The 69,866-nt window shown below is 49.4% G+C and overlaps 2 protein-coding genes and 4 long non-coding RNA genes across 8 annotated transcripts; 3 read left to right on the top strand and 3 right to left on the bottom strand.

The window, feature by feature from the left end:
• The first annotated feature begins 1,786 nt into the window (after window positions 1–1,786).
• Window positions 1,787–9,639, top strand: LOC110483998 (uncharacterized). The gene is made up of 2 exons (XR_013341014.1): window positions 1,787–2,567; window positions 7,483–9,639. It is a non-coding gene; the product is annotated as an uncharacterized LOC110483998 (long non-coding RNA).
• Window positions 9,640–17,784: 8,145 nt separating this feature from the next.
• Window positions 17,785–20,914, bottom strand: CENPA (centromere protein A). 2 transcript variants are annotated; one of them, XM_021554304.3, is made up of 4 exons: window positions 20,839–20,914; window positions 19,860–19,951; window positions 18,592–18,669; window positions 17,785–17,992 (listed from the first exon to the last, which is right to left on the bottom strand). In XM_021554304.3, the coding sequence occupies exons 1-4, from the start codon at window positions 20,912–20,914 to the stop codon at window positions 17,858–17,860; spliced, it is 381 nt and encodes a 126-aa protein (XP_021409979.1). In that variant the 3' UTR covers window positions 17,785–17,857. The 2 variants fall into 2 exon arrangements, 1 of the variants encoding a protein (XP_021409979.1); XR_002467670.2 differs by lacking the exons at window positions 19,860–19,951; window positions 20,839–20,914 and having other exon boundaries at window positions 17,899–17,999; window positions 18,592–18,623.
• Window positions 20,915–37,027: 16,113 nt separating this feature from the next.
• LOC110468103 (uncharacterized) lies at window positions 37,028–39,151 on the bottom strand. The gene is made up of 2 exons (XR_004149451.2): window positions 38,746–39,151; window positions 37,028–37,462 (listed from the first exon to the last, which is right to left on the bottom strand). It is a non-coding gene; the product is annotated as an uncharacterized LOC110468103 (long non-coding RNA).
• A 55-nt stretch (window positions 39,152–39,206) lies between these two features.
• LOC144247300 (uncharacterized) lies at window positions 39,207–41,600 on the bottom strand. Its single transcript, XR_013341016.1, has 3 exons — window positions 41,542–41,600; window positions 41,398–41,441; window positions 39,207–39,813 (listed from the first exon to the last, which is right to left on the bottom strand). It is a non-coding gene; the product is annotated as an uncharacterized LOC144247300 (long non-coding RNA).
• A 50-nt stretch (window positions 41,601–41,650) lies between these two features.
• On the top strand, window positions 41,651–52,345 carry LOC110482791 (uncharacterized). Of its 2 annotated transcripts, XM_077787776.1 has the most exons (7): window positions 41,651–42,303; window positions 43,033–43,062; window positions 47,298–47,645; window positions 49,085–49,312; window positions 50,039–50,614; window positions 50,995–51,137; window positions 52,257–52,345. In XM_077787776.1, exons 4-6 carry the CDS (start codon window positions 49,136–49,138, stop codon window positions 51,034–51,036), a joined length of 795 nt encoding a protein of 264 aa, XP_077643902.1. In that variant the 5' UTR covers window positions 41,651–42,303; window positions 43,033–43,062; window positions 47,298–47,645; window positions 49,085–49,135; the 3' UTR covers window positions 51,037–51,137; window positions 52,257–52,345. The 2 variants fall into 2 exon arrangements, with proteins under 2 accessions (XP_077643902.1, XP_077643903.1); XM_077787777.1 differs by lacking the exon at window positions 41,651–42,303 and having other exon boundaries at window positions 42,550–43,062.
• A 4,604-nt stretch (window positions 52,346–56,949) lies between these two features.
• Window positions 56,950–59,779, top strand: LOC110482792 (uncharacterized). The gene is made up of 4 exons (XR_002467455.3): window positions 56,950–56,982; window positions 57,930–58,034; window positions 58,524–58,791; window positions 59,638–59,779. It is a non-coding gene; the product is annotated as an uncharacterized LOC110482792 (long non-coding RNA).
• Window positions 59,780–69,866: the final 10,087 nt, after the last annotated feature.

The raw sequence follows: 69,866 nt of genomic DNA, 5'->3' as shown, positions 1-69,866 counted from the left end.
CCAGAAGAAGCTACACCACCCCCCTGCCGAGCTGACTTTTTAATAAAGAGCTGAACACTAATAAAGGCATAGACCCTGTTCATTTCAATTCTGGCATTCAACTGCCTGTAATAAACCATAAGCCACAACTGTCTGTTCTTTCATGAGCCAGACCCTAAGACTGGCTCAGTTGGTCAGAACATAGTGCTCATAACACCACAGTTGTTGGTTCAATCTGTGTATGGTCCATTCACTTAACAGCTGGACTTGATGATCTTTGTAGGTTCCTTTCAACTCAGAATATTCTGTGATCTGTGACATAATGGCAATGCCAACAGCAAACATTGTCTAACGCTGCCACGTTTGATGAGACTGAAGTGTGTTAAAATGATCACTGGCCACTATCTCAGACAGGAGAGATAGGAGTGTGGCTGAGTTCCTTTCTTTTCTTAATCTGTCACCACCCCATCAATGCCCAAGCACACAGGTGCTTATATTGTGGCTGTTAGGTTTGCGGTATTGGGTACTTGTGGGTCTCAGATTCAATCAGAGAGAAATGGAGAGTTTCTATCCAGGCACAAGCCTGGGAAAGAGTTGGAAAAGAATGTAAATAATTCTTTATCTCTCTTGTTATTCACATTGTTTGTAGTTAAGTTCTATCACTGTGTGTCAAGAGCTTTGCACCAATGGTGTGGATTGTTTTCACTTCAGGACCAATGGAATTGGTCCTCATGAAGCTCTGTATAAAAGAGCAGTGTATTTTGAATAAATCTGAGATTTACTCTCACAACCTTCTGAGTCAGTCTTCTCATGACCGTCCTGCCTCGACAGCGACATCTGGGGACCGCAGACATGGTATTGCACCTTACCCTGGGGAACGGGGTCTGGTGGCCCCGGCGTGGCTCTGCACCCTGCCCTGGAGGGACAGGGTCTGGTGACCTGAAGTGGAATTGCAGCCTTGGTTGAAGACCCGAACCTGGTGTCTTGCGGGGGGTCTCCTCTGGCGCGGTTCCACGCCAACAGCCTGGAGGCTGTGCTCGGACACCTTTGCCTTCTTAGAGAAAGGTAACACTGAGGCCGCCTGCCTTCTGGAGAAGGCTTGGTCCCGTTTGGACTGTGGGCCGGATCTTAGAGGCCAGAACTGTGCAGGACAGGTTTTCCCTGAAATAGCGGACTGTCGGACTCTTGAAGTTGACATCTGCTAGGGAAAGGTTTCCTAACAATGGGAAACCAGCCATCTGCAGTCGAGCGAGCAGTCTTGACTGCCTGGCGAGTCTGCATCCCTCTTGTGGGAGCTTGGCTCTCTGAGGAAGACCTGGTCAGACTCTTGAGTTGGGCTAGGGACCGGGGATTTTCTGCAAATCCTAGGTCCCCCTTTGATCGTAAGGTCTGGCTCTACTTGGGACACTGTCTCATGGCGTAAATGCACAAAGGGGACGCTACAGCGTCCAAATTGGCTCCAATCTGGGCGGGCATCGACATAGCCTTGGACACAGGCAGCGATTCTGACCGGAACATTTGGGGATCCCGGACGCAGACCGCGCCACAGCCCGCGCGACGGCTGGCTGCGCGGGCGCACCCTGCTCAGAGAGCAGTGTCGGTGACATCACCCGCCCTTCAAGAGGCAGCCGGGGGGCCTTTGCCACAGCTATGAGCTTCAGCACACCCGGCATTGCATGGATTGCATGGGGCGGCCCCGAACTGGCAGGAGTCACCACCACCCGCGGCCCCGCAGCCCCCCGCTTTCCAATCTGCATTTGTGGGAGGGCCGGCGCTGCCCGCGGCACGTCACAGAGTGGGGGTTGCCTTCTGACTCCTTCGCTGATGGAGCCTGCACAGACGCCACTGTAGCCTTTGGTCCCTCCCCTGGTGTAAGAGAAGGGTGACCTTTTTGTTCGATGCAGCTGCAGATAGTAATTTGTTTCAAAGAAGTTTGTTTTTACAGCGGTAATAGGCAACAGGCTGTGAATTGCTGATAATACGCATTCCTAACCTTTTACAGCGGTAGTAGGCAATAGGCTTTGCAGTGCTTAGCTGATAACATGCATTTCTAAGATAACACGTATACTTGAGACTGTGAGAATCCCCAGATCAAAGGACACCTGTGAGGAAGACAACCAGCCTTCATCCCACGACCACCAGGAGGCAGAAAACGACCACTTAGCAACAGAATGCGATTGCGCAGAAGAAACGCGTGAACTAAGGAAGGGGATAAAAACAGTGAGCTAGGGGGATCACGGCGCGGCAGTTTGGCGGAGCGGTTGCTCCTCTCTGTCGCCGCAGCGCTGCTTTTTGCTTTGCTCTCATATACTCTCTTAAATGAATTAAATAAATTCTGTTAATCGGATCAGATGGCCTCTTGTGCTCGATTATAACAATTTGGTGCCATGACTCGGATCGCGGATTTGGAGGACCCCTCTCTGGGAGAGGCGCCACAACTCCACTCTTTTGAGCGGACTCAGACTGGGGTCTTGTCCTCATCCCGACCGATGAACCCAAAAGCTTTGAGAGGAAAGCAAAGAAAGGGAAGCGGGCCCAAGATACCCCTTAAATTTTGTGCACAAAGTCCGAACGACGACGCAGGAAGCGTAAGTATAAGAGTTCCGTTCGGGCGGGGTCGGGATCCCGGATTGTGGCGAGTGTGTGAGTTGCATGAGAGGGGAGCCGGCAGCCGGACGCCCCAAGTGAACGCAGACCCTCAGTAGTGCGGTTCCCAAAGCCCGCAAGGGCCTGGGCCACGAACCAGGGGAAGTGACTGTGATTATTTGATTATTTGTGTGTGTTAGAAGGCACTCCGGAGGAATGGGGCAGGGGAAGAGTAAATCCCCCTCCCCAGTGGGGGTAAAACTCCCTTCGATTCCTAAGGACAGTCCCCTGGGATTCATGTTGACCAATTGGGAACACTTCCCAGGAACGAGGGGAAAGGATAAAGCAAAAATGATACATTACTGTATAGAAGTGTGGGGAGGGAAGGAAGTTTCCAAAAATGCATTCTGGCCCATATTCGGGTCCTCAGAGGAATGGGTTAGACAAGCTCTAAACATCTGGGTGAGCAATAAACAACCTCCTAACCCAGAGGAGAGTGACTATGCTAAGATCTGGGTGAGTCGACCAGAGGTGCTTGTATTCAAACTTTCCGAAAAACCTAAGGGGAAAAGAAAGGGACGACCAGAGGAACTGATAGTAGCCCCACCTCCTTATGTTCCTCCTGTACCACGAGCACCCCCCCTCCCCTCATCAGATGATGAGTCTGACTCAGATTCTGAACAGACTGGCCCAGTCACCCGGAGCAGGGCAAAAGGCAAACTGTTTCCCTTGAGGGAAATGCCCATGGGAGGGCCACAACCAGGAATAGGATTCATTTCTGTTCCCTTGAGCTCGGGAGATGTGAGAGATTTCAAGAAGGAGATGGGAAGCCTATTAGATGATCCTTTAGGTGTGGCAGAAAGAGTGGATCAATTTTTGGGCCCCAATATATACACTTGGGAAGAACTGCAGTCCATACTGAATATCCTATTTATGGTTGAAGAAAAGAACATGATTAGGGCAGCTGGGATGCGGGTCTGGGATGCCCAGCCGGCACATGCTCAACACCCAGCTGACATTAAATGGCCTCTTCAAAATCCTAATTGGAATAACCAAGACCAGGATCATAGAGCCAATATGCGGGACTTCCGAACCATATTAATTGATGGTATTCGGGAATCGGTCCCCAGGGGTCAAAATATCAATAAGGCATTCAATGACAGACAGAGAAAAGATGAAACACCCACTGAGTGGCTGGAGAGGCTGCGAAAGAACTTCCAATTATATTCAGGATTAAGACCGAATGATCCAATGGGGCAGGCAATATTAAAAGTGCATTTTGTATCCAAGTCTTGGGACGATATTAGAAAGAAGATACAAAAGATGGAGGATTAGCAGGATAGGGATTTGGCAGAGCTGCTGCGGGAGGCACAGAAAGTGTACATCCGGAGAGAGGAAGAGAGTCAGAAGAGGCAAGTTAAAATGATGGTTGCTGCGGTAAGGGAAAGTAGGAGCATAGAGACAGGACAGAAGAAGTTTACTCGAGACAAAGCGGGTAATAAAGAAAGGGGGAGGGGAACGGAAGAAAAGACTTGTTATTATTGTGGCAAAAAGGGACATTTCAAGAGAGAGTGCAGAGTGCGGCTTAGAGATGAGAAAGAATTCAAGGCCGACTAGGGGGGTCAGGGGCTCTACTTTATGGGGACCCAGAGACATCAAAAAGAGCCCTTGATAAAATTAAAGGTGGGTCCCCAAAGCCAGGAAATAGAATTCTTGGTCGATACAGGGGCGGAAAGATCTACCATTCAATTCCTGCCCCAAGGCTGTACCCTGTCAAAACAGACAGCTATGGTAGTAGGGGCAAAAGGGGAACCATTTGAAGTACAAATTATTAAAGAGGTAATGGTAGAATCAGAAACTAAAATGGGGGTGGGTGACTTCTTATTAGTCCCTGAAACAGATTACAACCTATTGGGGAGAGATTTAATTGTTGAACTGGGAATTCAAATCAAAGTGGTAGAAAAGGAATTGAAAATCAGGCTTTGCCCTCTTCGATTGGAAGATGAAGAGAAAATAAATCCTGAAGTATGGTACAATCCGGGAACCGTGGGCAAATTGAATATGACTCCATTCACGGTAAAGATCAGAAACCCTGAGGTCCCGGTGAGAATAAAACAGTACCCTATTTCACTAGAGGGAAGGAAAGGATTGAAACCCGAAATTGAAAGATTACTAAATAAAGGATTATTGGAACCATGTATGTCGCCTTTTAACACCCCCATACTCCCAGTTAAAAAGGCAGACGGATCCTATCAGCTGGTGCATGACCTTAGGGAAATTAATAAGCGAACCGTGGCTCGGTTCCCAGTAGTGGCAAACCCCTATACCCTTTTGAGTAAATTAGGACCTGAAAACGAATGGTATAGTGTCATAGACCTGAAAGATGCCTTTTGGGCCTGCCCTCTGGACGAATCCAGTCGAGATTATTTTGCCTTTGAATGGGAAGACCCTGACACGGGGAGGCGACAGCAACTCAGGTGGGCGGTATTACCTCAAGGTTTTACGGAATCTCCCAATTTATTCGGGCAAGCCCTAGAACAAATTTTGCAAGATTATAAAACAGACCCAGAGGTAAAGCTAGTTCAGTATGTGGATGATTTGTTAATAGCAGGTAAAGAAGAAGACAAAGTCCGGAAAGAAAGTATCAAACTATTAAATTTCCTGGGACTGAAAGGATTAAAAGTTTCTAAAGCAAAACTACAATTTGTAGAAGAGGAAGTTAGATACCTGGGACATTATTTGAAAAAGGGAGAAAAGAAAATTGATCCAGATAGAGTAGAAGCAATCCTATCCCTGCCTTTACCGCAAAATAAACGACAAATTCGTCAGATATTAGGACTTACAGGGTATTGTAGGCAGTGGATCGAAAACTATAGCGGGAAGGCAAGATTTCTGTATCAAAAACTTACCCAAGATGGGCACCTTAAGTGGACAGAAGAGGAAAAATCTAAATTCCAAGAATTAAAAGAAACTCTGGTCCATGCTCCAGTCCTAAGCCTCCCAGATTTAAAGAGGCCCTTCTTTTTATTTGTCAATATTACAGATGGGGTAACTTATGGAGTACTTACCCAGGACTGGGCGGGGAAAAAGAAACCTATTGCATATCTATCTAAAATTCTAGATCCTGTAAGTAGGGCATGGCCGGGCTGTTTACAAATAATTGCAGGCTGTGCAGAGTTAGTAGAAGAAACAAGGAAAATCACCTTTAATGCCACTCTGAAGGTGTTAACTCCACATAACATACGGAGTGTGATGCAGCAAAAAGCAGACAAATGGATATCTGATGCCAGGCTCCTAAAGTATGAGGGGATTCTATTAGAAACCCCTAATTTCACTTTAGAAACCACCTCATTGCAAAATCCAGCCTCCTTCCTCTTCGGAGAGCCAGAGACTGACCCACTGACTCACGACTGTGTGATCACTATAGAGGAGCAAACTAAAATTAGACCTGACTTGGAAGAAGAGGAGTTAGAGACTGGAGAATAGCTGTTTGTAGATGGATCATCCAGAATAGTAGAGGGCCAAAGAAAATCAGGGTATGCCATAGTAGGGGGACCTGACCTAGAAGTAATTGAGTCCGGAGCCCTAGACAAAACATGGTCAGCCCAAGCCTGTGAAATATACGCCATCCTAAGAGCCTTGGAATTATTAAAGGGAAAAGAGGGAACCATTTATACAGACTCTAAATATGGGTATGGGGTAGTACATACATTTGGAAAATTATGGGAGGAAAGGGGCCTTGTGAATTCACAAGGAAAGAACCTGGTGCATCAGAGATTAATAGTAGCCCTCCTGAAGGCCTTGAGAGGCCCTGCAAAGATAGCTGTAGTTCATTTAAAAGGGCATCAGCGGGGAATGGATTACCGGAGTAGGGGTAACAACGCGGCAGACCATGAAGCGAAGTAGGCTGCAATTATCGAGGCACTGACCTTGAGCGAGAGAGCCAGGAGGGATCCTACAGATACCTCAGAGAATCCTGAGTTAACCACCCAGGATAAATTTGTATTTACTGTAGAAGAGCGGGAGAAAGTTGCAAAATTGGGGATAAAAGAAGAATCGGGGAAGTGGCTGTTAACAGATGGGAGGGAGGTTCTGCCTAGGGCCGTAGCCCAGCAAATGCTTAATAAATTACACGAGAAAACACACTGGGGCGCTCAAGGGCTGGTAGACCACTTTGCCACCCATTATATGACTGTGGGTCTCCATGATCTAACAAAAAGTATTACTAAGGGTTGCCCAACCTGTTTACGTGTAAATAGGAAAAATTTAAGGAAGCCACCCTTGGGAGGGAGACCCGTGGCAAAGAGGCCTTTTACAAATTTACAGGTAGACTTTACAGAGCTTCCCAAAGTGGGGAGGATAAAATATCTTTTAGTTATAATAGATCATCTAACACATTATGTGGAAGCAATCCCCACCGCTAGGGAGACAGCCCGAACGGTGACAAAGGCCCTGCTAGAAGAAATAATACCCAGGTATGGAGTCCCAGAAACAATAGACTCTGATAAAGGCCCCCACTTCACTTCAAAAATAACACAGCTGCTGGCAGAAGCCCTGGGCATAAAATGGGAACAACATACTCCCTGGCACACCCAGAGTTCCGGGAGGGTGGAAAGAATGAATGGAGAAATTAAGAAACAACTCACTAAATTGGTACTAGAAACTAAGTTATCTTGGATAAAATGTCTGCCACTAGCATTATTAAATATTCGGACTCAACCACGATCAGACATAGGGCTTTCCCCATTTGAAATGTTATATGGGATGCCCTATTCCCTAGAGAAAGTTCAATCTAATCCTAATATCACTGACCAAAGTATTAACAAATATTTAACTGTTTTAATTAAATACAAGAAACAGTTATGGGAAAAGGGGATGTGGGCCCAAAGACCACCACTAGATCTTGTATTACACCAGGTACAACCCGGCGACTGGGTTCTCATCCGAAGCTGGAAAGAAGATTCAATCACCCCAAGGTGGGACGGACCGTATTTGGTTTTAATCACCACTGATTCCGCAGTTCATACGGCAGAAAAGGGATGGACCCATGCTAGCAGAATAAAGGGGCCAGTGGACCCGACTCGATTTCATGCAACTTCCAGAGAGACGAGCTGGAAGATTGATGGGAAGCCGGGAGATTTGAAGCTAACAGTAAAGAGAACCCTCAAGTAATCTTAATGGACACTGACAGTTCCGGGGACATTTGGGTCGGGAATGACTGGGGATTGCAAACACAACTGATAGGAGAAACAAAACCCCCAGGATACTGTAAGCATTTAGAAGACTTAGCTCAGCAGCCCTATTATCGGCCCATCCGATTCGAAAGGGAGCAGAGACCTTGGGAAGGGGAGGGTCATGCTGAGCATGAAGATATTAGAGTAAAATGTAGCTGGTTAGATTGTGATTGTTTCCCTTTTGCTTGCTTTTCTTGTAAAATTTGTAAAGGGCTGTGGTGGGCTCACTGTAGAAAGGGGAGGGCTCCAAAAAGTGTGTGTCAGCGATGCTGGCTAGAACAACGCAAGTTGACCTCTGAAATATTGAATTATAAGGTCGCCACTCGGGAATTGACTAAAGAATCTCCCGAGTGGTGGGAAATTTTTGTGAAGGGAATAAATCCTGAATTCCATTGCTACCACTCCAACGAGCTTTCAAGTCCATTTCTTACGGACATAGTCCAGGTCAAGTGTCGCAGGCTGGTCAAGGGACTGAGGTGCGACACCCCACAATTAAATGAGAAAAATTGGAACTCCCGAAGGTCGAAGTGGGAGAGAGGAAATAATCCCGCCCCTGAAGAATATCTCTGCTGTCAAGAAGATGGCCTACCCTGTAGCTTGTAGCAACCAAGTTGACAGGAGAGACAGAGAGATAGCTAGTGGGGATGAGGGATCCTCCCAAATCGTAAGAAAAAACACTGACCACCATAGGCACGGGAATGGTGACAATGGAATGAGAAAAAGTAGGAATGTGAAATTGGGCATGATAAGCAGCATCCCCTGCAGTGCGTACTACTCAGCCCTAAAGATTCTTACATTTGTGATGATATGCTTTCCTCTCCAAAGTGTTGCTACTGAAACCCATGAACCCTTTAAATGGACATTAAGTAGGTGGGAAAATCATGATACTCATTATAACCTGCAGACTGTGATAACCCCCGGGGCACCAAGCTTTAAAGCTGGAGTATGTAACATGACCAAAAATCCAAGCTGTGGGTGGCTGTTAAATTTGACAAGTTTCTATATGTGCCCTGCTTCAAATTTAGGGAGGTCATATTGTAACCTCCCCAGGCATTACTACTGTGGTTATTGGGGTTGTGAGACAATAGCATCAGCATGGGCCCCGGGAGGAGGGTCGGATAAATACCTAAGGGTGGGATATGGACCAGCTGGATGTGTAAAGCCACAAGAATGGCCATGGACAGGGAAAGATTTACTGGGGAACTGTACTTTCATATACCTCAATGTTATTCATCCAAATGACCCGGGATGGCTGTTGGGAAAGACATGGGGAATTAGACATTGGATAGAGGGACACGATTTGGGAAACCTAATAATTATTAAGAAAGAACCTATTCCCTATGACCCTGCACCAATTGGACCCAACAAAGTAATAAGTGACATTAAAACTAAGACAATTAACTACACAGAGACAGAGGTTATTACCAGCCGTATTAACATAGATGGGCCAGGTGTTCCTAAATCCGAGCATGCCACCTTGTGGAAAATAATGCAAGCCACATTTGGCGTTTTAAACTATACATACCCGAATCTGACAGAAGGTTGCTGGCTCTGTTACATGATGAATCCACCCTTTTATGAGGCGATAGGATCCTCTGCCAAAACCAGAAGAATTAATGGGACAAACCCAAGAGAATGTCTGTGGAAACAGGGAAAAGATAGCACCCCAGGAATAACCCTAGCACAAGTAAGAGGGAAAGGGAAATGTGTGGGAAACGTACCCGCAATAATGCAACACTTATGTGAGACGACAATTAGCATCAAGAGAAAAGATAAACTAGCAGAATGGCTCCTGCCAGCGCCCAACACCAAATGGGTATGTAATAAACTCGGAACCACCCCTTGCTTATCCATAAGGCTTTTCAATGAAAGTTCAGATTATTGTGTACAGGTGTTAATTGTCCCTCGCATATCATATCACCCAAAGGAGTATGTACTAGAGCATCAAACAACTCCCGAACACCATCTAGTCAAAAGAGAACCACTCACAGCATTAACAGTAGCAATCTTGCTTAGTGTAAGTGGAGTTGGAGTGGGAACGGGGGTAGCCTCCCTAGTAAATCAACAACAAGGTATCCGTAGATGAAGACTTAAGCAGAATCGAAAAGGCCATAGATGGGTTAGTAAAATCAGTCAGATCCCTCTCTGAGGTTGTGTTACAAAATAGACGGGGACTTGATTTATTATTTTTACAACAAGGGGGGCTCTGTGTTGCCTTACGAGAAGAATGTTGCACTTATGCAGATCACACAGGAATTGTGGTTGATACTATGGCAGAATTACGCAAACAAATAGAGCAAAGAAAAAAAGAGCAAGAAGCTCAGCAAAACTGGTATGAATCATGGTTTACTCATTCCCCTTGGTTAACAACTCTTTTGTCTACCATTGCAGGACCAGCAATTCTGCTCATCTTAGTGCTAACTTTCGGACCCTGCATCTTTAATAAGCTTATTGCTATAGTAAAGAGTAGGTTAGAGGCCGCTCATTTAATGATAGTAAGATCAAAATATGAATCACTCACTGAGGTAGAGGCCGAAAACTATCTAGAGCTTAGTAGAAAAGAATTAATACGGTTCAACGAACAAAAAGAAGGATAAAAAAAAAAAAAGGAGAAATTGTAAGAGAAGGGTGACCTTTTTGTTCGATGCAGCTGCAGATAGTAATTTGTTTCAAAGAAGTTTGTTTTTACAGCGGTAATAGGCAACAGGCTGTGAATTGCTGATAATACGCATTCCTAACCTTTTACAGCGGTAGTAGGCAATAGGCTTTGCAGTGCTTAGCTGATAACATGCATTTCTAAGATAACACGTATACTTGAGACTGTGAGAATCCCCAGATCAAAGGACACCTGTGAGGAAGACAACCAGCCTTCATCCCACGACCACCAGGAGGCAGAAAACGACCACTTAGCAACAGAATGCGATTGCGCAGAAGAAACGCGTGAACTAAGGAAGGGGATAAAAACAGTGAGCTAGGGGGATCACGGCGCGGCAGTTTGGCGGAGCGGTTGCTCCTCTCTGTCGCTGCAGCGCTGCTTTTTGCTTTGCTCTCATATACTCTCTTAAATGAATTAAATAAATTCTGTTAATCGGATCAGATGGCCTCTTGTGCTCGATTATAACACTGGCATGCCCACCGCCACCCGCGGGGGTTTCGACTGTGCTGGTGGGACAGACTTTGACTCCCGGTCCGCCCCTCTGCGCGCCATGCGGACCGGCTGCTTTGACTTCATTTACTGTGCTGGTATCAGTTGTCCAACAGGACGTCTTGGGCGGGACACCCATGTTGTTCTCTTCGCTGCCCACTGTGGGACGGACTCCCACATCAGGGGTGGTGTCTGCCTTGCACGCCATGCCTGCCATGGCACCACCCCTGCCGACAGCAGGCTTCACCGTCCCGCCCACCGCTGCTCCAGCAGCCGCCTCACCTACGCCCACTCCGGGACCGGCAGTGTCACGCCCAGGAGAAGCCGCCGCAGCTGTGGCGCTGCCCGCTGCGGCTCCGGTGCCCGTGCTGCCTGCTGCGTTCCAGCTGCAAGAGCCAAGAGCGCCGCTGCCGCCGCCGACCTCAGAATCGGCCGAAGTGCTGTGGCCTCTGCCGCCACGTCCCCTGAAGCTGGCTCATCAGCAGCGACTCCTGCGGCCGAGAGCCCCGTGTTGGACATTGAGTCCAGCCTGTTTGTTTCACAGACTGAATCCAGCCCTTCGCTGCTTCCAGACTGTACCGGGCTCTGCCTCTCCGAGGGAGAGCCGGCGGGGGGGACACCGACTTGGCCAGCGGCAGCGCCACTGCTGCTGGTCCCGGAGCTGGGAATGAGTGGGGCGGGGCCGCGGATCAGGGAGCTGTGCTGCGATGGGTTGTATTCCGCGGCAGCGCAGACACACTGCGGGAGAGGAGCAGCCTCTTGTACTGGGTGGGCTTGGGTGGAATTTTATATTCCCAGGCAAACACCCCCTTCTCGCACCCTGCGCATCCTGCTCTTGTGGTTCGCAGAGCGGGATGCCGAGAAGCTGTTGAAAAACCCATGGCTAAGCGGGGTGGGGGGAGGGCGGAAACTCGGGGGAATTGCCGGTTTTCTCGCAGCCTGTTGTGATCGCGCACTGAACTATAAGGTTGGGGGAGGTCGCTCATTTATCGGTGGTCATGGGGTGTCCCAGGGACCCCAGATTCAGGGACTCCAGGAAATACCAAATAGAAGCTGAGGGCTGAACCAGGTGAATCTTGGTTCAGCATTGAGCCTGGGCTCCCCGCCCCTCCCGGCCGGGTTTTCGACACTTGGCCCTGCCCACGGGGCCGGGTCTCCCGCCTTGCCAAGCATCGCTGGGTCCCAGAGCCCGCCGCTGGCTATTAAAAAAAAAAAAAAAAAAAAAAAAAAAAGGCAGAAAGAGCTGTGTTTTCACTAACAGCTCAAAGTACTGGAAAGCCACGAATCAACCTCAATCCAATTGATTGGATTAAGGGCTGTGGCCATGGCATTTCAGAGATTTCTTGGCATTTCAGAGGTTTCTCAAGTGTTGTGAATTTGGTCCTTTCTGAATTGGGTCAATTTCACTCAATTGTTCTGAAAGCCTTGAGGATGTAATTTGGATCTCAATTCAATTTCATCACTCAAGCTGTCCATTGAGGACATGATTACATAGGCAAAGCCTTGCATGATTTTTCTATCAAGTGCACACACCTTGCAAAAGCAATTCTGATGAATGCCAACCAAGGCTTGACCTGCTGCACCTTACTGGCTGGGACAAATCCCAGAGGCCTAAAGGCTTTTCAGCTGTGGCAAACAGATATTATTCATCTTGCCAAATTCAAATTTGGCTGATTTGGGTATGTGCACCTGTTGTAAATACCTTATTTTCTGTCATGTCATGCTCACATTGGGAAATGGGTTTTGATAAGTTGGACTGCCAGTCCTTTGGCAGTCTGACGAGTTTCTACTATCTTAGAGTTGGTAACTGATTCCTTGAAAATTATAAGTTTGGAATCTCTTTGACCATTCTGAGCCAACATCCAATGAGGTTTGGAATTATCAACTAGTGAACCTCGGGGTCATGTTTGTCCTCTCTTCTGCAAGACGCCTCACAGAAAGGAGACAAACACCACCTCCTTCTTTAAACAAAAAGGGGGAAATGTGGGTCTCAGATTCAGTCAAAGAAAGAAATGGAGAGTTTCTATCCAGGCACAAGCCTGGGAAAGAGTTGGAAAAGAATGTAAATAATTCTTTATCTCTCTTGTTATTCACATTGTTTATAGTTATGTTCTACCACTGTGCGTCAAGCACTTTGCACCAATGGTTGAGTTGTTTTCACTTCAGGACCAATGGAATTGGTCCTCACGAAGCTCTGTATAAAAGAGCAGTGTATTTAAATAAACTGGAGTTTTACTCTCAGAGGCCTTCTGAGCCAGTCTTCTCATTCCCGTCCTGCCTCGACAGTGACAGGTACTTCAAATGTTAGTGGGGCCTAATTGGCCAGAACTTCAGAAATTCCACTTCTCCCTGCAGCAAAAATCCAGCACGGGTGTGGGAGATGCCCATGGGGAAGACAGGGCTGGGATGTCATGGGAAAGCACCATCATTTAACATAGAGACTGGTGCAACTTCCTATGATACCTTGCTTTTTCAGGCAAATGTATAGTTGTCAGTCACCAGACATTCACTCCCTGGTTCTAGAAAATACTGTATCTCCTGTTCCCCCATTAATCCTCACTGGAAAACCACTCCGTCCTTCCTTCCCTATGGGTACAGGTCAAGTCACCCCACTCCAACTCCTCTCCTGACTCCTCTCTCCATTGAATGATTTGTATCCTGACCCTTTCCACTTCCCCTCAGTGATATACCCTAACCCCTCCCCTGGTCCTGGCTCTTTGCCACAGATTCCCTTCAGCAGAAGTTGTGTTCCTGATTCTACCCTGCCTCCTTGGATTCTGCCCACTCCTACCCTGCCTGGACCCTCAGATTTCTCCCTAATAAACCCTGCTGAATTGTACCAAGAGCCCTCTCATCATTCTGGTGAGGCTTTTATTACACCATCTGGACTTGGGAGTCTGGTGGGCTGGGGGAGTTGCCGACACAGGCCAAAGCGGAGATGCCCTAGGTGCCACGGGCACCCTGGGGAAGCTGTCTAAGGCCATCCGCACATGGGGACACACTAGCAGTCCTTGGATCAGTGAGTACAGGCGCCACATGGAGTCAGCACAGTCTCTGGACTCCTTTTAGAGTTTGGGCTAATGTTCAAACATTGACTCATTGCCACCAGGCAAACAAGAGATTTGGTTTTGCAGAACATCAAAACCCTAAATACTGTTGTCTTGGTTTGGAAAGACAGGTATCTGCTAAGGAAGGCAGAAGCCTCTCTTGAAATGGAAAAAAAAAAAAAAAAAACATGTAGACCCCCTTCCTCCGAATTGTTATAAATTTGAAATTAAGGGGCATTCTTAGGCAAAAATATGGGAGCAGGAATAACAGTTCTCTATTAAGAAAATAAAAGAAGAAACAATGCAGTAAACTAAAACAGCACTGACAGAGTCAGAATAAAACGTGACATCCTGTTAGTCAGGTTGTTGGCAGCAGTCCAATGCGAATTATGGCTGCAGTCTTCCTGGAGTGTCAGGTGTGGTTTTGTTGGAGCAGTGATCCTGTCGAAAAGGTTCTTCCTCTGAACATGCAGTGGAAGAGGCAGCTGTTCCTCTGGGAAATCCAGTGCAGAAAAAGCCATGCTGGTGTTCCAGAAACTCTAGATTATATCCAGGTAGGAATGCTTGGCTCCTCCCTCTGGGCAGAGCATCTCACAATGGGATGCTGCAACTTTATCAGTCATGCAGTGACATTCAGTAGCCCATTATCAGCTGATGTCTCCCCAGCAGAGAGGATTGGTATGTGGATGAGATAAAGAAAAATGGTCCAATTAAAAGAAGATAACTGCCACACCTCTAACACATGACAATTGACTACATCTTGCCTTGCAGTCTAGGACCATTGTCATTGTGATCCTTGATTGCAAAGCAAGTTGCCAATATCCACTTCTCATCCAGGACCCATAAATTAATCTTAGGAATTTGGTAGATAACATTTGCGCCATTTACTAAAGTGATTTTAACTCTTGGCATCTGGGTCATACATCCAGCTTCTTGGCATCCTGCTTTGTTAGTGCTGAATGTTGTCCTCCTGTATCTATTAGAAATGTAATTAATCATTGACAAGAATCAGCCTGAATCGGGATGTATGAGTCATTACAAATGTATTCAAGGGTTCCACTTGTTGCATTTCAGCCTCACTTGGCTTGTGCCTGGAATGCTTTGCAAATGAATGGAATGCACAACACAGGGTGAATTGGTAGCTTGTTTAAGCATCACCTTTGCCTTTTTTTTCAGTTTTCATCTTTTCTCCTTTTCTTCCTGGAACTGTTTATGCAACTGTTCAATTCTCAGCCAACAGTGATAAATCAGGTTTCCTCTCTCAGGTCTTGTTTCTCTCTTCTATACTTTTCCCTATTCAAATTCTCAAATAATTGTCTTTCCTTACACTCTGCTGCAGCAAGTAGGGTCCTAAGATGATCTTTCTTAGTCATAAGTTTATCCACTTGAATTCTCAGTTTTTCTCCTGTCCCCATCTCAGAAGCCAATAGTGACTTTGATACCTCATATTCTGTCTAAGTCTTATTTTTGGTAAGCCTCCTTAAATGTTTGCAGCTGCCAGCCCACAACTCACTGAGGATATTAAAAGTTGTTTCTAAGACTCCAATTAACAACATTAGCCTGTGGGGCCATAGTAATTATAGGTCTCTCAGGAGTTCCAACTCCTACACCAACATCTTTATCCTTCTTGTGGCAAGGGAGTGCAACTTTCCTTTTCCCCAGGCACTACATTCCAGGCACTACATTCTCTAGAATAACAGTGGATAATTTATCACTTCCCGAGAAATTCCTTTATGCAAACCTTTTGCTCACACTGCATTCTATCATGAACTGGGACCCTGCTGCTCCCTTTTGGGCAGTCCACTTCCTTGCTGCAATTCCAATTTCTGATTGTTGTTCTGTTTACTTATTGTTCAGTGAAACCCATCCTTCTGTCATAGCTAATTAGCCCTGAAGATCCCTATCCCCATGTTAAGGTTCTTTTCCCTTGTCTTCCTTTCTGTGGTGTAAACACTTGCGTCAGGTGATCCTGAAATTCTGCCGCAGTGTTTTGTTCAGCAAAACTCCAACCATGGGAGCCACATACTTAGATAACCAGTGAGGTAGGTGAGGGCTGTCCTGGAACATCTGTCATTCCTCAGTTGTAAAAATGCTACCTTTGGTACATTCTCTGTCCATGATCTATGGTTGGGATCTCAATCCTAAGCAAATCACTCCTCTTTAATGGATCCAACCTCCTGCTCAATAGGCGGCACTCTGAGTTAAAGACCACAGTTTCCTCTGGTCACCACCATTAAAAATACTTCTGGCCTCCAGAAGCCCTGGGCCTCTGCTTCAAATGATTCAATCAACCCCTGCCAGAGGCCCTCTCCAAACATATCCAGTTTCCAATTACCATGTAAGTCTTCTATACTTTTCCTGGAACCTTGCTATCTTGGCTGCTATGTACCACACTGTTTTAGTAAAAGTGTGCTGACCCTGACTTATCATAGAAGGTTTCATCTTTAATTTGGGGTTGTAATGTAATTTCCTCATCATCAGATGTACTGCTGCATATAGGGTCATTAGAGAGTGGACTTTAGTAAAAGCAATTTTCTGTTCTGTCCACAATTTGAATTGTTAACTTTCCTTGAAAGTTCATTAAAAAAAATATTCCCCACCAAGCTCAGCACCAGCCTGTCTGGGGAAAAAAGAGGGTTGAGGGGACCTCAAAACCGGAGGTATTCCAAACCGGGTGGGAGGGGTCTGGGCTGGGTTTTAGGGAGGATTTTTGGTGTCCCTGAGGTTTGGGGGGCTCAGAGAGTACCCCAAGGATGGCAGGGATGGGCAGGTTTGAGGGGATTTGGGGTTCCAGGGTAGGTTTTGGGTTCTGAGGTTGGGGGGGGGGGGGGGGGGTCTCCAAGGCATGAGGATGGGAGGAGTTGGGGTCCCAGGGCAGGATTGGGGTTGAGTGGGTCCATTCTGGGGTCCCTCCTGCACCCCCAGGTGCAGGCACAACCTGCCGGGGCAGTGCCTCCCCGCTCAGCAGCGCCCCAAGTGGCAGTAGTGGTAACTGCAGCCTGGGAGGGCCCAGAACCCCCGCAGTGCCGCCCCCCGGGTGTGGCCCCCAAGCCCTGCCCCATAGAGGGGATCCCATTGAAGCCTGACCCCCAGAGCTCCGCCCATGGATGGGGGAACCTCCAGAGTCCCACCCCCACAGAGGAACTAAGTCCCACCTCCACAGGCAGCCCTACCCACTTTCAAACTACCTCTAAGCACCACCCCTAAAGCCCTGACGCCCCGCTCAAAAAGCAAATCCCCTAAGTGCCGCCCCCTAGGCGACCCCCCGCACCACTATACATGGAACCCCTTAGGCCCCAAGACCTTCCTGGCCCCCATCCCAGGTGCCCATACACAAAATACTCTCAGAATCCCCCTCCCTGTGGCTTCTCCTCCCCTCCAGAGCTCCCCCCTGAGATGCCTCATCCTCAAATCCCCTTCATCCTCCCCAGCAACAGCACCTAGGAGTCACAAACATTTATTAACTTATTGGAGTGCACCTGGTGAGCAGGGTTCCAGGGGAATCATGGGTAGCACTCCTCAATAATGTCATGGGTGCTGGACTAAGGAAAGGGACCTCCACTCTGGGATGGATCCCTGAAGGGATTGTTGGGGATCCTGAGGTGGGGATCCAATAGGGGGGAGTCTATGGGGTGGGTCCATATGGGGAGTCTTGGGGAAGTGGATCCTAAATCAGATTGGGCATGTCAGGATAGGGCCCCAGCTTTGGGGGACTCCATGGTGGGGGGTGTCTCAGCATGATGATACCATAGGAGGTCCCAATAAAATTAGGGGTGTGAGATTGTCAGGAGTGAGCCTCAGGGTGGGGGTCCTGGTACAGGGGTCTGGGGGGTTGAGTCTGTGCAGGGGCTCAGGGGGGTCGCCATTCAGATGCCCCCCGCCTCGGCTCCTCGCAGGCGCCGGACCAGCTGCAGATCCTTGGGGAACAGGGTGACTCGGCGGGCGTGCAGCGAGCATAGGTACGCGTCTTCCAGCATCCGCACGATGAAGGCCTCTGCCGCCTGTGTCCTAAAAGGTGAGGGGGTGTCCCCAAAGCCCCCCAGCAAGCTCCAACCCCCACAGCTCTTCCCCCAGGCAGAGAATGCCCCCCCCAAAACACACACCCAGGGGGCAGGGTTCCTCCAAACCCACCCACAGGTAACTGGGGGGACTGAAACACCCAGTGCCTGTAAATGTGTGCGGGGACACCATCACCCAGTGACCCATCCCCAGTCCCCAACAGACCTCAGGAATAAGAGAACACCCCCACCCTCTCAACATCCATGGAACCCTGTCCAAGAACCCATAGACCCCCCCCCAGCCAATGGAGATTCTCCTAGACTCCCCCTCAGCTCCCACCACACATACCCAACAAACCTCTCAGCCTCATCCAAGCACCAAAAGAGACCTTCCTGGACCTCCCAGCCCCCCAGAGACACCCCCAGCACCCACACACCCCCCTGCAGCAGCCACAGAACCCCCCATCCCCCATGTCCCTTCTCAGCACCCATGAGATCCCCCTCAGCCCCCTCCCCAACCCCTAGTTCCCTGGATACCCCAGGAGGACCCATAGGACACCTCCAGCCCCTCTGTGAACCCCCTCCACCACTCCAACCCCTACCTCCTGCAGCGCCAGCAGGGCCATGCGCTGCCAGCGGTAATCCACCCCGCGGGTGAAGAGTAGGCAGATCTCCCGCACCTGCGGCAGAGAGGGCACGGGGAGGGGGCCACATGGTGGCATCAGGGTCACAGGGAGAGAGGGGACATTGGGACAACATGGATGGAATATGGGGGCATTGGGGACATCCCAGGCTGGGGCCACCACCATGGCGACACCCTGGAGACATGGAGACGCTGCCCTGGAGACATCCCAGGGACCTGGGGACACCCTTGTTATCACCCTGGAGACACTTTGGGGACACTCCAGGTACAGGAACACAGGGGACAGGAACCCCTGAGGATACACTGGGGAGTGGGGATGTGGGAACACCATGATAGGGACACCCTGCAGAGATCCCAGGTGGGAGGCAGGGGGGAAGCACCACTCTAGGAACATCTTGGGAACACCCTCAGCCATGGGAACATGTGGACACTCCCCTGGAGACACCCTGATCGGACAGAAGGGACAGTGCCAGCACGGTGGGAGGGGCACAGGGAGCACTCAATCCATGAAGGTGGCAGGTCACAAAAATGTCAGGAACCACAGAAGGATATTGGGGGATATGCAAGGATGTTGGGGGAGGACAGGCCCACTATGTCATGAGGACGGGGAGGACAAGGACATGGGGAGGGCTGGAACAGGGTTGAGTGGGGGCCCTGGGGAAAGAGGGTGGTCCTAAGGAGTCCTGGGGGTGATCTGGGGTTCTGGGGGGGGTAACTTGGTTGGTCTGTACGGGGTTGCAGGGTCCCAATGGGTTTTAGGGAGGGGGTCAAGGGCAGGTTGGAGGGTTCCAGGCTGGATTTCAGGGGGCCTAGGGTGGATTTGGGGTTGGATTTTAAGGGGTCCAGTGGATTGTTTGAAGAGTCCCAGTGGGTATTTGGGAGAATCCTGTGGAGAGCTGAAGGGTCCCAGAGTGGATTTAAAGGCTCTGGGGGAGGTTGCAGGGTCTGAAAGTGTTGATCTGGGATGGATTTCGGCATCCCAGAAGAGGGGATCCAGAGTGGTTTGGAAGATACCAGACAATGTTGGCGGTTCTAGGTGAAATTGGGGGTGGCCTGGAGGGGTTTGGGGGTCCTAAAGTAGATTCTATGGGTATCTGGGATGATCTGTGCAGTCCCAGGGGAGTTTGGGAGTCCATGGGGGGCACTGGGAAGGTTCCGTGGGGGAAATTGCATTGTCTGGGGATTTTACGGCAGGAGTGTTCATTTTGGGATGTGGGGGGTCCTTACCAGGCGGGCGAAGGGGCCGGGGCGCAGCAGCAGGCGGGTGCTGCTCTGGTACCTGCGGATCTCCTGCAATGCCCGCTGACCTGGGCGGAGTCCTGCAGGGGCATTGGATAGGGGTCTGTGAGGGCTTTAGCAGATCTGTTTGGCCTGGGGAGCACAGATGGAGGGCTCTGAAGGAACATGGGGGGGTATAAGAGATCCATAGGGCCTGGCAGAACACAGGGGTCTCTATGCGGGGGCCTATAGGGGCCTAGGGAACAGGGGAAAGCTGTGGAGGTTATAAGGGATCTGTAAGGTCTGGGGGGACATTGCAGGTATGAGGGATCTGTAGAGAGCTACAGTGATGGCCAATATAGGGGAATTATAGGGGACAGGGAGTATGAGGGGTTTTGAGGAACAGGGTGTAGGGGGTTGTAGCAATGTATCTGAACAACTTGGGCCTCAGTGTGCACCAGCCATACCACTTGTAACTGTTCTTACCAGAATTTTCTCAGGAATTCATAAGGTTACTAAGGCATAAACTGTGCTAAAATAAGAATGAAGAAGCTGAGAAACCACAGGATCACAAGAACTAGATAACAGAGAACTGTAGAACACCTGCATGGTAACAAATAACGGAAGCTGAGAAGTGGAGGCAGAGAATGAGGGAACAAGACAAAGGCACCAATCAATAAGTGTGATCTTAGTTGTTTGTAGAATCTATAAAAGTGTGTGCAATGTAAAGAATATATGGCTTTTGCTTGGTCATACTGGTCAGTTGTTTAGGAGTCTTGGTTGACAGGCAATAGAGAGCTATAGGGGAGAGGGAGTGTGGAGTGACTATAGTGATGGAAGCATATAGGGGTATCTACTGCACAGGCTAGGGACGGAGGACAACAATGGGGGAGTCCGTAGGAGTGCTCTGGAGGGGGGTCTAAAAGGGGCTCGATGTGGGAGGTCCACAGGGGGTGTCAGTAAGGGGCGTCCCCTGCCCCTCACTCACTGCGTGCCCGCGGCCGGGGCGATGGGGGGGCTCGGGGAGCGCCACGCCGCCGGGGGGTGGGTTTGGGGCGGGGCATGGCGTGGCCGAGTCAGCCGCAGGGTCAGGGCGAGTCCAGGCGTCCGGCGGGGCTGGCGGAAACCTGACGGCCGGGGAAGGGGGAGTCAGGGCGGACTGAGGTGTCTGGGGCCACTCCCGGGTCCCCCCAAGGCCCCCCTCCCTCTCCCTGCCAATGACATTGCGCCCGGGATCCGCCGCAGCCGCCCAGTTCCAACCTCCCGCCGCCCAGTTCCAGCCTCCCGCCGCCCAGTTCCAACCTCCCGCCGCCCAGTTCCAGCCTCCCGCCGCCCAGTTCCAACCTCCCGCCGCCCATTCCAACCTCCCGCCGCCGCCGCCGCCCCGCTCGAGCCTCCCGCGGCAGCCGCCCTGTTCAAATCTCGCGCCGCCGCGGCGCTGCTCGTGACGTCACTTCCCTCCGCGCGTCAATCGGGCGCGCGACCGCTCTGCGCCGCCGGCCTCCGCGACTCGATGGTGCCGCAGCTGCTGGGGTCATTAGCATAAATTTGCATGACCCCGGCCCGGGCACCCCACGCCTCGGTGCTCCCAGGGTAATCTCTGTTACCGTCCCAGTGTGATCTCCGTCACTCCTAGTGTGGCTCCCGGTCATCTGCGTAGCTCCAGTTACTCCCAGAAGAATCCCAGTACGATTGCAGTCCCCTGCAATATGATTCTAGTGCTTTCCAGTCACTCCCAGTGTGAGTCCAGTATGATCACAACTGTGAAAAACGCCAATCACTTGGTTTTTAAAATTTTAAAAGTTTAATAATAATAAAATTATTACAAATATAGTAATACAATTAGTGTAATAAAATTTAGAGTTAGGACAATTACAAGACAATAAAAAGCAAAGAATTATGGATGTGTCCGGATGTTCTTGGACACTAAGTCACAAAAAGCATGCCTTGTGAACAAAGGAATAACTGTAAAAGCATAACCTGTTGCATATTCATATATCTCATACATGATGCATAAATTCCTTGCAAATTAAGAACTTTTCTGGGTTTTGTCAGCTTCTTCCCCTTAATCCTGCTGGTTCCATAAAGATGGAGAGAAGGAGGAAGAATGTCTTTTCTGACAAGGAGACAGTAACTCTTTATGGGCCCCAAGTCACTGTCATCTCTGTGCGAAGAGTTTCTTGATTATCTCATCTCCTGCTTGAGCTAGTAAAAAAATCCTACACCTCAGAGTTTCTATTTTAACATTATGTTGTAACCTAAAACTACCTTTAACGCACTACTTAAGAGAACTAATACAGCATAACTTTCTAACATTACACATATAATATTCATTGGAACATTTGCAAAAAGCCAATCATAAAATCACAACAACTACTCCCAGTATGATCCCTGTCACACCCCCAATGGTCCCAGTCAATTTATGTCCATACTAGAATGATCCCACTATGATCCCAGTTACTCCCAGTATGATCCTGGTTGCCTCCAGTGGGGTTCCAGTCACTCCCAGTATGAACCCAGCATGGTCCCAAGCCGTCCCCTCCTGTATGATCCTAGTTGCCCCAGTTCTGGTCCCAGTACCCCCAGCATGATTCCGGCATCTTCCATTTGCTCCCAGTGTATTTTCAGTTGGCTCCCAACATGGTCCCAGTAGCTTCCTGTGCCTCCCAGTACCCAGTGGGGGTCAGTCAAGGATTACAACTGTTCATGAAACCCATTGGGAGAAGCAGATTGGGGCATTAGTGAACCCATGGTGGCCCAGGTGGGCTTTGGGGTCTCTTGAGGGTATTGCAAGACCTCCCAGTTTACCCAGAGTTTTCCCAGTGAGCCACCACACTCCTCATTTGACCCCATCAAGCCTCCCAGTTGCCCCTAGTTGTCCACCCGGGCCAGTGTTGAACAGGACCAGCCCCAGCACTGAGCCCTAAGGAACCCCAGCAGTGCCCAGCCCCAGCTGGCTGGGCCCCATTCCCACCCCTCCTTGGCCACCAGCCAGGTGTTCCCAGCGAGAGGCACCTGTCTCAGCTGTGACCTTCAGGTGTTCCAGGGGACGCAGGGAGATGGAGGCAGTGCCAAAGGCTTTGCTGAGCTTCAGGCAGACACACCCACACATGTCCAACACCCACTGGGGCCACCTGGGCATAGCAGGAGATCAGGTGAGTTAGGCAATACCTGCCTTTCCCAAGCCCTGGCTGTTCCCAATGCCTGTTTCATGTCTGTGCCATTTGTTCCCTCAGGGAATCTGTTCCAGGGATGTTCCAACAACAAGGCCTGAAGTTTGCTGGATCCTTCTGGCCCTGGTCTCAGTGGCTCCCAGTCACCTTCAGTATGGTACCGGTCATTCCCTGTATGATCCTTGTCACTCCCACTATGATAATAGTATGATCCCAGTGTGGTCCCAATTGCTCCTATTTACCTCCAGAATGAATCCCCTTTCTCACTGTCACTCTCCAGCATTTGTTCCCTGTATGTTCCTAGTTAGCCCAGTTATGATCCCCGCTGCTCCCAGCATGGTCCCAGTCGCTCCTAGTGCCTCCCTGTGGCCAGTGGGTGTCAGTTGAGGGTTGCAGCTGTCCATAAAATCCATCTGGGGAAAAAAGGACACTCAAGTGATGCGGGGGGATGTTGTGGTTTGACACAGAATGGAATTTTTACGAAAGGAAGAGGGTCAAGCCAGTCAGTGATTGGGGTTGGATATTGGCATTTGGACTGCCAATTGAAGGCTGGACATGCCTATGAGGACACAAAATAGTTAAAAGAAGAATTCCCAAGAGAACTTGCTTTTTTTTGTTCCGGTCAGAGTGCAGTGCAGGACTCTCCCCTGCCCAGCCAGGTGTCTGGGTGGGGGAGAGGAAGTCCTGTAGCCTGACTTAGGTAAGGCCGAAGGATGGAGGGACTGGAAACGGGCGGGCCCCCTTCAGATGGAAGGGTGGAGGAAAATCTGGGATGTCTGCGTTCCCCCCAGAGTCTCTCTGGAGAGAGAGAGAAAGAGACAGAGACGGCGTCAGTCAGCAGTATACCGCGGGGAAGGAGAAGAGCTGGGGGTCGAAGGAAGGTGCCCAGCCATGGGAGCTGGAGATCTGGGCAGAGAGCCAGGTGTCTGGGGAATCTGAGACTTTTAACCCTTCCTTGAGAAATGAAGCTTTGTGAAATATTACTCCTCCTTGATTTGAAAGAGAAGAAGCGAGACAGTCTGGGACCCAAGATGTTAGGAGAAATTCTAGGTGGGAGGAGATGATGGAGTGGCTTTTGGCTGGACTTTTTCTTGTTAACCATAGACTGAACCAATTGTCTTCTCCAAGAGAGACTGTATTTTAGGGGGATGTCTGGTGAACCAAGAGACTTGTTTCAGTGACTACCAACACTGGAGTGGAGTGAACAGAGAAGAGTTGAGGAGGGTGTGGTGATGCCCTCTGTCTTCAGAAAGAAGATGATCTCTGTTCTTGAGACCCTCGGCCCCAGGGGAGAAAGAAAATGGGGGGGACTGTGGTCCCAACAATGAGAAACTGAACTGTTGTTTTTCTTTGGTACTTGGCAAAGCATCCTTGAAAAGAAAACCCTACCCTATGAGCAGTCTGTCCATCCATGTACGGTGGTGAGGGTGCTGTGCATGGAACGGAGTTGTCACCGTGGCAATTTTTTTCACCGGGCGGTGCCATGTGTGACATGGAAACACAAGAAGTAGCAGTTGTGTTTCTTGGGGGGCGTCTATGGCACAGGAGAGACTCCTCTGTCCCTCGGTGGACTGAGTATTGATTATCGGAAGGGTGGGAACCTGACTGGGGGTCCAAGTTGTGTCTCACTGTGGTTGGTTGGAATTGGGGGAGGGAGGAGGAATGTTTTTGGAAGGTTTTCATTTTTTTTTAAATTTAGTTTTTTTCTTTCTTTTTCCTTTTATAGTAGTAATAGTTTAATGAAGTTTCTCCTTTGTTATTAAGCTTGGGCCTGGTCTGCTCTGTTCCTGATCGTATCTCACAGCAAATCATTTGGGGGTTGTATTTTCATGGGGGCGCTGGCAATGTGCCAGTGTCAAACCATGACAGGGGATATGGAAAGACATGAAGGCACTGTCCTGCTGTGACCAAAACTGCAGGAAAAACAAAAACTGTCCAACAACATTTCTAGTTTAAGAGAATTAAGGCATTACTTTATTCTGGCCAGGATGTTGCTCTGGCCAGAATGTGCAACAGAGATAATTTCATCCACACATTGCCTGTGTTGTGCAGAGAAAACTATTCCATCACACATGGTTCTTTACTAGATTTTTCACATACTTACACAGTCAAAACCCAGAAAAATTAACTGGTTCAACGTTCATTGGCCACAAGTTACACAGTTCTTTGTATCTGGTTTCCTATTGGTTATTGATCCCTTTGCCTTCAGCGCTCATTAGGTTGTCATTCTTCATTCTCTTATTGATCTTTTCTCAGACCAAATGTCTCTGACACACCATTAAGGATGTTTGGATGCAGAAGGTCACTCCTTTCTTGAGCATCCTCTGGCAGGTCCCAGTCCATTGAGATGTCAAGCTCGTCAGGCCTTGCCCGGGGAACAGAGTCTCTTGAAAAGAAACTTCCATTCCCTTCCCCCTGGGCAAAGACCCCTGACTAAAGTTAGTTAAAATTTTAGGAGTTGCATCATGCTTTCTAACACTGCCCTTCCCCATGGACACAGTGCCCTCATTGCCATGCTGTGTCCCCATGTGCTCCCCTCATGTACACACATGTCTCCAGGGTCCCTCATGTGTCCCTCATGTCCCCCCTGTCCCCCCACATATCCCACAATGTCCTCATGACTCCCATGTGTCCCCAGTTTTCCCCGTGTGTCCCCCATGTTCCCACCCTATCGCCCATACCCCTATGTCCGTGCCCTGTGGCAGGAGGTGCCTGGACTCTTCCTGGTCAGCTGGGGCATCACTTTAGTGGCATTGTGTTCCTCTGGGAGACAACAAATAGAGAGGGGAAAGACCCTGAATACAGGGGGGACCCCAACACTGTGGCAAACAGGACGGGGCAAGAGCATCCTTCCTCTACTTAATTTCTGGGAACCTGCCAGTGGGACAGAGGACATTATAACCCTTCATGGAATGAGTCCCCACCCAGGGATCCGGACCCCTCTGTATGGGATTGAGATCTGCCCCCACCCCCCAGTCAATGGCCTTGAGACCCTCACATGTAACTGATTCACCATCCTGGAACTGAGACTTTCCCCATGGGGTTGGGATACACACCCCTCCTCCCATGAGACTGGGGCACCCATCATTGGACTGGAAAACCCCCTCCCCATAAGACTGAGACTCCCCTTGTCTTGGTTAGACAAGACAGGAGTCTGTGAAAGAGGGCAAAGCCTCCTGTGCAATGGAGAACGGCAAACCCCCCTCCCTCTGAATTACCAGGATCTTTAAATTAAAAGGCTCTCAGGCAAAGATATGGGAGTGGGAGTAACAATTCTTTACTAGGAGAAAACTAGACAACAATTTAAAAAGGCAAATGCAATCGGTACAAACAAAACCAGTGAAAGAAAAAGTCTAGAACCTGAGGAATGCCAGTATCAGTTTTGCTGGGACAATTGCTTTCCCTTGCAATAGTTGATGAGTTGCAGCTGAAGTGGTGATCTTTAGAAGGGTATAATTTTCCTCTGAAGATCTGGCGGCAGTGGGGCCGGTCTTCCTCTGCGCCGGGGTTGCCTCTGAGCTCCGCTGCCGTCGCCTCCGCGCGCCGGCTGCTTCGCTGCGAGTGCCGCCGAAGAGAGAGCGAGAGAGAGCTGCTTTCCCTGGGAATCCCGCGCAGAGAGAGAGAGAGCTGCTTCTCTCCCAGTCCCGCGAAGAAGAGGGAGAGCTGCTTCCCCCCTCTGGGTGGGACCCCTCACGGTGTTACATTTTTTCAGCCCTTCATTGAATCAGTCAATGGTGTATAAACAAACCATTGCCTCTACAGGACAAACCATTGTCTCTGAGAGAGATAACAAAAACCTGTCCAACCGGTTCGCCTTCGACAGATGGCAAATGGAATACAAGCTTATCTTACAACCCAGGACATTATCCACCCCTTATTCTATTTCCATCTGCACACCATGAAATCTTAGACCCAGTTCTCTCTTAAGACCAAGTTTCCCTGTGGTACACAGCGGGTCTCCCCATCTTCCTGCATTACCCACCAAGTGTAACCAGGTCCTTGAGCAAAGACAATCCCACGAATGGGTTGGTCTTTGCCTGAGGTGGGATTAATCCAAACAGTTTTCCCTAAAATACCTTTCATATGTACTACAGGGACCTTATCTCCATCTACTGCGTGTAAGGGTTCTGACTGAGCAGGGCCAGCTCGATTGACAGACCCCCGGGTGTTGACCATCCAGGTTGCTTTTGCCAGGTTAATTTCCCAGTTTCTAAATGTTCCCCCACCGAGTGCCTTCAGGGTAGTCTTAAGGAGTCCGTTGCACCGTTCAACTTTGCCAGCAGCTGGAGCATGATAGGGAATATGATATATCCATTCGATACCATGTTCTCTGGCCCAGGTGTTGATAAGGCTGTTCTTGAAATGGGTGCCGTTGTCAGACTCAATTCTCTCAGGGGTGCCGTGTCTCCACAGGACTTGTTTTTCCAAGCCTAAGATGGTGTTCCGGGCAGTGGCATGAGGTACAGGGAAAGTCTCCAGCCATCCAGTGGTGGCTTCTACCATGGTCAGCATGTAGCGCTTGCCTTGGCGTGTCTGGGGCAGTGTGATGTAGTCAATCTGCCAGGCCTCCCCATACTTGTACTTGGACCACCGCCCACCATACCATAGGGGCTTCACTCTCTTGGCCTGTTTGATGGCAGCACACGTCTCACAGTCATGGATAACCTGGGAAACACTGTCCATGGTTAGATCCACCCCTCGGTCTCGTGCCCACTTGTAGGTGGCATCTCTGCCCTGATGACCTGAGGCATCATGAGCCCATCGAGCCAGGAACAACTCCCCCTTATGGTGCCAATCTAAGTCTATCTTTGACACCTCTATTTTTGCTGCCTGATCTACCTGCTCGTTGTTCCGGTGCTCCTCATTAGCCCGACTTTTGGGGACATGGGCATCTACATGACGGACTTTCACCGTCAGCTTTTCCACCCGAGAGGCAATGTCTTTCCATATATCAGCAGCCCAGATTGGCTTTCCTCTACGTTGCCAGTTGGCCTTCCTCCACCTTCCCAGCCAGCCCCACAGAGCATTGGCTACCATCCATGAATCAGTATAAAGGTAGAGCTTTGGCCACTTCTCCCTTTCAGCAATGTCCAGAGCCAGCTGAACGGCCTTGAGTTCGGCGAGTTGGCTCGATCCACCTTCTCCTTCGGTAGCTTGTGCAACTTGGCGTGTGGGGCTCCATACGGCTGCTTTCCACTTCCGGTTCATCCCTACGATGCGACAGGAACCGTCAGTGAAAAGAGCGTAGCAGGTCTCCTCTGCTGGTAGTTGGTTGTATGGTGGAGCTTCTTCAGCCCTTGCCACTTGTACCTGCTCCTCATCATCAGTGAGACCAAAGTTTTCACCTTCTGGCCAGTTCGTAATTATCTCCAAAATCCCAGGGCGATTCAGGTTTCCAATACGGGCGCGTTGAGTGATGAGGGCAATCCATTTGCTCCATGTGGCATCAGTGGCATGGTGGGTAGAGGGAACCTTTCCTTTAAACATCCACCCCAGCACCGGTAGTCGGGGTGCCAGGAGGAGTTGTGTTTCTGTGCCAATTACCTCCGAGGCGGCTTGAACTCCTTCAAAAGCAGCCAAGACTTCCTTCTCTGTGGGAGTGTAGTTGGCTTCAGACCCTCTGTAACTTCGGCTCCAGAATCCCAGTGGTCGGCCTCGAGTCTCCCCAGGCACTTTCTGCCAAAGGCTCCAAGACAACCCATGGTTCCCGGCTGCAGAGTAGAGCACATTCTTGACCTCTGGTCCCGTTCTGACTGGGCCAAGGGCTACAGCATGCGCGATCTCCTGCTTGATCTGGGTGAAGGCTTGTTGCTGCTCAGGGCCCCAGTGGAAATCATTCTTCTTTCGGGTAACCAGATAAAGAGGGCTCACAATCTGGCTATACTCAGGAATGTGCATTCTCCAGAAACCTATGGCACCCAGGAAAGCTTGTGTTTCCTTTTTGCTGGTTGGTGGGGACATAGCTGTGATCTTGTTGATGACCTCAGTGGGAATCTGGCGCCGTCCATCTTGCCATTTCACTCCCAGGAACTGGATCTCTCGGGCAGGTCCCTTGACTTTGCTCTTCTTGATGGCAAAGCCAGCTTCTAGTAGTATCTGGATGATCCTCTCACCTTTCTCAAACACTTCTGCCGCTGTGCTCCCCCACACAATGATGTCATCAATGTATTGCAGGTGTTCTGGAGCCTCACCCTTTTCTAGTGCAGCCTGGATCAGTCCATGGCAGATGGTGGGGCTGTGTTTCCACCCCTGGGGCAGTCGGTTCCAGGTGTACTGCACGCCCCTCCAGGTGAAAGCGAACTGAGGCCTGCATTCTGCTGCCAGAGGAATGGAGAAAAACGCATTAGCAATATCAATGGTGGCATACCACTTTGCTGCCTTGGACTCCAGCTCGTACTGGAGTTCCAGCATGTCCGGCACAGCAGCGCTCAGCGGTGGAGTCACTTCATTTAAGCCACGATAGTCCACAGTCAATCTCCATTCTTTGTCAGATTTGCGCACAGGCCAGATGGGGCTGTTGAAGGGTGAGTGGGTTTTGCTGACCACCCCTTGGCTCTCCAGCTCCCGAATCATTTTGTGGATGGGGATCACGGCATCTCGATCCGTCCGATACTGCCGGCGGTGCACTGTCGAGGTCGCAATTGGCATGCGTTGTTCTTCCACCCTTAGGAGTCCCACTGCAGAGGGGTTTTCTGACAGTCCAGGCAAGGTGTTCAATTGCTTAATGTCTTCTGCCTCTACAGCGGCTATTCCAAAAGCCCACCTGAGTCCCTTTGGGTCTTTGTAATATCCGTTCCGGAGGAAGTCTATGCCTAGGATACACGGAGCATCTGGGCCAGTCACTATAGGGTGTTTCTTCCACTCCTTCCCAGTCAGGCTCACCTCAGCTTCCACCAGAGTCAATTGTTGTGATCCCCCTGTCACACCAGCAATGGAAACAGGCTCTGCACCCACATGTCCCGATGGTATCAGAGTACACTGTGCACCAGTATCAACTAAAGCATCATATTTTTGTGGCTCTGATGTGCCAGGCCATCGGATCCACACTGTCCAGAAGATCCGGTTTTCCCGTGCCTCTCCCTGGCTAGAGACAGGGCCCCTCTAACACTGGTTATCATTCCTTCCCTGGGCATACATACTAGAGGTCCCTTCAAGGGGGTCTGACAGATCGTACCCACAAACTTGGTCACGGGAGGTTGAGGCTACCTTCACTTTGGTGGAACTCCCCCGGTTAGAGTTTCCCTCCTTGAGTTGACGGACCCGTGCTGCCAGGACAGAAGTGGGTTTCCCATCCCACCTCCCCATGTCTTCCCCATGGTCACGCAGGAAGAACCACAGATTAGCCCTTGGGGTGTACCCTCTCTCTCTAGCTGGGGATTGTTGGGTGCTGATTCTGGGGCCTGTGACTCTCACGGGTGCTGTATTAACCTTCCTTATCTCCTCCCTCATCTCCTCTTTAAACTCCTTAATCACAGCTGAGATATGAGCCTGCATTGGGCCATTAATCATACTCTCATAATTCCTAAGTTTGTTGGCAACAGAACCTATTGTCTCCCGGTGGGTGTCAGCATTGATCGTTGCAATGAAGGTGGCGTATTGAGATGGCCCAAGATTTGCCAGACTCCACAGCATTTGTCCCGTACACCTGACCTTGTCAGGGTCATCATTGTGTCGTCCATCCCTCCCAAAGAGTACCTCCAATACTGCCACTTCTCTCAGCTGTTGGATCCCTTCCTCGAGGGTCTTACAGCGCATTCTATGATGGTGCTCTTGCATTCTCTCTCTGTGGATAAACCTCTCCCTGACACTCATTAAGAGCCGCTCCCAGAGAGAAAGGGACCCTGGTTCCCTTACAAAAACCTGATTTATACCCGAGTCCTGGGTCAAGGGTCCCAAGTTCCTTGCCTCACCACCGTCCAGCTGCACGCCTGTACCCATAAGATCCCAAACCCGGAGTAGCCAGGTAGCATAAGCCTCACGCCCTCGTCGCACAATGTCTTTATGCAGATTGCGAAGACTTTCGTACGTCAGGGACTCGGTGATGATAGCAATCTCTGGCTCCCCTGTGGGTTGTGAGGTTCCTCCATTCCTGTCCCTATCTGCAGGGTGCTCTGCTTTCACCTTAGACTTCCTTGTTTCTACCGGGGCCACTGCTGCTGACCGTGACTGCCCTTGTGGTTCAGCTGGAACCTGGACAGTTGTAACATTAGTGGGTTCCACAGCTGTACTATTAGACTGTCCCTCCTCAAGGCAAAGGGCCGGTTTCTCACCAGCTGGGGAAATGCACTCCTTCAGCATCTCTCGTATCTCCTTAACCAGAACCCTCACCCAATCTGGGCGGTTCATTTCTGAGGTGGGCTGTGGGGCAGGGTCAGGCTCTGGAGCAGCAGCATCTCGAGTCTGTGGTGTAGGTGTGAGGGTAGTTATCCAGGTTAATCTTCCCTTATCTCTGAATGCTAAATATAACAGGACTATCAGCAACACCACCCATTGTATGGTATCATTAGCACTTAGAAAGGATCTTAACCCTTTGAGAACTGGTGGAGCAGACCCAAAAAGATGGTTAAAAGGTTGAGAGAAAGTTTGCCCAGGTGCTATTTCCTCGCAGTAGGTACCGTTATTAAAGTAACCCCAAAAACATACAGTTAACGTGTGATAGCTATGAATCCATGTACCTGCCTTCCAGAGGAAATTAAAGATCCATGAATTCCTCACCCAATTAACCCAGAAGCCAAACTTGATAACAGACACCGTAGCCTTAGTTATAGGACCCATTTTTAGATAAGGGTCTGCAAATGGGAAAAGTATAGCTACGATCACATGCCACCCAAACCAAGGTAAACTAGACCACATGGTGATGCTGAAGATGTTTTTACACACAACAAAACCAAATTACTTAAGAACTGTTAATCCTTTTTCCCTCTCAATGCCCTCGGGCCTCACGTTGATGCGCCAAATTCTGTCTTGGTTAGACAAGACAGGAGTCTGTGAAAGAGGGCAAAGCCTCCTGTGCAATGGAGAACGGCAAACCCCCCTCCCTCTGAATTACCAGGATCTTTAAATTAAAAGGCTCTCAGGCAAAGATATGGGAGTGGGAGTAACAATTCTTTACTAGGAGAAAACTAGACAACAATTTAAAAAGGCAAATGCAATCGGTACAAACAAAACCAGTGAAAGAAAAAGTCTAGAACCTGAGGAATGCCAGTATCAGTTTTGCTGGGACAATTGCTTTCCCTTGCAATAGTTGATGAGTTGCAGCTGAAGTGGTGATCTTTAGAAGGGTATAATTTTCCTCTGAAGATCTGGCGGCAGTGGGGCCGGTCTTCCTCTGCGCCGGGGTTGCCTCTGAGCTCCGCTGCCGTCGCCTCCGCGCGCCGGCTGCTTCGCTGCGAGTGCCGCCGAAGAGAGAGCGAGAGAGAGCTGCTTTCCCTGGGAATCCCGCGCAGAGAGAGAGAGAGCTGCTTCTCTCCCAGTCCCGCGAAGAAGAGGGAGAGCTGCTTCCCCCCTCTGGGTGGGACCCCTCACGGTGTTACATTTTTTCAGCCCTTCATTGAATCAGTCAATGGTGTATAAACAAACCATTGCCTCTACAGGACAAACCATTGTCTCTGAGAGAGATAACAAAAACCTGTCCAACCGGTTCGCCTTCAACAGATGGCAAATGGAATACAAGCTTATCTTACAACCCAGGACACCCCTGTAAGTGGGACATCCCCCCCATGTGACTGAGCACAGAGCTCCGTCATCAGCTCCTGCTCCCCCCTCAGCAGGGACCCAGAGGGCCGCTCTGGAGCATCTGGCGGCACTAAGCAAGATGGTCACCAAGACAACCTTTGTGGGCTGGGGGCCACAGGGAGGCCAAGGCACTATTTGGGACAGCTTCAGGGCTGAGGGCCCAAAGAGAGACACCAGCTCTGGGAATCTGCTGACAGTGGAATGGAGAAGAATGCACTGGCAATGTCTATTGGCAGCACCACTTTGCTGCCTTGGACTCCAGCTCATACTGAAGTTACAACACGTCCAGCATGGCAGCACTCAGTGATGGTGGGACTTCATTCAGGCCATGACAGTCCACTGTCAGTGTCCACTCTCCACAGGACTCAGGCAGGGGCCAGTGGGGCTATTGATGGGTGATTGAGTCTTGCTGAGCACGCTCAGCTCTCCAGTTCATGAATCAGCTCATGGACAGCATCCTAAAGTTCCACTTGGTGCCATGTTGTCAATGGGACACTGTTGTGCTGGCCATCAGTACCTGCTGTTCTTCAACCCTCAACAGTCCCACAGCAGAAGGGTCCTCTGAAAGACCAAGCAGGGGATTTAGCTGTCTTAATTTCTTCTTTCTCCACAGCAGCTCTCCCAAACCCCAGCGGTGTCTTTTCGGGTCTTTGAAATACCTCTCCTGAGGTGATCTATGCCAAGGATACACGGAGCCTCTAGGCCAGTGACAATGGCGTTTTTCTGCCACTCATGCCCAGTCAGGAGCACTTCAGCCTCCAGTATAGTCCCTGTTGGGATCCTCCTGTCATCCCAGAAACAGAGATGGATTCTGCCCCTGCATGATGGCATCAGGGTACATTGTCCACTCATGTCAACTAAAGCCTTGTGCTCCCGTGGCTCTGCTGTGTCAGGCCATGGGTCCACACAGTCCAACAGATCCCACTGTCCTTTTCCCACACCTGACTGGAGCCAGGGCCCCTCTAACTCTGATCACGGTACTTGTTGCTCACTTCTTGTATACATATGACCTGGAGATCTCTTCCAGAGGGTCAGCAGCAACATCAGCTGGAGCTCTTCTTTCAGCTACTGGAGATCTTTTCCACAGATAAGATGCAGCCCCATAGGGTGAAAAAGACACTTTCTTCACATTGCCAGAGTCTGGTAACCATATTATCCAGTCTTTGTTCTCCTTCCCATGACATCACTGCCAGTTAGTTTGTATATGGTGATGGCTCCTCAGTAGGAACTTCCACAACATGGTTTTTGTACACTGAACCTCATCTGGATCTACAGGGGACTGTAGGTCTGGACACAATCCTGTGCTATGTACCCCAGGATGAGCCTGCCTGAGCAGGAAGGCTGGACCAGATGACCCACTGGTCCCTTCCAACCAAGCTGATTTTGTGATTCGATGAAAGCAGGAGCAACTCACAAGTGATGATGGCATACAGACAACTGGGGCAAAAAAAGTCCTGCCAGTTACAGGGAGGAATGATAGCACAGGGGGCAGGACAGAGGGATACAGAGAGCAGGGATGGCACAGGGATGAATGACGGCACAGTGTTACCGTATATTAGCGGGTTTGTGATAGGCAAACCAGCCAGCCCCTGGTTTGACTGGCAGGGGCCTCACCCAGTCACATCTCTCCCAGGGCTACAGGCATTTCCCTGGCCAGGACCTGAAGGGGTGTAGAGTTCCGACATATGGAAGTATCCAGACCGGGATTCTCAAATGCCCTATATAAGCAAGTGTTACAGAATTTCTGAGAGAGATAGGGCATGATTTATGTCTGGAGTGAGAATTGAGCTACCCCCTCAGACTAGGTCCCTGATAAGCGGCCTTGATGGGGCCTAGAAGCCTTTGACGCAGTAAGAAATTAGCTGTGGCGCCGTTAGAAATTATGTTCAGGTAACTACAAAGTAATGAGCTATCTGAGTATGAATCAGAGTAGAGCTGCAGTGTGAAAAGCCTGACCACCTTAAGGCAAAGGTAAACCATGTTAGCTTGCCAATCAGAGTGCCTTTGTAAACTGTAAACTATATAGAAGTGTATATAAACTGCCATCTTCTCTCTACGAGACGGAGAACGTTGCATTAATCATATTGGTTGGATGTGCGTTCTGTCCTGTCCAGCTTTCCCGTTATCTGAGGTCCCTGGTTTTAAGCAAGGGCATGGGAAATAAAAGCTCTCTGTTGCCACATGATCATTGGGATGAGTGGACTTTGTCTCCTGCCATCTTCCTCCCCGCCCCCTCCTGACACTCACAGCACAGGGAGTAGGACAGAGCAACAGAGAATAAAGCAGGAAGAGGCGCATGAGATAGACCAGGAGGAAGGCAGGAAGAAGGTTCCCCACTGGACTCCATAAAATTACACCACAGAACGGATCTAATTGCCTTCCATGACAGCACAGTTCTTGGATGGATAAGGGGAGTGAAGTGGGTCTGGGCTCCCTTGATAGCCCTTCAGAAGGACTCAGAAGGTGGGAGAGATGGGCAGGGAGGAACTTCACCTGTCCTGCCACATCCCGCAGGGCTGAGAGACACAAAAACCAGCTGAGAGCAATGCAACACTCCCAGTTCTGTTTCCTTCAAACTCAAACCTGGAGAAAACTCCATCAGGGACACAAATTGGGTTTCACCTCTGTCATGGGTTGATGCTGGCGTAGTGTTAGTGCACCTATGGAAATACATTTTTCTTAAATGGCTGTTGTGAGATGCAATTAGAAATAGAGTAGAGCTGGTTTAAGTTTAGAAATAAAGAAAAAACCTTTATTAACTTATACTGTAACAAAAGGGAACACACAAAATTCAGAATGAAAACTTTCTAAAACATTCCTCCTCCTCCCACCTAATTTCTACTAAAGTACAGTGAGACAAAACTTTGGATTCTCAATTAATTTACTACTACTTCAGATAATTAATTCTCAGTTCATTAAGGGCGAGAGGAGTCTCTCTTGTACTATAGTTTTCTACAGGAAATACGATTGAAACCTTTTATGTTTCTATGTCACACATGGCACCGCCCAAAGAAGATTGCTGTTGTGACATCTTCTTTCTATGTACAGTGCTCTCACTACTGTTTATGGAATAACACTGTTTATAGGATCCTTTTAAAGGATGCTTTGCTAAGTCCTAAAAACCAACATTTTCTTAATTTAGGACAACAGTCCTCCCTATTTTCTGCTCCCCTGGAGCCAAGGGTTTTGAGAACAGCGATCTTCTTCCCTGAAGACCGGGGGCACTACTATATTTTCTTCATCTTTCTCTGTTTGCTTCAGTCTTGCATACGGTGTTACTTCAGCAGGTCACTCTCTTGGCTTAAACTATTGCATCTGTCTAAATGTAATCTTTGTGTTACAGGAAAATTGGTTTAGTCTATGGCTGTACAAGAAAGAGTTCAGCTAAAGGCTACTTTATCATCTCTTTTCACTTAGGATTTCTTTCTCATCTTTTTCTGGCATCTTACACTTTAGGTTGTCTCTCTTCTCCTTCAGATTAAGGAGGATTAATGTTTCATAAAGTTTCCTTTGTCTAAGAAAGGGTTAAAGTCTCGGGCTCTGCTGCCCCCCAGGCTGGCTGAAATCTTGCAGTAGGCTGCCCAGGACTCCCACCGCTGGGCACCTTGCCCCCGCCTTCCACCTTCTCTTTTTCCTCTGCCATTGTACTGCTGGCACATGATACTAAATTTTAAGGTGATAGAGGCTTTCTCTCTTTTTTTTTCTCTCTCTCTGCGGGGGCTGCCCGGGATATCTCAGTGTTTCTCCACCCATCTGTTTTGCAGGGGCTGGCCCGGTTTTATTCTTTTCACCTGCCTTCTCTGTCTGGGGCTCCTGGCCTACCTCAGCCTAGGCTGAATGACTTCCCCTCCCCTACCCAGCCTGTGGGGAGAGAGCATTCCCCTGGGAGTTCCCTGCTTTTAATGCCCTGTGTTCTCGGAGTCTTGTCTCTATCTTCAGTGGTTACACTAAGTGTTACTATTCAGTCAACTTACAACAACCTCCCAAACCCCAAACATTCTGAGGTGAGGAGATTGCACCAGACCAGGACATTTTCTTGGTTGATGTCCAGAGGCCCTTCCAACCCCAACTATCCTTTCACTGCCCAAAACACAGGCAAGAGCCTCAGCAACCACATTTTGGGTAGTTTTCCTCAGCTTCTAAACTTTCCTGACCCTTTTCCTTTGCCATTTCAGAATCCTCACTTCAGGAAAAATGAGGTGTTGGGATCTGCTGGATGTCTCCAAATTCCCTACCCAAACCCTGCAGCAGCAGGTAGAACCTGCCATGTCTGAGTGAAAATACTTTATTTTTCATAAAAAACATATGAAAAAATGCTGCTTTTATCTCTAAACTCTCTAGGTCTTGCCTGCTACACCTCATATCATTTCAGAACATGGGATTTACAAATCTTAAAATCCTTGAGAAAAGTAACATTCACAGTTTAATTTTATTTTGGTGCAAAAAAGTCCCTTTTGCTGTTGTTGTCCTTCCTCCTTGAGCAGCACACCAGGTGAGGAGGTGCTGCGGAGCAGAGGCTCCCCTGCAGCGCTGGAGAAGAATACAGTGAGGTAGGTGTTGCCTCTGTGTCCGAAATGCCTCAGCCTGAGGGACTCAGCCCATGGAAAGGGACCTGGAGCAGTTCCTGAGGGACTCACATCCCCCCAACCCCATCTCCTCCAGGAGCTTTTTCATCAGGTTTTCTCTTGCTGTCTTTTCCTGAAGCTGGAGTGATGGAGCACCTGGGGTCAGCCAAGGTCACCCACCCCAAACCTCCCCCACTTTTAGAATCCCAGGTTGGCTTGGGTTGGAAGGGACTTCAAAGGTCGTCTCGATCCACCCCCTGCCATGGGCAGGGGCATATTCCACTATCGCAGGTTGCTCCAAGCCCTGTCCAACCTGGCCTTGGACACTTCCAGAGATGGAGCAGCTGCAGCTTCTCTGGACAGCCTGTGCCAGGGTCTCACCACCCTCACAGGGAGGAATTTCTTCCCAGTATCCCATCTAACCCTGCCCTCTGGCAGGTGAAAACCCTCAGCCTCCATCCCATTCCCCAGACAAAGACCCTCCCCAGCTCTCCTGGAGGCCCCTTTCTATATTGTATTTTATATTTCTATTAGATTTGTACCTACATCCATATCAGCCGAAAAAGTGGCTCAGGCAGTCCATGACTAATTGTGGCCACCTGGGGTAGCCCCTTTTGGGGGGTGCAGGGGAGTGCCAGGGGTTTGGGCAGATCTATGGGTTGTTTTAGAGAGCCTCAGGAGGTTTTAGAGGGAGGTTTGGGAGGGTCCCTGAGGGTTTATAGGGTGTCTGGCGGGGGGAAGCTGTGGAGCATTTTGAGGGCATTCTAAGGGAATTTGGGATCTACTGGGGAGTCTGTAGGGGATGAAGGAGGTCTCTGGGGTTTTGGGGAGGGTGCGGGGGGCTACAGAACAGTATACTCCAGGTCCCCAAAGTCTTCTCAACCTCTTCTTCATCTGACAGGATTTATGTCCACCTGTCAGGGAAGCTCACCACCCAGATTCTGTTCCCAATTCCCAAGAAAGTTTTGTTGTGCACAACATGCAGGAATGCTTTTCCTGCAATTTCCCTGGCTCCAAGAGGGACCACGGGAGTGGCACGAAAAGGTGGGGGGGCTTGTCCATCCTCCGCATCGGCAATTGCAGTTTTGATTCGAATTTAATTAAAGGCTGAACTATTGCTGATACTGCGATAGGGGCAGGGTCTTTCTCTACATCGTCGTCATCACGCCAGTTCCTGGGAGACACTCGAAGGGCGCTTGGAATCCAGTTGGGAGTGCTTGCGGGATCATTAGAGGGTCTGGAGGGGCACTTAGGGGTCGGGGAGGCAGTTGGAAAGCACTTGGGGGTCCGAGGGTACACGAAGGGGGCATTTTGGGGGCAAGCAGGGGACGGGGGTCGAGCGGACTTAGGGACCCTGAGGGGAACTTGAGGGTCAGAAGAGGGAAACCGGGGGTACTTAGGGGGCCCCGGAGGAGCACTTACGGACTTACGGCCGAGGGAAGCACTTGGGGAGCTGCCGGGTCGGCGCTGCGGGGCCAGGCCCGGCTCTGACGGGACTCTCAGGGGCCGCGGGGCACGACGGGAACCGCAGTCCCGGCTCAACAGCGCCCTACGGGGCCTCCCGGCCTTTCGGGAGTTGTAGTCCAGGAGGCGAGCAAAGCGGCGCGGGCCCAGCGGCCAACGGGAGGCGGGGCCGCACGAGGCCTTGCGGGAGCTCAGGGGCAGCCGCTGACGCGCCACGTCGGCCGCGGGAAGGCGAAGACAGGGGAGCCCCGTTCCCACGGGCTTGGGGGGTCCCCGCCCCGTTACGCCCAATAAACCCCCAGGCGCCCCTATACGCTTCCTGGTCCCCACAGACCCCCCCAGCGCTGTCCTGGGCCCCCCAAAACATCCCACGGACCCCGGACCGTTAAAGACCCCCCAAAGCCCAAGGGTCCCGCCAAACCCCTTCCTGGACCCCAATATCTTTTAGATTTTCCCCAGCACTCGTAGAGGCTCCCCCAAAAATCCCACAGACCTCTTCTAGACGCCCTATAGACAGGCAGTGCCCTCCCAACCACTCCCGACGTCCAGCGCTCCCCGAACACCCCCCCAAATCCCTTCTGCAGCTTCAGAGCCCCTCCAAACACCCCACAAACCCTCACAGACCCCCTAGAGACACCCAGTACCCCACCAACAACCTATTTTGAGCCCCCAGAACCTCCCAAATACTCCTGGGGACGATTAGGGGGAGAGGGAACTGTGGGCAATCTCAGAGGCGGGGGAGGTAAGGGAGGGGGTTTTGGGGGTCTCCCCACCTCCCCGGTGCAATTTTGGGGTGTTATTGCTTTAGTGGCCCCACCACGGGTTGGGGGTGCCCAGGTGGGCATTCCAGGAGGGTCTCAATGGCCCTGGGGGAGGAAGGGAGAGCAAATGGGGAGTTAAGGGAACCTAGGGTAGGCGCAGGGGCAGACCCCTGAAATTTGGGGGTGGGGATATCCTACCGAAGGCGTCCCCTTATGGTCCGGCGGTGGCATTGCAGCATCCAGAGGATGGGGTCCTCAAGAGGCCCTGGGGGAGCTGCATGTCACAGGGGGTGGCAGTCCCACAAGTGTTCCCCCAGCCTCACAAGGGACTGCCAGAAGTATCTCCCCAACCCAAAAGTGCCCCTTCAGCCCCTCAAGTTACCCCTGACCCACAGCTGCCCCCCTCGCCCCACAAGAGATCAACCCTGGCCCGCAAATGGCCACCTTAGCCCACAGGGGCACCGCTAGCCCCTGACCCAAAAGGGTGCATCCAGGCCCACCAGTGACCCCTCTGACCCACAAATGCCCCCCAGCCCCACAAAGGTGCCTCATGACACTCAATCATCCCCCAGCCTTGGAGTGATCCCCATGACTGACAAGTGAACCCCAAGACCCAGAAATTACTCCCATGACCCAGAAGTGATCCCATGACCTACAAGTGACCCCCCATGACCCACAAGCGACCTGACGACCCTCGAGCGACCCCCATGACTCTCCAGGGCTCCTCTGGCGCCTCACCCCGTGGCTGCTGCCACGGCGCCCCCTGCGGGGCACCACGTGCGCTGCTCCTGACTGAGGGCGGGGCCTCACGGGGACCACATGACCTCAGGCCCCGCCCTCCCCGGCACAGGGGCTCCTCCCTTGGAGGCTGCAGGGCATCCTGGGAGTCACGTGACTTCCAATGTGGCACACACCACAGAGCCCCGAGGCAGTCATGTGACCCCAAAAGTGGCTCCTGCAGCAAAGGCTGATGGGACTCTCGCTTCCCACAGGGTGGCGCCCCCTGGTGCAGAGGTGCGCAGCAGCTGCTGCTGATTTGCCCCGGGGCGTGGTGGGAGTCACGTGGCTGTGCGCATCGTGCCACCCGCAGGGTATCCAGAGAGCTGCTCCTCGTTGGCCCGAGGGCCTGGTGGGAGTCCCCTGGCCGCCAGGAGGGATCCTGCCAGAAGGGCGCCTGGGAGACAGCCCGGGGAGAAGGCAGCCCCTGGTGCTTGCAGAAGTGTCTCCTGATTGGCCAGGGGGCCTCAGGTGGGTCACGTGGCCGGCAGGGCGCAGCCCCCTGCACGGCCCCGGGAGGGTCACGTGACCTGCACCGCGCCACTCCCTGCAGGGAGCCCAGCTGGGCCCCGCCCGCCAGGGGCGTGTCCAGTGCGGGCTCCTCCCCCCGGCACCGCCTCGAGCGCCATTGGACGAGGGGGTCATGGGGGGTGGAGCTGCAGGGGGCGGAGTCGAGCAGAGGCTTCGTCCTCTCTGCGCCGGGGCGGCGGGGCCTGAGCTGGGCCTGGCTGTGGGGGAGGAGAGCGTTGGGGAGGGGCCAGGACCCCCGGAACGCTGACCCGGCACTGACCCTGCAGCGATGATGGTCTCAGGAGGAATTTGAGGGACTGCGGGACGCACTTGTGGGCAGAATGGGGGGTCCGGGGCATCACCTGGCATCGGCTGGGGTAGTTGGGGGTCTCTGAGGCGCTCTTGGAGAACACTGGGGCAAGGGAGGGAATTGGCAGGCACTTAGGGGCCTAGGGAGCACTTGGTGTCTGGGACAACACTGAGGGAACGGGGGAGCAGATTGGGGCCTCCCGGGGGCACTTGGGGATCCCGAAGGGCACTTGAGGCCGGGCTGCTCTCCCACCTCCTTTGCACCAGACGCTCCGTTCGCTGCTCCAGGCTGAGCCTCTGCGGGAGGTATGAGGGAAGTGACGCGGGGCCCTCCAAATTCCCCTCCGGGATCCTCCGAATTCCCCCCTCGGTCCCCTCTGGACCCCTCAGGCCTCACCTGCTCCATCGCCCGCGCTCTCATTTGGTTTCGCCGCAGCGCTCCGAGCTCGGGCGCTGATTGGTCAAGGGCGGGGACGGGCGGGCGCTGTGGCCAATGGGAGGCAGGAGCAGGGGAAGGCGGGAAGCGGCGGCGCCGAGCGCGGCGCGGGAGGGAGGGGTTCCGTGGGAGGGCTCTGGGGGTTCCCGGAGCGGTTTGGGGACTCTGGAGGCACTGGGGGAGGCCCTGGGCTATCAGTGGAGATCGCTGAAGGGGTTTGCGGGTCTGGGGCGGCTGAGAGATGCCGGGGGGTTCTGCGGGTCACTGAGGTGATTTTGAGGGTCCCAGAGAGGTTTGGGGTGGAGAGAGGTTGGTATGGTTCTGGGCGTCCAGGAGGTCGGGTGGGTCCCCATGTGGTTTGGGAAGCCCTCGGGATGGTTAAAGTGGCAGAGAGCTGGGATCCCACTGACAGAGACCCCCCCCCCCAATCTCCCCTAGAAACTCCAAACCCTCCCAGGGACCCCCAAATCCCAACAGGACTCTCAGCTCCCCTTAGATCCATAAGCCTGTCCAAGGGTATGATACCAAAATTGGATGGCACGTACACGTTCTAACACAGTGTCAAGCGTTAGAAAGCAGGTGTTCTTTATCTGCCCAGGACACGCTGAAGGATTTCTCCTTTAATCTGATGCATGCAGTGAAACTTTACCACAGGGTATAGTCCTGGAGGGACCTTGAACAGGTCTCTGGTGGTCATATTCCCAGAATGTTTCCATATTACAGGTGACCTTTCCTTGAACCTTTTTTCCTTGAGCATGCACTGTTACTTGTTACATAACTTGACAAAAACTCCACTATATTCCTCATTACCTATTTGTCCAGTGGCTCCAGCTATGCTTGTGATCCTCTAAGCACACCTTTACATCCTTTCAGATTTTTTGCCAGGTAGTCTTTAGGCTCCATCCAGCGGCTTCAGGGCAATTGAAAATGTCTCTTCTCTGTGTCATTTATCAGGAGCCCCAAAACCCTCCCAGGGACCCCCATCTCCCCTTAGGGGCCTTGTGGTTTGGGAGGTTCAGAGGGCTGAGGGGATCCCTGGGTAGTTTTGGGGGATCCTCATGGGGTTTTGGGGGTCCCTGGATGGCTCTGGGGGTGAGGTCTCCTGTCTCTGGACCGTTTTGAGGATGTCTGTGGGGTTCAGGGTTTCGCCATGTTTCTGTCTTCATTTTAAGACAAAAGCCCTTTAATTTCCTGTTTGCCTTAGTCTGTCCTGGCTCCAGCTGGTTTTCTTCAGCTTTTTAGTCATTTGGGCCAGAATTTTCCATTCCTTGGAATTCCCTGCTGGCACTTGGGTCATTAATTTTGGGTAAAAGACATTTGGACTTGGTCTGTCCTTCCCCGGGTGCCATGGGGCCAGAGGGTGCCATGGGGCCAGAGATTCTGGGAGTGCTTGGGTGTTTTTTATTTGGGTCTAGAAGGAGTGACTTTGGGACAAACACTCTGTGTCTGCAGGGGTCCAGGAATTCAAGAGCCAAGGGGCCGGTGAGTGGGGGAGAGTGGGGAAGAGTGGAGAGACTTCTTTCCCTGTTTATATCTGGCTTTCCTTATTGTTTGGTGATGAGCAGAAATTGAGGATTTTTTCTGCCGAAATTTCAGATTTTTTTTACCCTTTCCCTTCCCCAGTTTTATGACTTTGCCTCCTTTTCCCCAGAAGTTTCATAATTTTAATCCTTTTTCTTCCAAAATTTAGGGTTTTAAACTCTTTGCTTCCCAAGTTTTAAAATTTTTTGCCCATTTCCCCCTAAATCTCTGGATTTTTCCCTTCTTGTTCACTTTTCTCCCAAATTTCAGATTTTTTTTTCCCCTCATCATGCCCAAAATTTGGTGTGTTTTTTTCTTCCCCTTTTTGTGGCCAGATTGCACATTTGGGAGGGTTTGTGTGGGACAAGGTGAGTGAAGGGTTCCTTGGATGTTGAGCTCCATTTTGATCCAAATTTGGGGGATGCTGGGCAATAAAATACCCATTTTGATCAAAACTGGAGGAGCTGGGGGAAAATTCAGCCTTTCCATGAAGTTTTAGTGTGGATTTGGTGGAAATGGGGTATTGAGATGGCATCAAGGGCAGGGTTTGGTGGGAGGGCTGTGTCAGCATTTTAACCCCATTTTGACATGAATCTAGGTGATTTTAGTTAAAATTCATCTATATTTGGAGTGACTCTGATTTAGATGGAGACTCTGATGTGGCCTCAAGGTGGGAGGAGGATGAGGGGGAGAGATGTTTTATCTCTTTAATTCCATTTTGACCAAAAGGGAGGGCATTGGGGGTAATAGTATTTTGACCCAAAATGGGAGCATTTGGGAAGAAAAACCATTTTGATCCAAACCTGGGGAATTTTGGACAAAATGTTGAGTTTGGAATGTTTCAGGTGGATTTAGAGGCAGTGGGGGCCAAAATAAGGCCCAAGAGATTTTTGTGGGGTGAAAAAAAGGCATTTTGGGGTATTAAAAGACATTTTGGGGTAATTTGGGAGTTATTTGAGGCTTCTGGAGACACCGCAGGGTTCACATGGATTTTTCTCATAAAATTACAGTTTTTTTGTGATTTTTGGTGTTTTTCGCAGGGATGGCACAAGATGGGATCTGGTGGCTCCTCCTTCCCTTCTGTGATAAGTAAAACCCCTATTTTCCATGCAAAATCCCTGAATTTCCTGGACTTTGTACATATTTCCATGCTTTTTAGCACAGAAAATGAAATCGTCAATCCCTGGGCTTGTTTTTGTCAGAAAATTCCCCTCTTCCTTCATTTTACATTTTCTCCAACAAACCTCTCAGCTGTAGATTTGTTATTTTTAACCAAGAAACCCATTTGGAAATATTGTTTTAATCCAAAAGCTTTCAGAATCTTCTACTTTTTTTCATGAATGCCTCATTAATCTTCATGGGAAAAAATCTTCTTTTTCTTCACTTTCTATGGGGGAAAAAAAAAAAAAAAGTGCACTTTGTCCTGGTTATTTCCGTTTACTTTTTGGGTGGCTTTTGTGGGTTTTTCTGTTTTGTTTTATCTAAAATTCTAATGATCAGTTTTTATGTTTTTCCAGGACAAAACCCATATGCTGGAATTGTATTTTTTTTTTCAGGGAAAAGATATATATTTTAAAAGGTATTTTTTAATGAAAAAAGTAACTATATTTTCTCTTTTTTTGTAAAAGCAGTTGGTTCCTAAGGGAAAAAAGACCCTTTTATTCCTTATTTTTCTGGCTTTTTTCTAATTTTCACTAAAACCTTTTATCAACCCATTTTTTAGATAGTGTTTTAAAGAAAAAGACCCTTTTTATTCTATTTTTATTGTTTATTCTTTTTTCTGGTTTAATTTTATTTTAAAAATTTATTCATTAAGGAAAAATACCCTCTTGAATTCTGTTTTAGGTTTCAGGTATTTTTGAAGAAAAAAAGCTCTTTCACTTTTTTCTAATTATTAAAATCCCAATTGCTTATTTCCCTGTTCATTTTTCTTCAAAATCCCCTTTTTTAGAAAAACAACTCATTTTCATGTATTATTTTGGAAAGCCCCCTTTAATCATATTTTTTATTCACAGTCAAACCTTATTATTCCCTATTTTTCCCCCGAAACACTCAAATTCTATTTTTTTGTCCTGAAACAATCACCAGAATTATTTTTTATCCAATATCCCCAATTTCCTATTTTTTTTTAATTAAAAAAAAATCCATATGATGCGCTTTTATATATACACCAAGTTTTAATAGTTTTTTATCCCTTTTTCCTCTTTTTTTTCCCTGACAATCTCAAGAATTTTTATTTTGTTCTTTTAACTAGGAGAAGATATCCAGTCTTTTTAACCTTTTAACCTGTTCTGGGGCAAAAAAGGGCTATTTTGTTGTTTTGTAGGATTTAAAAAAGCTTTGAAAATATTTTTTATCCTTTTAAAGTCTTGATCCTTTTAAAGTATTAGTTTTACTTTAATATATTTATATATTTTATATATTTTTTAATATATACATTTTATCTTATTCAAAATACATAAAATTTTAATTGGCTATTAATACTATTAAATAGTGTAATTGAATAGTATAATATTGATTAATAAGACAATAATTGCTTATTAATACTTATCTATAATTTTATGTGTTGGGGTTATATTAAGAATATACATACGCTATTATACTTCTGTATGAATGTGTAACATTATCTCTACTGTAATTATGTAAAAATACAACATATGATCTATTCTTCTGCAATTATGTTGTTATTATCATTATTCTTATTTGCATTTTTTAGTAAAAATTTCCGTGAAAATTCAGTATAAAATTATTTAAAAGTTTATATGGATGTACAAAAAATTTGGACTACAAAAATACGTAATATATTTTCTATTCATATAATTTATTAGTGCATTTATTAATAAAGTACACTATATATTGCTATTATATGTGACTATTTCTAGTTATTAAGGGAATTATAAATGATAGATTACATATAAATTACTATAAATATAATTATATAATACAATTAAAGATTATTTTACAATATGATATGACAAAGAGTTGCATAATATTATATGAATTACGTTATGTTTTTGTATTATAAGGTAGTATAACTTTTTGTAATTTATGGATATTATATTTAATAACATTTATATATTTTTATATTTTGTGTTACAATATAATATCAATTATTATAATTGCTATGTTGATTATGTATAATGATAGATTCTATTGCAATATAGTATAATACAATGGTATATTAATTCTTTTCTGATCTATAATATATTCTTTACCTTTCTAATTTTGCTCCTTACTGCTTATTTTAGCTTGATTTTTACTGTTTTTTTCCCCAAACTGTTTCTATGAAACAAGAAATAAAATTATTTAAAATCATTATCTGTATAATTTTATAGAGAAAATATAAATCATCTGCTGTTGTAAGTAATTATAAAACTAACATGTAAATTTATTTTCTACTATGATTAATACTGAAATAAATTAAATAGCCACAGCATTCATTATTATATTACTTTAAGTATTTTTAAGATTTATGGATTTGGATTAAATATTTGCTGATACTTCTATCAAAATTAAGTACAAAACAATAGAAAAAATACTACTATATATTTAAATATAAGTATTGTGTATCACAGTATCACAATTAGAGATCTGTATAATAATAACATAGAAAACTATATAACTCAGCTATATTATGCATAACAAGTATAATAATACCATAACAGGTTATAATGTAATTGAGATTTTTTTTACTGATATGAGTCTTATATTATTGATATTTTATCAGTGTGCTAATAAGTAGTAATATACTAAAGTATATTACATAATACTATTAATATATCATCAACACAGGGTACAATAATATAAGTATCTAGTTATATTGTTGTATTAAGGAATAGTATTTTATATAATTAATATTAGTTAATAATACACCATTATTTCTAACAATTAACACATTGGTATATATTTTAATCACTTGTTAATAGAATGCAAATGTTGTTTATTAACATAACAAACTGTAAATAGAATTTCTATTATGATTATATATAAAAGTAGACTTTATAAATTGGATCCTCCAGTCATATCTTTAATGTAATTTTGGTACAATTTCTACTGCAAAATAGGAAAATTCATATGTAAATACATACAGAATTGATATAAAAATATCAATATAAAAACATAAAAGCCCCATTTATATAACCTCCTTGGTTAATATAAAAATTAACTGAGGCCTCCTTTTTCCTCCATTTTCCCAGCCCTCTCCAGTGCCAGCTACTGGGGCTGCGAGTTCCGGCTGTGTTCCCACAGAACCATGACGGCTCCTCCAGTGCGTAGCTGCAGCTGCTGCTCACCTCCTGTGGCCCTGCTGACACTCAGGTGTCAGTGATGCTCTACGATGGCTCTGTCACCCAGAACATCACCCTGAGGCCAAATGTCACTGTGCCCTTGCCCCTCTCTGCTAACCTGGAACTCACTGGAAGCTGCACTTCCCATAAAACCTTGGTGGTCCAGACGAGCGCTGATATCTCAATGATGTCTGTCAGCACCATGGGCTACACTGTGGGTGCCACTGCCCTCCTACCTGTGGAGAGCCTGGGCAACAGGTACTGTGTGGTGACACCTGTTGGGAATTACACCTGTAGCCTGACTGAGTTCATGGTGGCCAGCAGTGCCACCACCACTCCCACTTTCCACTATGCTAGGGCCACCTACGTCCCTGTTGCGGTGCTCTGCCTATTCCTGCAGCCTACCACAGCCTGCAGCTCCAGAGCAGCTAGGATTTCACTGGCACAGTTGTAGTGGCTGACACCCCTGTGGCCGTCCGCAGTGGCCACACCTGTGTCAAGGTGTTTGCTGGCTTTGACTTTGTGGTGGAGCAGCTCCTCCCAATGACAGCGTGGGGGAGGAGCTACATGGTGCTACCCAACCCACTGCAGACAGAGTTTGACTTTGTTTATATGGTGATGGATAAAGACAACACCATGAGCCGGAATGCCACTGTGGCCATGGTGACAGGGGAGGTGTAGACTTTCGTTCTGAACCATAATTCCCACCTGTACATCAGTGTGGTGGTGGCAGTGCAGGTGGTGTTTTCAGCGGATCATCTTGGCGAGATCCCTTCCTCGTTGTCCCACCTGTCAGCGCCCGTTGCACTGCGTTCCACTTCAGCAGTGTGCCCAGCCAGTATAACCATGCCATCCTCATTGCACCCACCACTGCCACTGCCACCACCACCCTCAATCATCCTCCAGAGAACACCGTGGCATGGCGGGCCATTCCTAGCACAGATTTCTCCTGGGCCAGCATCACCCTGAGTGCAACAATGCAGAGCGCTGAGAACTCACAGATGCCCATTGGGCTTTTGGTGTTTGGGTTCCAGAGTCACGCTGGATATGGCTTCCTGGGACTCTGTGCTGCCAGTGAGTACAGTCAGTCCATTGTTGTGTCACCCCAGTGGTTGGGTGTTGTGCAGTTGACCATGGATAGGTTTTCCCCTTTTTTTCAGTCCCCACACTGCTCTCCTGTGAGGATTTGGTATGCGATGAGAGGTGTGAGATGGATGGACAGCCAGAGTGCATCCAGGAGACTTTCTCCACCTATTGGCTTGCTGGCGGGCCACACTACTGCAGTTTTGATGGAAAGACCTTTGATTTCATGGGAACATGTGCCTACACCGTGACCACCATCTGCGATCCCGATCCCACCCTTCCTGCCTTCTCTGTTGAGGTCAAAAAAAGGGCAAATGGGGCTCCAAAATTTCCTCCATTGGCTCCATCACCATCCATGTCGACAACGTCACTGTCACTGCTGTCCCATCAGAGAATGGGATGGTGAGGGAAAGCAAAAACCATCATCATTTCCCAATTTTAAAAATTTTTTGCTGAAATTACATATTTAGCAATGATCTTGAGGGTCTTTTCCTAAATAATTCCTAGATTTCCTGGTGTGCAGGTAACCCTTGCATGAAAACACTTCTAGTTTTCTTGAACTCTGTACCCAATTTTGATGGATTTTGGTTGTTTTGATGGTTGTTGTTCTGCAGGTGAACAGCCACCGCTCGCACCTCCCCATCTCCTCCCATGGGAAGCTCCACATGCACCAGAAGGGTAAATCCATGCTGATCCAGTCAAATTTCAAGCTGAAAGTCCTCTACAAGTGGGATGATCATGTAGTAATCAAACTTCCAGCTGCTCTTTCTGGAAAAGTCTGCGGAATGTGCAGGAACAACAGGGACCTCTGGGATCATGCACTCTGTCTTGATGGTAAACAGGTGTGTGATATTGTGGAGTTTGCGCGGAGCTGGAAGGTGACCAGTAAGAGTGGCCACTGCCTGGACGCCTGTAGTGGGGACTGTAAGCTGTGTGGATGGGACCAGGTGGTGACATACAAGGTAGAGACCTGGTGTGGGAAGCTGTTCCAACATTCTAGGCCATTCTGGTCATGTCATGATGCTATCAGTCCCAATATCTATGTGAAGAACTGCATCTACGACCTGTGTGCCAATGAGGGGCATCGCACTGTGCTGTGCCATACCTTCGAGATCTATGCTGATAACTGCCAGGAGGAGGGATCAATGTTTCCAATTGGAGGACAACAGTGGGATGTCATGAATAGAGGATGGTTGGGTGAAAATACTCCTTGGGGTGGGCAGAGCCTAATTAATGTGGGACTAAAGATCCAGGGACTCATGGCTTGGGAAAGGTTACGGCAGCAGATCCAAGCAGGAAATCCTTGGAAATCCAGGGAGATTCTAGAAAGTCCATGTAGAAAGTCCACAAAGTCCATGGAGTCTCTAGAAAGTCTGAGCAGGAAACCCAGGAAGTCTGCAGAGACTCCAGAAAGTCCAGGCAGAGTGTCCAGGAAGTCCATAGAGACTTCAAAAAATCAATGGAGACTCCTTAAAATCCATGGAGACTCCAGGGTAATACAGATAGTCAAAGATGTCTGTCCCACTATGTGCCGCCTCACCCTGACTGCTCTCTCCCTCCCTGTCCAGCTCTCACTTGCCTGCCCAACAGCACCCACAGCCTGCCTCCCTACCTGCAACATCCCCACTGTGTCATCCCGCTGTTCCACTGTCAACACCTGCGTGGACACCTGTGTGTCCTTGATGCCAACACCTGCGCTGCCCCCTCTGAATGTGGCTGTGTCCTTCAAGGTCTCTTCTATGGCCTTGGCGAGGAATTTTGGAGTGACCTCACTTGCACCCAGCACTCTGCGTGTGATGCGGAGCGGCGGCAGGCAGTGTGCCGGGATTCTGGTTGTACCACTAAGGAGGAATGCGAGGTGGAGTAGGGGATCTAGGATTGTTATCCCAAAATTTCTGCGGTCTGCACCACTGTTGGAGCCACTCACTATGAGACCTTTAATCAAAGGAGGTGTATCTTCCAGGGGATGTGTGTCTTACCTGCTGGTTGGGTTGTGTGAGGACACCCAAAATTTGGTGGGATTCCAGGTGTTGGTGCAGAATGGCCACCAAAGTGACAACCTCACATTGTCCATTGCCGTGGTGACAGTTAAAAGTCTACAACAAAACCATCAGCATCAGCAGGAACATCGTGGAAAAATCATGGTGAGTTTAGGAAGTGGTCCTTTTATCTTTTCACTGCATTCATCACCTCATCCCACACCTCATCCCAAACCTCATTGCATTAAGTAATGGTTGAATCTGAAATGTAATTAAACCAATATAATTGGTGTGCGCTGGCTGTTGAAAACAGAATTCTCTGTCAGACCCAAATGTTACCAATTTTTATGGTTTTCTTCCCAGACCAATAAGTGGTTGGTCAGCTTCCTCATGGGACTTGGACCTTATCATACTCTTGCATCCCAAATATAATTCAATCCAAAATTTAATTAAATTTAAGCAGTTTGGTTGCTCTGGCTGTTGAAAATAGTTGGAATTTACCATCAGACTACAAATGTGATCACTCTTTATGGTTTTCTCCCCAGACTAATGAGAGTTGTTTGCGGCGGTTTGGCAGAAGCTGCTGAGGCCACCGCCTTCCCAAGAGTGTCTAATCTAGGAAGGCATATCCCAGTGAGAACCAGATGTGAGCACCACCCAGTTCACGTCACCAGATGGTATGTTGCAGGTCAGTGGAAAAAGCAGGCAGCAGGGGTTTTTTGTATAGCGTTCCAGTGATAGTTTATCGCACCTACACACTGAAGAGTCCAGGGATAAAGTACAAAGGAGGATCCAGGGTTTTATATGGGACAAGGGAGGTAGAGCATCAGGTCTGAGGGCCAATGGGTAGAGGGACCAGAGGTGATGCAAAGGTAGTGTTACAGGGGAAAAACCAACAGTGGATTCAGGGGAGGAACAGTAAGGAATGGGCACTAAAGGGATAAATGGGAATGAGGAACATTCTGGAACTGGGGAGTATTGCCAGCTGGGGGACTGTGTACAAATCACGAACGAGACGGGACTGCCGAGGAACGTGTCTCGAGCTGTTTATTTTCCAGCATCAGTCTCATTACATGGTTATGACAATGGGAAGATGCCAGCAGCTCACATCCCAGGCAGCAGACAAAGAACTTAATGTTACAACTTATTTTAAAAGCTTTTTGACCAATCACACAAAGCAAAAGCATATTGACAGTAGTTCTATCCAGCCACTATAAGCACAAGTACCTTTGGTTAGAACAATGCTCACTTATTTAGAATAAAATACCTGCTTGTAAGCCTTAAGATACAATGCACAGAGCTCCATTATTAAGCTTAGAACTTCCTAATATCTCGACTAGATATACTTTTCTGTAAGTTAGGGAGTTATTCTAGCCAAGTGCTAATATACAGACCATTGTTCTATTTGTCCTTACTTTTTACTTCTTGTATAATCTTTCTGCTGACAAATCTTATGTCTACTGCCTAGTTCTAATTGCAGTTCTGCTGTCTCTGAGGCCTGCCTTTTGCACCTTGCCCAAAACTCTAATTTTAAGTATTCCCACAGGGAGTAGAACAGGGGTGATGTAACTGGGATCATTACCATAACAAGGCAAGGGACTGTGGGAGAGCATCCCACTGGGTTGCCCTGTCTTAAAGATGAGCGTCTTCCCAGAGCATCCCAGTCTCAACATCCCCTTCATTGTCCTGGGATGCAACAGTTGGTCAACCTCCCATATCACCACAGTGAAAGGAAGATTGTTGTCTATCACAGTGGGCAGGTTGTAGAGACCAATTTTGGCCTTATTGTCACCTACAATTGGCACAGCCACATCACTGCCAAATGTCTTTGCCAACCCCCTGTGTGGGCCTTGTGGGAACTACCTTGGTGCTGCCAGCAACAACATGGTGATGAGGAGCAACCATGTGACATCAGACCCAGATGCCTTTGGGAGCAGCTGGAAGGTCACAGATGTCCCAGGATGTGGTGAGAGGTCAACAGTGGAATGTTCCAGCACTGTCACACCCTCCTGGCTGCAGCAGGAAGTCTCTGGGTTGGGGTGTGAAATTATTTTGGAAGTGGATGGACCCTTTAGAGCATGTTATGGTCATGTTGATGGCCACCAGTACTTCCAGAGCTGCATCCATGACTCCTGCCTGTTCTCTGGTCAGGAAGAAGGGATGTGTCCAATCATTGCCCTCTACACCACCACATGCCAGGCTGCTGGTGTGTCCATCAAGATGTGAAGGACAGATAATTTCTGCTGTAAATTGGGATAATTTGGAGGGTTTTTCCTTCAGTATGCAAAGGATCCTCAAGCCAGTTCCAAATCCAAATTTGAACAACCCAGAGGTGCGTGGGAATCCCACCCAAAGTCTTGGTTGATCTCATAATGCACACAAAATAAAGCCTTCCTAAGGAAGAAGTTGTCTCATCTGGAATAATTTACCACCCCAAAGTCTCCATTGTCTTGGTGTTGGCTACAAAGTGGATAATTTAGAGAGAGAACCACCAAAAAAATGCACCAAAAATAGAATTGGGTTAAAGGGATCCAGCCTGGAGGTCAGTTGAGGACCCAATGTGGAGTGACCCCATTCTTTGAGGGAGTGTTATATTTTTCTCCATGAAAATGGTAAGAAATTGGGTTGTTTAGTGGCAAAAAATCCTATTGTAATGGGCTGGAATATTCTTTACGGATGATCATTGGATCATCATCAGATAATCATTGACAATGTTCCTCATCATGTCCACAGGGATGAAAATTGAGGATTTGTTATGAAATTAGGCTAAAATACTCTGTATTTGATGAAATTGTGCTAAAATACTCTGTATTTGGTGAAGTTTGCACTTGAATTCCCAGAAACTTCCAGGATTTGGCTTGGAATTTCCTGGTTCCTCATGAATCCCATTGTCTCTTGGTGATAAAGTTCTGGAATGGTCTGCCCAGGGAGGGGTGGAGTTAGAGCATGGGTTGGACTTGATGATCTTTAAGGTCCCTTCCAGCCTAGGCATTCTCTGAAATTCTGTGAAATTTATCATTGTGTCCTAGACCTCATCTTGTGCATTCCAGACCCCATCCTGCATGGCCTAGACCTTTGCCACATGGCTCAGACCTCATCCCACTTGTCCCAGTCTCTTCCCCCATTTCCCAGACCTTCCTCCTTGCAATCCAGACCCTTCTTGTTTTCCAGACCCTTCCCCACATTCAAGACTCTTTCCCAGTCTCCACCTACTCTGTTGAATGCTGTCCACTCCCCTAATCCCTCTCTCGTCCCAGTTTCCTCCCCTGCAGCCTTACCTTTCTCTGAAAACATCTGCTATGAGCCCTGTTGCAACACCTGTGCAGCCACCTGCTCTGACTGGGACAGTCCTGCCATCTGTGACCAGCCCTGTGCCTGTAACACCAGCCACGTACTCAGGGGCGGACAGTGTGTGCCGGTGGTCAGCTGTGGCTGCACCCGTGATGGTTGCTGCTACTACCACCCTGGTGAGGAGTTTTGGAGCAGTGACACCTGTCACTTCAGGTGCAGGTGTGACATGGAGCTGGTAATGGTAGTGTGCGAGGACTCCAGGTGTAAGCTGGGTGAGGTGTGCGCGGTGGTGAAGGGCATGCAGTGGTGTGTGGCCACTGGTGACCACAGCTGTGAAAAATGGCTGTCTTCTGCAGTATGGGGGGACTTGGGGGGCTTGAGGTGTTTCCAGGGGGTTTTGGTCTCCATGTGGAGCTTTAGGGTGTCAGTGGGGTTTTGGAGTCTACAAAAGGAGTTTTGGGGTGTCCATGGGGGATTTGGGGTCTGCACAAGGGGAGGCCTGGATGAGGAATTTTGGGATATCCATGGGAATCTGGGGTGTCCATTAGGGTTTTGAGGCTTTGCAGGGAGTTTTTGTGGGGGTTTTGGTTTTCCTAACCCTTCTCCCTTCCTGACAGGCCCTGTGTGCCCCCCAAACCAGCACTATGAGCTCTGCACCCCCCCCCCCCCGCCCCCGCCATCTGCAAACACAAAGCTGGACCTCAGGACTGCTCTGATGCCTCCACATGCTTTGAAGGTTGTTTCTGTGATCCCAGATTTTTCCAGAGCACGGATTGCTGTGTGCCCCTCCCCCAGTGTGGCTGTGTTTTGGAGGGCCGGGGGGATGCAGTTTTTTTTACCCTGGGTGCCCCTGCACTGAGCAGCGTATCTGCTCTGAGGCTGGAGTGTCATCCCATTCCAGACTGCTCCAGTGACAAGGAATGCACAGTGTAGGATGGGGTACTGGAGTGCCGCCCCTGCAGACAGTGCCAGGTTTTTTGGGGCAGGGACTTACAGCACTTTTGATGGGCACCTGGGGAATTCTGGGGGAGTCCTGCACCCTCCTGCTGCAAGAGTTGGAGAGGTGTGAGCCTGAAGAAGAGCTGGAGCCTATCATTGTGGCCTTGGAGCAGAAGGACATGGAGGTGCAGCGGGTGACGCTGATGGCATTGGTGCGTGGGGTGACTGTGGTGGTGGACAGGGGACAGCAGTGGGAGGTGACAGTGAGTAGAGGCCCTGGGAACTTGGGGGTGCAAGCCCTAGTTTTGGGGGAAAAAAGATACTTGGGAGCCAAAAAGGGGGATGGAAATAGGATTTTGGGAGGTGCAACAGTGAGGAAAGGCCTTGTTTAGGGTGAAAGCTCTGACTTTGAGGTGCATGCCCTGTTTTGTGGGTGCAAGCCATGTTTTGGGGACAATGATTTTGGGGGTGAAAGTGTGGTTTTTCAAGTACAAACCCTGTTTGGGGTACACATACCACTTTAAGTGTGCACTCTAGGGTGTACAGACCCTTTCTGGTGTGCTAACTGTGGGATAGAGCTGGAAACTATGATTTTGGTATTGAAAACTCTTTTTGGAGTCTAATCACCATCCCTTTTTGGGATGTAAACCGTGGGTTTGAGGTGCGCAGAAGGAAATCCAAACCCTAGTTTTGCAAGTGCAAATTCTGTTCTTGGGGATGCAAACCCTATTTTGCCCCACCTTTGAGGCAAAAGGTACAACTTCCCTTACAGAATCCTCACCCCTGTCTCCCCCAGGTGGATGGTGACCGCCACTTGCTGCTGCTGTGGCTGCGTGGGGGTGGCACAGGTGGGGCCCCACCAGCTGCTCCAGGTCCAGAGGAGCCCCACAATCCTCTAGGATGGCAATGTGCCTCATCCCGCTGCCCCCGGGGCCTCTGCGGCAACGTCAACAGGGACCCCGATGGGAGGCTCTGGGCAGCTCTCCCCAAACCGCACCCACCTGGCACCCACCCGACGCTGCTCCCCGGCCCAGGCGAGGCGCTGCGCAGTGCTCGGGGACCCCGAGGGACCCTTTGCAGGGTGTCACGGGGCGGTGCCACCCCGCACGTTCCTGGTGACCTTCGGGTGCCAGGTGTGCGTGAGGGTGGAGACCCCTGCCCAGGCTTTCAGGGCTACGCAGCCTCGTGCCAGTCAGCCGCAGGCGTGCTACGGGAATGTCGGGAGACCACGGGTTGCCGTGACTACATGGAGGAATTGGGAATTTTGGGGGGATTCGGGTATTTGAGGTGACAGGAAGTTTGGAGTTGGGAATTTGGGGTAGTGAAGTCTTGGGAGGATGGGAATTCACGGGTCAGGATTTTTGTGGGGACGGGAATTTTGCAGGGAGTGGAAATTTTGGTGGGGGTGGGAATTTGGAGGTCTGGGGGAGTGGAATGGAGCATGTCTGCATTGCTAAGCCCCTGTAATAAATAAAAAGGTCTTTGGTCATCAAAACGAGCGTTGAAGGAGATAAGAATTTGAACTGCGTAGGGAATGCAACTAACATAGAAGACTGTGTTAACTAATTATATACAAGTTAACTTTTAGGCCAAGGACAATCTGCGAGAAAAATGAGGAGCCTTCATTCCTATGACCACCAAGGGCAGAAAAAAATACCTCCTTGCAGCCAATTACACCGGTGCAGAGTGCATCGAGAGAAAATACATCAACTGGGAAAAAAAAAAAAAAAGACTATAAAAACAAAAAGGTCAAAGGGGGAAGGTGCGCTGTGGTAGAGCGGAGACTCCCTGGCTGCCCAGCACTGTCTTTTGCTTAATACTACTTGCTTAATAAATTCTTGTTGATTAATTTATCTATAATTAGCCTCCCCAATTGAATTTGTCCATAACAGCCCCCATCTGGGAAATGCTGAAATCACACCCTCAAAGGGGACCTCTCCCAAAATGAGAAGCCTGTCCCCCTGGTGGAACCCTGTGCAACCAGTGGGACCACCCACTCCAAAGGTGGGATGGCACTGATCCCAAGAGACACCTATTGACCCCAGATGATCCCCCAGTAGCCCCACTGCCCCCCATTGACACCCTTTGTTTCTTCCCTCCCTTTCCCAGCTCTCACCTGCCCCCCCCAAGAGCCATTACCAGCTGTATGCCTGCACCTGTGAGCACACCTGCGCAGGTGTCGCCCCCCACCCCACCCTGCAGCGAGCGGTGCTTTGAGGGGTGTCAGTGCACCGAGGGGCTGCTGTTTGACCAGGCCTGCTGCATCCTCCCACGGAGCTGTGGCTGCCTCCACCATACTCCAGGTGGGTGTGGTTCCAGTGCCGCCCAGTTCCAGCCTAACTCCTTCCAAGCTCCCCATTGATCCCGGATCCCTTTGGTGTGCCTCCCAGTGTCCTCAGTACACCCCAGCATCCTCCATGTTCATAATTTCTCCCCATGTGTCCCACTTCCCCCAAACACATCCCCCAGTGGATTCCCCTCTACCCCAGGGTCTCTCCTCCCCTCCAGTCTCCCCTGGTATTCCCTGTATTGTCCAGTGTCCCTCCCAGAGTACTCAAGTCCTCCCCCAATTTCCCACACAGTGTTCCCATTCCCTCCCAATTTGTTTCTGTTCCCCCCACAGTGCCTCACAATTTATCCCAGTTTCTTAGTGGGGGAACTTAGTGTCCTTCCCAGTGTCTCCCAGCATGTCCCAGTATCTTCCTGTATCTTCACCAATGTTCCCTGTGTCCCCCAGAAGGTCCCAGTCTCCCCAGTGTGCCCCCCATGTGGGACATGGGGATGTGTGGGGACATGGGACATGCTGGGGAGATGCTGGTGGTCCCCATGGGCACCCTTTGGGAATATGGAGACACATAGGGGATATGGGAACCATGGGCCCCTTCCTCCCTCCCAAAAGACCTCACAGCTTCATTATCTCCATTTTTTGGCCATTTTAGTCCAGTTTTACCCACTTTCCACATTTTATCCATGGAAAACAGATCACTGAGACCATCCTGACCTCTGACTGCTCCCAGTCCTGCACCTGCAGGGGCCCAGCGGCCTCCAGTGCTGCCCCTTTGCTTGTATCTTTGGCAACACCTGCAGCCTCCGTGACAGCACCCACACCTGCATCGTACACCTGGGGCATTCTGCCCTGTCCCCTGCCACCCACTTTGTCACCTTTGATGGCATCACTGGGTCTACCTTGGCCACCGGCATCTGTGTGGTGGCCAGTATATGTGACCTCCAGGACTCTCTGTGGTTCCAGCTGCTGGGGATGTCAGGGACATTGGGGACCAGCCAGCAGTGGTAGCACTTCACCTCTTCACTGCCTCATGGCTTCATCACCGTGCAGAAAAACAGGAAGGTCTGGGTAAGTTGTCAACACCCTGGCTGGTACCCAAAAATGTTGTCACCACTGCATGTTGTCATCCTAAACATCCTTCTGACCTTAATTTTAATTTTTAAAAAATTGACTTTTTTTTCCTAATTTCAGACCTGGTAAGAGTCCACATGGATTGTCTCATCCCACCAGCACCACAGGATGTTCTTACCTTAATTTTGCCCCAAATTGTGCTATTCTGCTCACAGTTTCCTGCCAGTGAAGCACCTGTGTGAGAGGCTAAGAGACATCCATTAATTGATGCACACCATAATTTTGACTGAAATTGCTCTTTCTTCTCCCAGTTTCATGTCAGAGAAGCACCTACATGGGTTGTCCCTTGTCCTACCCCCACCATGTCTCGATTCATCCCATCATTTTTCCAAAAACTCCCTCTTTTCCACCCTCTTTTCCTCCAACTACCCTTCACCCCTGTATCACCCCAAATCCCCTTTTTTCCCTTAATTTGGTGTTCTTCAGCTCAGCAGCCCACCCCCCTGCATGCGGAGTTCCCAGGAACGTTGACCATCATGGCGACACACACGACCCTCCAGGTCAGCTGAATCCCGGGAATTCTGGTGGAACTGTGCACTGCGGGGGTGACAGTGGAGGTGCCTAGAGAAGTGCAGGCTCTGCGGCATCTGCAGCGACTACAATGGTGCCACCAGCAGAGCCCAACGGGACGCAGGATGGTAACGAGTGATGCATGGGTCCTGGCTGAGGCCTGGCAGCGCCCGACATCACCCAGGTGGGTGACACCATGGGGACACTGGGGGAGGGAGGACTGGGGGGATTTGGGTATCTTGGGGGTGGTACTAGGGGGAGCAGTGTCAAAAAAGAGGAGAAAAATAGCCTAAAAAAGAGGAAAAGAATAGCCCCAAATGGGGAAAGAAGGCCCAAAAGATGGAAAAGAGACCAAAAAGGGGGAAACGAGTTCTCCAAAAGGGAGAAAAGAGCCCTGAAAAGATGGGAGAAGAGACCAAAAAGAGGGGGAAGAGCCAAAACTGGGGAAAGGAGCCCAAAATTCAGGAAAAGAGACCAAAAAAAGGAGCAAGAGCATGGGGTGGGAAGGGAGGGAGAGAATAACCCCAAAAGATGGGAAAAGAGACTTATAAATGAGGAAATGAGGCAGCTGAGGAAATGAACTGAAACAACTGCAAAGAGAGCAGAAAAGGAGAAAAGAGGGAGGGAAAAAAAGGTCAAAAGAACCCCCCAAATGAGAATAAAAACTCAAAGATCAGAAAAGACACCAAAAATGAGTGAAGGACCCAAAAATAGGGAAAAGGAATATTAAAAAGTGAGGAAGAGCGCAAAAACTAGGGGGAAAAAGATACACCAGAAACGGGGGGGGGGGGAAACTCCCACAAAGGGGGGGAGTGGGAGAGAAGCACAAGAAAAGGGGGAAAAATAGTCCAAAACAAGGGAAAAGTGAATATAAAAGGGGGAAAGAGGATCTCAAATTGAGGAAAGACACAAACAACATAGGAAAAAGAGTTCAAAAATGGGCATAACACGTCCAGAAAAGAGGGGAAAGACCCTAAAGTGGAAGAAACTGCCACAAAGTCCCTCTCGATTTGCCTTTCTTCCCACCCAGTGATGTGGAAAATTGACATTTCACCTGAGTGGCCGCGCCCTATCACTGACGTCATCCTCAAACAGCCTCAGATCCGGAAAACCCGGATTTTTATAAGTCCCAAAATTGTGCTTTCGCCCCCAAAATAAAACCTGAGAGAAAACGCCGTTTGCTGTTGATCTGGGATAAAATAATGGAAATTCTGGGAAAACGGGAGTGTGGGAATATGCTGGGGGGCAGTGGGGGTGGGGAGGGTGTTCCCACCCTGTCCTGCCGCGGGCAGTTCCGTGTCCCCCCTTCCCCCGTTGGTCAATATTTCCCAACGCCTGAGTCCCACGTGGGGGGAAGGGCGGGGGGGCACCCGGATGTTTGGTGCCGGGGAGCGGGAGGGGGTTCCCGGACATCTGAGTCCACCTAGGGAGGTGTGTGCTATGGCACACTTGGAGGGGACCCCTCACCAGTATCCCCAGTTCCTCCCAGTACACGCCAGTACCCACCCCCTAGTCCCTCCCAGTGTGCCTCCCGGTATCCCCAATCTCTCCCAGTACAACACCCCCCCTACCCCTCAGTCTCTGCCACACTCCCTCAGCTGGCCCCAGTATACCCCCATTGTCCCTAGTCCTTCCCAGTGCATTCCAGTCTTCCCCCACTATTCCCTATGGTGTTCCCAAATCCTTCCCAGTTTGTCTCAGTCCCTCCCCAGTTCTTCCTCCTGCATCCCAGTGTCACTCAGTGTCCCCCCAGTGCCCATTTAAGCCTTGCAGTGTCCCCCAGTACATCCCAGTATCCCCTAATGCCTCCCAATGCATCTCAGTAACTCCCAGTTTCCCTCCCCAGTGCCCCTTCACCATTCTCAGTGTCTTCTAGTATGTTCCAGTAACCCCGAGTGCCTCCCAATGCATCCTAGTCACACTCAGTGCCCTCCGCCAGTGTCCCCTCCAGCCTTCTCAGTGTCCCCCAGCACATCCCAGCCACCACCCCAGTGTCCCCTCCAGTCCATTCCAGTCCCCCCCAGTTGCAGTCTGGGCAGAGACGGAACTGCCTGGGGCCCTGGGAGGTGCCACCTGGGGGTGTCCCATGTCATCCCCCACCCTGCAACCTGTCTCCTCCCTGGGCATAAAGTGGCTCCAGTCAGAGCACTGGGACAGACTGGGACCATGGGAATGCCGTGAGTGGGGACACTGGTGGGCATGGGGGACATATGGGACATGGGGGCATATGTGGGACATGCTGGACACAGGGGAATAGGAGATCAGTGAGGACACGTGAGACATGGGGCACATGAGGGACATGGGGATATGGAGGGGGGACATGAGGGACATAAGAAGGACAAGGGGACATGGGGGAGGTCACTGGGGACACTGAGGACATTGAGGGAGACATGGAGGGGCATGGGGGGATATTGGGGCACTGGGGATATGGGGAAGATGGAGAGGTTACAGGGTACGTGGGGACATGGTTGATGGGCGATCCCCTCACACTCCCCTAGGCCTGGACACATGAAAGTCTCCCCCATTGTCGTCCTTCTCCTCCTCAGCCACGCAGAGGAGTGGGGACCCCTGAGGACACTGGGGACCCCTGTGGGACCCCTCGGTGAGTTTGGGTCCCAGGCTTATACTGGATAGGTGCCAGTCCCATACTGGGAGGTTCTGGAGTGATTCTGGGGGTTCTAGGCCCATATTGGGAGGTCCCAGTCCCACACCAGGAGGTCTCAGGCCCATACTGGAAGGTCCCAGCTCCATACTGGGACATCCCAGTCCCCTACCAGCAGGCCCTACGAACTGGGAGGTTCTGGGGTGACACTGGGGGTCCATGACCTATATGGGGAGTCCCAGGCCCATATTGGAAGGTCCCAGCTCCACACTGGGAGGTCCCAGGTGCTACAGGGTGTGTTCACCAGGTTGCATCCTGTGTGCCACCTGTGTCCCAGGTGTGTGATAGGTCTGTGTCCCCAGGTAGGGTCCTGTACCCCTTTGGACCAGGGGTGGGGGATGAAGCCACACACCATGAAGACGACGGGACGAGCCCTGAGATCTTCCTGCAGGAAAACTTCTCCTTCTTTGGGCATGCCTACCGCTCACTCTATGTAGGTCATATGACCAGGGGGACATGGGGGAGATGGCATTTGGTGGGTAACACAAGTGGAAGGTGACACCAAGGGGAGGGTGACAAGTTGGATGCAGCCACCAGATGTCACCTCTTCCTCCTCCTCCTCCTTGACTATGTTGGTGAGTGGGGACCCCTGGGGACATCAGGGATACCCGTGGAGGTCCCTGAAGACACTGGGGACACCTGTGGGACCCTCAGGTGGTTTTTGGGGTTCCAGGCCCCTACTGGTGGATTCTGGGGTGACACTGGGGCTCCCAGGCCCATACTGGGAGGTTCTGCGGTGACTGACTGGAGGTTGGGGGTCATCACAGTTGAGGCCACCATGACAGGGATCACCATAGTTGATATGGAGACTCATGACTGGAGACACTGTACCTGGGACCGCTATAGAGGGGTCACTGTGGTTGGTGCCATCCAGGTGTTTCCCATGGGTGACCTTTGCCTCCAGGTGAACAACAACGGTGTGGTGTCCTTCGGGACAATGGTCCCGGAGTTCACGCCCCAGCCCTTCCCGCTGCCAGGCCACCACCCGTTTGTGGCGCCATACTGGGCTGATGTGGACACCCGTCTGGGAGGGAATGTCTTCTACCGGCAGAGCCGCGATGCCCAGCTGCTGGCACGCCTGGCCCAGGACCTGGCACCTGCTGTGCCACCTGGGGACCTGCCTCCACAGCCTACCTGGGCATTTGTGGCCACCTGGGACCGTGTGGCCTATTTTGGGGCTGCCTCAGACAAGGTGGGATATGGGACAAGGTGGGGGTGCTGAAATATCTTGATCTTCAACCATGATGTCCCTAACCATGGTGGCACCAATTGTTTGGGGACACAGGGATGGAGACATAGCTGGGGGTCATAGTGACTTGGTGACAATGTCCCCCTGCAGGTGAACACCTTCCAGGCAGTGCTGGCCTCAGATGGCGTCACCTGCTTTGTCCTGCTCAACTACAGAGACTTGCAGTGGACAACTGGCATTGCTAACCAGGGGGATCCCCACACTGGCCTAGGGGGCACCCCTGCACAGGTGGAGATACAGAGAGGGACAGAAGACACTGGGCATGGGGCATCCCTGGGCAGATGAGGACAGTCCAAGGGATGTGGGACACTTAGCTAGGAGGGATTCTGAGCTTAAGAGGGGTATAACATTTTGGGGTGTAATTAAGGGGATTTGGGTGTAATTAAAGGGATTTGGAGTGAAATTAGGGGGATTTTAATAGGATTTAAGGGATTTTGGGGTAGAATTAAGGGAATTTGTAGTGAAAACAGGGAGATTTGGTCTGAAATCAGAGGTTTTTTAGGTGGAATGAAGTGGATTTGGGGTGAAATGAAGCTCATGTTCAGTAAAATTCAATGGGAATTTGGGCAAAATTTACCCCCTACCTTCTCCCATGTCCCTGTTCCCCTCCCTTCACGTCCCCCCCGTTCCCCCATCTTCTCTCCTGCAGGCTGGGTTCAACAGCGGAGACGATGTCCACTACTACAATGTGCCAGGGTCACGCACGCCTGCAGTGCAGAGCCTCAGCCACCGCAGCAACCTGGGGGTCCCGGGGCGCTGGGCCTTCCGTGTTGACCACTTCGAGACCACTGAGGGTCCCCCCGAGACTCCTGGCACCCTGTCAAAGACACCTGAGGCCCCCTGGAATCTGTTGCCACCCCACAAGACCCTCTCAGTATCCCCCAAGCCCCCAAGGATCACAGAGGAGCAGGTGTATGTCTGTGGGTCATGAGCAGGTGACACCTGAGACACTTGGGGTAGGGGGTTTGCCTAACAGCCATCACCCCACCCCCACAGAAGGATGTGCTCCCATGGAGGTTGCATTGTGATGGAAACAGCAATAAACACCCACTGAGCAACACCTGTGTCAGGTGTGTGTACACAGATGCATGTGGGCAGCAACACAGATGTCATGTGTGAAATGTATATGGATCCCCACCTGTTCCCATGAAGGTGACGGAATCCGCTGAGGAGGGAAATTGTCAGTGAGAGGTGACAACATCTGGATTGTACATGGGTGTGACAGACACACACCTGAGTCACAAAGAGGTGTGGCATAGATACATCTGGATAATATCTGATGCAAAATGCACTACACCTGGACAGCACTCAGCTCACACACTCCTACATGGTGTTACACCTGGACAACACCTGAGTTCCACACAGGTGTGAGTTCCACACAGGTGTGGATCCACCTGGATTACACCTGCTGCCATACAGCACTCTACCTGGACAATGCCTGGGTTACACAGAGGTGTACTATGACCAGGACACCACCAGCCCAGCTGAGGGCCCCAACACTGAAACCAAGGGCAGAGTAAAGGAAAGAGTTTGTGTTACAGTTAGGGTTAGAGGTTACAGTTAGGGGTTAGTGTACAGTTACGGCTGTGGTTTCGTTAGGGGTAGGGCTAGGACTTACAGTTTGGGTAGGTTAGAGTTAGATTAGGGGTTAATTGTTCAGGTCAGAGGTTTGGGATGCTTTTATTAAATAGCTGTAAGCTTTAATTCAATATTGGAGTGGCCTGATTTTTCTCTTTTTTTTTTTACCCGCTTGTCCCGGGCCCCGGCTCCCTGTCCGCTTCGGCCCCACCTATCCCGGTCCCGCCCCGCCGCCCGCAGCCTCTGTGCCCGGCCCCGGCCCCGGCCCCGGCCCCGGCCCCGGCCCGCCCGGCCGCTCCGCCCGCCGGGCTCTCGGCGCTCCCGCCCAGCCCATCCCGGGGCTCCTCCCGCGGCTGATTTCTCTGCCCCAGCCCCGGCGACTCTGCCCGTCCCGGCTGCGCTGGGCACCGCCGCTGCTGCTTTGCCTCTGCCGGGAGCACCGGCCCAGCCGCCCCTAACCGCGGGCGGGCCGATCCCGCTCCCGGCTGGTGCCCCCGGCACTGCCCCTCCTGCGGCGGCTCCGGCAGCACACCCTGCCCGGGCTCCGCCTTCGGAGGACCAGGGCTGGGCGCTCGGCCCTGCCCTCAGCCCCTTCCTGCCCGGAGCTCCGTTCCCCGGGAACCGCAGCCCCAGCTCCGAGAAACTCTTTCTGTCTGGAGGACGCCCCTTACAGGAACACAGGAAGTTCAGTTAGGAGGCAACATTCTCCGGACTCTTCCTCACAGCACGGGAGAAAGGCTGTAGAAAGAGACTGGGCTAAAGAAATTGGTCTATTTCCACTAAGAGAGGTCCCGATAGGAGGGGGTGGAGCCGGGTTTGTGAATGCTCCTTTGACTTATTCTGGGGTCAGGAATTTTAAAAAGGAAATTAAAGGGATTTTGGAGGATCCCATAAGCACTGCTGAACAATTAGACCAATTTTTAGGTTCAAACATTTATACTTGGGAAGAAATGCAGTCAATATTAAAGATACTATTTTCTTCAGAAGAAAGGGAAATGATCAGAATTGCAGGCATGAAAGCCTGGAGTAAAGAAAATCCACAGGGCCCCCCCCGGGGAGGACAAAATGCCAACTGCATCTCCTGAATGGGGTCAAAATGATGAGGAGGGGAGAAAACATATGAATGAGCATTGTAATTTGATTGTCGGGGGAATAGGGGGGCAGCATCTCGAGGGCAAAGTGCTGAGGGGACTTTTGGGGCACAGCAGGGGAGGGGGGAGGCTCCGGCTGAGTGGTTGGACAGACTTGGGAGGAATAGGAGGCAGTGTTCCAGAGTGCATCTGAGACTGATGTGAGAAAAGCTTTGTTAAGGATTATCTTTGTGCTTGGCCAGATAATGGAAAAAATTGAAGATTGGCATGACAAATTATTAGATGATTCATTAAAGGAGGCTCAGAAAGTCTGTGGCCAAAGCCAAACTAAAAGCAAAGATTGTGGCAGTCACCATGTGAGAAAACAATTGCAAGAAAGCAATAAAAACCCCACAGGCACTACTCCTAGATATGATAGTGGTAGAGACAGAGGAACAGGAAATAATAAAATCCCAATGCAATCAAAGTTTCAGAAACATTGTAAGAATATCTGCTTTTACTGTAAGGGCAAAGGTCATTATAAGAGAGATTGTCCTAAGAGGGTAACAGGTCTGAGAATTTGTAAAGAGATGGGCACACTGAAGAAGAATAAGGATGTTAGAGGCTCTATTTTTTGCGGGGGGACAGATACCATCTAAAGCCTGTGATAACTTTAAAAGTGGGTCCCCAAGAAGAAGACTTGGAGTTTGTGGTAGACACAGGGGCAGAAAGAACCTTTCTGTTAAATATTCCAAAAGGTTATAGTGTAAGCAAAGATACTGTAAAAGTAACAGGAGCGAAAGGAGAGAGTTTCACAGTACCTGTTATTAAAAATGTGGTAATAGAGGGAGAAACTAGATTTTGGATGGGGGATGTTTTATTGGTCCCAGGGGTAGGTAGCAATTTATTGGGACGAGATTTACAAGTGAAATTAGGAATAGGGGTTGTTCCAGAAGATGGGAAGATGACAGCTAGACTTTTAAAACTAGGCCAGGAGGATGAAAGAAGAATTAACAAGGAAGTTTGGGCTGGGGAGGAAAATAGGGGAAGATTAAATATTGACCTCATAAAGATTACAATTGAGAAAAAAAAAATTGTCCCATACGTGTATGGTAGTATCCTACATCTTTAGAAGGATGGGAATGTTTAAAGCCAGTAATAGAAGGACTAATAAAGGATGGGACATTAGAACCTTGTATGTCTCCCCATAATACCCCAATACTCCCAGTAAAGAAGCCTGATGGGAGCTATAGACTGGTACAAGCCTTAAGGGAGGTTAACAAAGGAACTCAGACCCGCTATCCAGTGGTACCAAATCCTTATACTCTTTTAAGTAAAGTTCCTCCCCAGCATCAGTGGTTTAGTGTAGTGGACCTTAAAGATGCATTTTGGGATTGCCCATTAGCCCAGGAGAGCAAGTTATCTTTGATTTTGAATGGAAGGACCCACTAACTGGGAGAAAACAGCAATTAAGATGGACAAAACTACCACAGGGGTTTACAGAATCCCCAGACTTATTTGGACAAGCTTTAGAAACAATACTACAAACTTTCCCCACTTCCCCCTGGAATACAAGTTATCCAATATATGGATGATCTTTAATTTCTGGGGAAGCTAAACTTGAAGTTAGAGAGGCTACTATAAAGCTTTTGAATTTTCTTGGGGAAAAAGGATTAAGGGTATCAAAAGGGAAGCTGCAATTTGTAGAATCAGAGGTAAAATATCTTAGACACTTGATTAGGAGGGGTAGTTCGAAGCTCAACCTAGACTGAAACACAGGGATTCTATTCCTTCCCCCTCCCTCTTCAAAGGGGGAAATCAGAAAGCTACTCAGATTATTGGGATATTATAGATTGTGGATTGAAGGATATACACAGGCAGTAAAATTTTTGAATAAAAAATTGACAGAGGGAGATTATATAAAATGGACCAAAAAGGATGATGAAAAACTAAGAAAACTGAAGTTAAAACTAACCCCAATATCAACTTTAAGCTTACCTTCACTAGCAAAACCCTTTCATCTGTATGTAAATGAAGAAAAGGGGGTAGCTCATAGGGTTTTGTTTCAGGAGTGGGGAGGAGTAAAGAGACCCATGGCTTATTTATCAAAAATGTTAGATCCAGTAAATCAAGGCTGGCCAGTGTGTATTCAACCTATAGCAGCTACTGCAATCCTAGTAAAGGAAAATTGTAAACTGACTTTTGGAGGTAAATTAATTGTGTGCACACCTCATGCAGTACTAAATTTCTTCCAATTTGCATTGTGATTTTTATCTTGAAATACATAACTTAATATACTCGAAGACTGAAAAATTAATTTACAGCTGTGACATAGCAAAACCTGCTATTAATTTGAGTCAATGCAGGCTGTTCAATCAAGTGTTCTCAGTGTGTTAAGTTAAACTAAAGGTAACACCATCTACTTGGTAGGTCAATGAGAAACATTTGAGAAACATTTTTCCTTCCAACCAGTCCTCATTCATGTACCCAAATGTGTTTTGCTTTCTTAGTTTTTTTTGTTTTGTTTGTTTGTTAGTTTTTCTGGAAGTGCTAACTACTTGCAGTGTATCTAGAACAGCAATTAAAGTTGTGCATACAAAACACTTGTAAAAAAATAGAGCTCATTTTTTCCCAGGATGGGAGGTGGCTACATATAGAAAAGAGAACCTACAAAGCTAGATGAAGAAAAAGTTTCAGTATCTTCTGAGATAAGTAGAAGATAATTTGTTCACTGTAATATGCTTGCTTGTCTTAGTTTGCATAAGAATGTACTGTGGTATGTTAACCTAATTTGTTTTGCATAAGATAGTGGCTAAGAATGTACTGGTGTGTCTTTGAAATGCTTATTTGCTTACAAGGTGATAAGGAGGTTGAGATTAAAGTCCTGGGCGTGTGTGTATCTGGTCTACTTGCTGTATCTCAAAAGAAAAGACTTAGAAGCTATCACAAGACCAGACTCAGACTACATTTGGAGAGTCACGTCTGCAAGGAGAAAAGGGGGGATAAAAGGAAGGTTGGGACAGAACATTTTTGCGCGCCGTTGGTGGAGCAGGAGACTCCCCGGCCGCCCAGTGCTGAATTTTTGCCTGCCTTACTCGCTTGCTAATTTTAAATAAAATTGCTTTATTGAATTAAGACACTTCAAATTGCCGTGTCACAATTTATAACAATTTGGTGCCGTGACTCGGATGGAGAAGTAGATCAGTCGCTACGGGACGATCGGGAGGCGCCCCGCCCTTATGGCGGCCCGGCTGCCCCAGGCTTTCTGATCACTCTCCACCGACGAACCTAAATTGAGTAACGGGCAAAGGAGAACCGGTTACCCCTATAATCTTTGTGCACGAAGAACCAGCGAAGGCATAGGACGCGTGAGTATAGGCCGGTTTTCCGCTCGGTTTGGGGTGGTTTTCCCGGAGTGCTGTGTGTGAGAGGTCTCGTAGAGACCAAGTGAGTGCAGACTCTGTATTAGTGCGTTTTCCATTCCCCGCGAGGGGCTGGGCCACGAACCAGGGGAGCACGTGTGTGAGAAATTGAGTGCACTCCGGAAGATGGGACAGAGGAAAAGCAAGCCCTCTGCTCCCATGGGAGAGGGGACCCATGCTAAGCTTCCCCAGATTCCCAGGGATAGCCCCTTGGGTTTGATGATAATTAATTGGGATGCTTTCCCATCTAGAAAAGGGAAAGACAAAGTTAAAATGATACATTATTATATGGAAGTGTGTGTGGGGGAAACAAATTAGGGGAGACCATTTGTATTGGCCGGTATTCAAGTCCTTTGAGGATTGGATTTGTCAGGCTCTAAATATATATGTTAACTCAAAGGAAGCCTTTGATTCAAAAGAGAGCGAATATGCTTCCCTGTGGACAGTTGGGGAGACAAGGACAAAACTATTTGCCTTATCAGCCAGGGAAAAGAACAAGAAAAACAAGGAGGAAGATAATATGCCCCCCTACGTTCCTCCTCCATATATTCCTCCACTCCCACCCCCTGCTAGTCAAAATATATATCCCCAGCTGCCTGCGGAGCCGGTTGGCCCCGGGGTCCCCACGGCTCCTTCAGACTCTGATGATGAGGCAGAGAGTGGAGGAACAAGGGAAAACAATAGTAGAGTAACTAGAAGTCAGACTAAAAAAAAGGAACAGGAATTGGGGATGTTTCCCCTAAGAGAACAAAGCATTGGTATGATCCCGAATCCCCAAGCGGGACAGGAAGGTCAGCCACCCCAAATAGCAGGGGTTGCCTATGTAACTGTGCCTTTAGACTCTGGGCAAGTCAGGGACTTTAAGAAGGAAATGGGACATTTGTTGGACGATCCTCTAGGAGTGGCAGAACGGTTGGACCAATTTTTGGGGCCCAATGTGTACACATGGGAGGAGTTACAGTCAATACTAAGGATTTTGTTCACGGCAGAGGAAAGGAGGATGATAAGGGAAACGGGTATGAGGATATGGGATGATGAACACCACCAAGGACCCTTAGCAGATATAAAGTGGCCCCTACAAAATCCCCAGTGGAATAACCAGGATCCCTTGCATCGCACTCACATGGGTGATTTGCGAAACATCATCATTCAGGGAATAAAACAATCAGTTCCGCAGGGGCAGAATGTGAAGAAGGCTTTTGGATTACAACAAAAAAAAGATGAGGATCCCACGGAATGGTTAGAACGCTTAAGGAAAGCCTTCCGCTTGTATTCTGG

This window comes from Lonchura striata, chromosome 21 (genome assembly GCF_046129695.1).
Source record: "Lonchura striata isolate bLonStr1 chromosome 21, bLonStr1.mat, whole genome shotgun sequence".
NCBI lineage: Eukaryota > Metazoa > Chordata > Aves > Passeriformes > Estrildidae > Lonchura > Lonchura striata.
The sequence above is the reverse complement of the archived record's forward strand: the minus strand, read 5'-3'. Positions and strand labels throughout refer to the sequence as shown.

Coding starts and splice junctions, on each gene's coding strand:
- CENPA (XM_021554304.3), bottom strand. CDS start 20,914: ATGCCCCGCCCCAAACCCACCCCCCGGCGGCGTGGCGCTCCCCGAGCC. Junction 18,670..19,859: donor CCGGCCCCTTCGCCCGCCTG/GTAAGGACCCCC, acceptor TCTCTGCCGCAG/GTGCGGGAGATCTGCCTACT. Junction 17,993..18,591: donor CCCTGCTGGCGCTGCAGGAG/GTAGGGGTTGGA, acceptor TTTAGGACACAG/GCGGCAGAGGCCTTCATCGT.
- LOC110482791 (XM_077787776.1), top strand. CDS start 49,136: ATGCACCAGAAGGGTAAATCCATGCTGATCCAGTCAAATTTCAAGCTG. Junction 49,313..50,038: donor TCTGTCTTGATGGTAAACAG/GTGTGTGATATT, acceptor CTCCCTGTCCAG/CTCTCACTTGCCTGCCCAAC. Junction 50,615..50,994: donor AACATCGTGGAAAAATCATG/GTGAGTTTAGGA, acceptor TTTTCTCCCCAG/ACTAATGAGAGTTGTTTGCG.